The sequence below is a fragment of the Varanus komodoensis genome, unplaced genomic scaffold (assembly GCF_004798865.1).
Source record: "Varanus komodoensis strain SLA01 unplaced genomic scaffold, ASM479886v1 scaffold64, whole genome shotgun sequence".
NCBI lineage: Eukaryota > Metazoa > Chordata > Lepidosauria > Squamata > Varanidae > Varanus > Varanus komodoensis.
The window spans coordinates 3,125,742-3,195,541 of NW_025336273.1; the positions used below are offsets into that span (position 1 = coordinate 3,125,742).

The following is a 69,800-nucleotide window of genomic DNA, read 5'->3' on the forward strand; positions in this document are numbered from 1 at the left end:
GGCTTGGCAGCAGCCCTGATGCAGAGGGCCGACTGGCCAGCGGTTACGAGCACCACATTTCGTACTTTCACCTCCCCCAGCGCATTAAAAGCACACGCTGTTCTTCAGCTGTTTCTTCAGCACCTCATTCTGTTCAGATCGGCAGCCGGACTCGCAGCCTCTGCGAAAGGCGAAGGGCAAAAGCGGATTGCCTGTCGGAGGTGCAGAGGTGGCGGGGGGAGAGGGGCTCGGTATTTGATCCGGCATCTTGACAGTTCATAGGGAAATGACGGTGGGGAGACGGAGGTCAGCCTCCTGCCGCAAAAAACCTGTTCCCACTTGCAGGTGATGTGGACGCAGCCTTGTCTGGATCGGTAATTCCATTTGCGGGAAGGTGACGGCCTGAGCGATTGTGGATTTTCAAAAAGCGGCACATGTGGGGCATGGCTGACATCCCAGGTCCTTTGGGGCAGGCTGGCCGTGCCATTCTCGGCCGCGAGAAGAGGCGATCTCCTTCCACCCCGCTCCGTTTGTGCAAGCCACCTCTGGGAGTGTCTTCAGGTCACGAGGGAAGGCCGGGCTCTGCTCCTAGTTCCATCCTCGACTGGAAACGGACAGGGGTGTTATACTGCTTCTTTGGACCGGCCATTCACAGGACTAGCAAGGGAGGGGTCCTTCCTAGGATGTTCTCACTTGGCATTAGGGTCCTGCCTCTTCCTTTCCACACGGATCAAGTTGTACAGCTCTGACAATAAACCCTGAGGAATCTCGCTACTGATTTAGCATGCAGGCTGTCCCTCGAGGTCTTGCAGAAGTTCCGTCCAAACAGAAATCTCTGCCCAGGGAAAGTGTGGAGAAGAGCTCCGCAAAACTGCCGTGTGCCTGGAGCAAGGGAAGGCTCTGCTGCAGCCTTTTCACAGCTCTGCTGCCTGAAGGCGGAACTACAATTTAGTGGCATGAAGGCAATTATTATACATTTTCTAAAGTCAAGAAGAGTTACGGAGAAGCCAAAGCAGCCTGGAGACCAGAGGGGTGGAAAGGTAACTCTTCTCACCAAAGGTTACCGCTCCGAGGCTGCGAAAGGACACTCCCTTTAGTATCAGTTTCAGGGAAGGCATCTCTGCGAAGACCAGGGCAGAGCAGGGGCGAAGGTGGAGTCAGGCTCCCCCCTCCCCCCTCTAGCAATTTTCATAACGCAAAGTGCTCATGTCAATGCCATTCACACAATTAATATCTTGCGTGGCCCCAAGCACCCCTGGAGGACCTGCTGAAGTCTCACAGCTGATGGCTCGGGCCTTCATTGCCATCAATTTTTAAATCCCGATTTAAATAATTCATGGGTAGCCTGATCCCTGAGGCTCCAAAAATAGGTCAGCTCCGATCGCTAGCCTTCCTTCCCCCCCGCCCACTTTTCTAAGAAGCCCTCGAAGTTACACCTTCCAAGCACAGATGCCACTGAGGAGTCTCTAATGGTGAGGAACCAGAATCCTTGTGAGGATGAAGCGACATTTTGCCAACAGCATCACATGTTCGGTGCGAGGCCTTTTTCTTGCCCGCCACACATCAAGCCACAGATCAAAATGGTGGTGCATGTTAAGAGAAGAACAGAAATGTACATTTCCCAGCAGGAGTGCTAGACCAACAGGTGAGGTAGTTCGAACGCTAACCAGAAGGCTTCCTTCTCACTCTCGCCAGTAGCTGCCCTGGAAAGATCAAGTCTTACTATCAAAATGAGGTGTGGGCAACAATCTGATCAAGGACTGTAAATTTGCATATATGAATTACTCATTGCATATCCTTCACCGGTGTGAAGGAGTAGAAAGTCGCAGCTGGTGCGCGTGTCGCACTTACAACCGATCCCAGGGGACATCTACGTGGAAACGGGGCCCCTGCCATCTCCCGGGAATTATTCCCTGACCAGCGTATTTAGGACTGTAACCTTACATCAGAGATCTCTCTGTCTGGGGAGAGGGAAGCCCCCCTGGGGCGAGCCTCAAATCGCCCTCGAATGAAAGGGAGTGGAGAGCTGCCCGCCTCACTCCGGGGCTGGGCTGCCGCAGGAGGGTCCCCGAAGCCCTTGGGAGCGCTCCTCTTACAACAGCCCCCGCCACTCTTGCATCCCCCAGTGGAAAAAAGAGCTTTCGGAAGCCACTTGCCCTGCAGAGCTGGAGGCTGCTCTGCGGGAAAACGCGAGGCCGCCCCTCCTTGGCTGCACGGAATCAGTGGCGCTGTTTTTAGACTCTCCGCTCCCGTGGTTTCCAGCTCGAGTCTTTAGCACAGAACAGCTAAACCTAAGATTTGGGAAAACAATTATCTCTGCAATTGTAAGAACTATAATGTCACGTACCCCAAAGCAGGACGTTTTGGCTCAGACCCAGCTTTATCATCTGCCGCTGAATTAAGCGGGTGGCCTGACCTGCTGCAGTTCCCGCAGTCCTAAAATGCTAAGGCCATCTAAATGGGCAAACCGAAGCACTACAAAGAAGTCCCTTAGAACCCAGTCAAAGGAACCTGGTGGAGGAATCACTGTTTGTTCTCCTCGTCCCCCCCCCCCCCCGCAGATCTTTGAGCTCGGGATGTGAAGGAAGGGATAATTCTAACTGTTCCTCCTTAATTACTTACACGCAAGTCTTGGCAAGTGCTCTTCGCTCCATGCGCCAACAGATCAACAGATGCATGGATGCATCGAACTTGCCCTTCTCCTCTCAGGACCACCCCAGCATCCCCCGTGAGATCTGAATAGATGCCATTAACTCTTCCCCTCTGGGGAACGCCCTAGATACAGCGGGAGCTGTTCAAGGCACTGAGGCTGAACGGGGTCAGGAATGTGGGCATTTTCATAATATTCAAAAGACCGCAGAAGGTAGCGGAACGGACAAATCTATTTCTCTCCTAGTCATGGATTCAGCTGTGGAAACCGATGCCCCACTCCACTTTCCTTCTTACCCTGTGTAAAAACTGTAAACAGGCTGGAAACTGAAACACCCTCTACAGAAGCACAAACAGTACGCTAAGCTACGGCGCTGTCGCTCATTCCCTGCCTCCCTCCCTCCCCAGCCCCTGCAACCGAGGCGAGCCACTTCGGTCAAGAGCACGCACCCTCACGCAGGGGCTGTGCTCAGTCTCCTTCCGCTAAACTCCAGTGTAACTGCCTGGAACACCCGAGTTCCCTGCAGGTGGCCCTTGTGTCACTTCCCATGTGCAGCTCACACCTGTGCTGCACAAAAACGAACTAGCTTATTATCCTATCAGAGAAACAACCAGAAGACTTGCAGGGAGGATCCCCCCACCGCCGTGCCAAAACGAAGCAGCAGCAGCTGTCTTTTGCCTGGGGGGGGGGCTCTTCACAGGACCTTCATGGTACGTCTTTTATAAAAGCAAGGGGAGATTTAAAACAAACAAACACAACCCTCCAAGAGTCAGTCATCAAGCAAAATGGTGATCAATAAATAACGTCGTAATGAGGAGTCCAAAATGCAAGCGCCGTCAAAGTCAGCTCGTGGGCTGGATCCAGCGGCGTTGTGGGTCCAAGGCAACCCTTTGGCGAAACTGCTGGCGAGGGGAGACGGCTGCGCTCCAGCCAGATGCCATTCTGCAGAGTCAGTACCTGATCGGAGGGAGGACGCGACGCGAGCTTCGTTCCTCTGAAACAAAGCGAGCGTTGCTGAGGGAAGGTCCGGGGTGGAGAAGGAAGGTGCCGGTCACGCGCTGGCCCCGTCCTCTTCGATAACCTGGTTCATGCTCGTGCCGTGCGTGATGTGGGTCGCCGGGTTGCCGCTGAGGTCCCTGGTGCTGCTGTGGCGCGACTGGTCGTTGAGCCGGTGGGAGCTGCTGTGCCTGGAGTGGTCGGTCAGCCGGGACATGCTGCCATGAGGGAGCCGGTCCTCCATCCCACGGTAGCTGCAGGGAGTATACCTAATTCAGAAAGACTCATCCGTTTCAGGAACACGGGCCAGGAGGCAGCGACACTTTCCAGCACGCGTCCCCTCCCACAGGCTGTGTACCATGAGGTGAGCTGCAACCGGGGGCAGAGCCTCTCGGGTCCCCGCCACCCCACCCCCAGCCAGGCTGCCTGCTCCCCAGAGCAATCCCTGCTTAGGGCTCTAGAGTGGGCCATCTCAGCATCACGTGCTTTCTGGAGGCTCCTTTGGCCGGAAGTTACTTTGGCTTGTTCCACCGCCTCTTGCATGCACCTGAATGGCTGGTTCCAGAGACGGTCATATTTAGCCACAGCCCCACCGAAACCAATAGGGCTCATGTTGCGGCGAACTCAAGCCTCATTAATTTAGATCCTCAGTTACTCTTAAGCTGAGCCGCTGCCCAGATGGACAGTGACGCATGTCAGAAACACAAGTGGCACATTCCAGGGCGGCATCTATACCAGTGACCTGATTATCTCAGCTTTGTGCTGAAGCGGAGGAATGTGAGGGCCGGCTCGTTACCATGACGAGGCGCCTCCTGCCAAACCTGGGCTGGACGCAGCCACCGGTTGGGAACAGAACGCAGCTGAAGCCCCGGGAAGCAACGGAGGGGTAGGGGCTCCCGCAGGCGCCTGAGGATGAGAGCAGAAGGCAGCCTGCGGGGGCAGCACAGCTGGTCACCTGGGCATGGCAAGCGAGAGGCCGCAGGCCCGCCGGGCAGAGGGAATGACTCCAAGGCCATCAGCGGCGGGGAAGGGTGGGGCTGCGAGGGGCCACGGAAACCCACGTGTGTCGTGCAGACCCGTCTGACCCACTGCCAGGAGCTGCTGTCCCCCTGGAGAACAGAGGAGAGATGTGGCCCACGTGTCCCAGAGCTCACACAGCCCACGGGCACGTGCCCCTTTCTTCTCAACTACGGGGGAACAAACAGCACGGCCAAGTAGAGCTTTCGAGAAACCACGTCAGGCTTTGCAGAAAAATACTCCGCGTAAAGGCCTGACGATAGGGGTGGCGCTGATGCGAGAGATTAGTTTCTGGGACCGTGGGCTGCACCTCCTGGACTCCTGGCAAGAGATGCATCTCACAAGGACTGAGAATCGTGCGTTTGGCCAGCATGAAGATGTTCATCAGGAGGGCCTTAAATGGACTCCTGCAGGGGAGGGAGAAGCACGCCTGGGCGAACAACAGACAAAGGCTTATGCACCACAAAGGAGAGAGTAGCTGTGATAGTTTCCAATCACAATCTTCCAAAAATTGTACAAAGTTAGCTAGACCCTAGAAGACAGAATGAAGATCCAGGGTTCTCGATAACCCTGAATGCTGGGATGAAAGAAACAGAATGAGATTCAGTAGGGACAAGAGCCAAGTCCTCCACCTCGGAAAAAGAAACCAAAGGCATCAGTACAAGATGGGGAATACGTGGCTCAACGGAACTGAAAGAGACCTTGGATAAGATGCAGAAAAATTAGAAAGCGTCCTGCAGAGAGCAACAAAAATGATCCAGGGTTTGGAAACACTGCCCTGTGAGGAGAGAGAGAGAGAACTGGGCATGCTTAGCCTAGGGAAGGGAAGGGGAAGGGGAGCACCTCAAAGGCTGCCCCAAAGAGGAAGGCCAAGATCTCTTCTTGCTGATGCCGGAGTGCAGGACACAAAGTAATCAAGTCAAGCTGCGACAACCCAGATCCAGGCCGGGCATCAGGAAAAGCTTCCTCACGGTCAGAGCAACATGGCAGTGGGACCAGCTGCCCGGAGAGGTGGGGGGCTCTCCCACACCGGAGACATTCAAGGCGAACTGGGAGGCCACCTGAGCGGGATGGTGTGATTTGGTGTCCCGCAACAGCCAGGGCTGGACTAGATGGCCTTCGTGGCTCCTTCCAACTCTCCTATTCCTTGAGTCTGTGATTCTGTAATTCTAGGCCACGAAGCACATACATGAGCCTTATGGGACGTGAAAGGGAGGCCAGGTGGCAAAGGCAGCAGAGGGCTGCAGGGCTGGCGTCAGGGAGGCTGAAGCTGGGAATGGGATCCGGCTGAGGAGGGATGTTAAAACCGAAAGCCCTTCCTCAGATTTGTCTGCCTGTGCAACAAAAGGCATAGAAATGGTGGTTCAGTGCGGATGGCAAGAAGGGAGCAGCTGACCAAGGGCAGAAGTGCCCCAGTTCCACTTTGGTTTGGTCCTCTTCCAAAAGGAGTCCGTGACCTCCCTGCAAAGGGGAAATGCAAGCTGAAGGGCCAGGCCGCAGCTTGGAAACGGTGGCCAAAGAACTACTCAGCACTTTGAACCTCACTGCTAGTTTCTTGCAGGAATTGTGCAGGACAGGCACGGCGGCACGGGACCAGGGCAGGGACGGTGTTGTCCCTGCCTTGAGAGGGCCAAAACGAGAAACCTGGGAACTACAGGCCAGGTGGAGTGGCATCAATTCCTAGGAAAATGCTGGAGCAGATCATAAAGCAGCCAGTCTGCAAACACTGTGAGAACAATTCAGTGATTACTGGACGCCAACAGGGATTCCTCAAGAACAAATCCTGCCAGACTGATCTGATTTCGTTTTCTGACCGGGTAACCTCCCTGAGGTAATGTGGGAATGCTGTGGACATAATGTATCCTGCCTTCAGGAAAGCTTCTGACAAAGTGCTCCACAATCTTCTCATTGGCAAGCTACCCAAAGTGGGATAGATGGAACAATGATCAGGTGGATCCACAGCTGGCTACAGATTCGGCCCCAGAGAGAGCTCATTAATGGCACCTTAAGGAGTGGGCTACCCCAGGATTCTGATCTTGGCCCAGTGCTCGCCAACACTTTCACTAATGACATGGATGAGGAACTGCGGCGGGGGGTGGGGGGGCTTTTTGAATATGCACATGACACGTAATTGGATGGGGTAGCTAATCCTTTACTCTGGAAGGCAGAAAGTTCAAAGTGATCTTGATAGATTGGAGGGTTGGGCTGAAATCAACAGAATGAGATTTAATAAGGACAAATGCCAAGTTGTGCACCTGGGGAAAAGAAACTAAATGCGGTTACAAGATGGGGATACCTGACTCAGCAGTATGATAAGTGAGAAGGGTCCTGAAGCTATCACAGCTTGCAAGCTGAATATCAGGTAACAAACTGATGTGGCTGCAAAAACAGGCAGTGCTCTTTCGGGCGGCATTAGCAGAAGTACAGCTTGCAAATCACGGGAAGCACTAGTCCTCCTCTCCCCAGCACTGGCTGGACTCCCCCTGGAGTCGTGTGTCCACTTCTGGACACCACAGTTTGGGAAAGACGCGGACAAGCTGGAACGGGTTCAGAGAAGAGCAACATGGACGACCCAGGGGCCGAAAACAAGGCCCTCTCAGGAGAGATGGGAAGAACGGTCGCCTAGAGGCGGCTGCAGGGAGATACGGTCGCACACTTCAGGGTGCCATGCAGGGGGAGGCTGGGGTCTCTTCTCGATCATGCAGGACGCAGACTAACAGGCCCCCGTTACAGGAAGCCAGCTTCCAGCTGAACGTCAGGAAGAACATCCTGGCTGTTAGAGAGACGGCAATGGAACCAACTACCCGCTAGGAGGTCGTGGGCACTTCTGCACAGGGGGCATGCAGATGCTGGGCAACCATCCGCTGGCCACGCTCCACCTCCGACGCCTGCACTGAGCAGGGGCTGGACCCAGCCTCCGAGCGGGGCCCTTCCAACTCCACTGTTCTGCGAGGAGCTGCGGCCCCTGCAGGCCCCACCAGATCACCGTGCGGTGCCGCACCAACCCGGAGAAGCGAGGGGAGAAGAGGGGCCCTCGCTACTGCAGGGCTGGGGACGCGGTCTCAGCCGCCTTCCCTGAGCCCCACGGGCAACGGCCCCACACACACGAGGCATGCCGAGGCCACGGCACGGCCAGCGTTCGGTCTCCTCACCTGCCGTCCCGCGACCTGTGCAGGCTGCCGTGGTAGCTGCTGACTTTGCTGTGGACGCTGCCGGCTTTGCTCCGCTGGTCGTCCATCATGGCCAGCTGGGTCGAGGAGGCGTGGGTGGACGTCCCCTGGGTGGAGGTGCCTCTGGATTTGCGGGTGATGGGGGTGTTGGGGTCCCTCAGCAGCGACTGGGCAAAGTCGGGCTCGTGCAGCACCTGCCGGCTCTCATTCACCATCCTGCAGCGCAAAGCAAGCTCTGTCCATTCAGTAGCAGCAGCAGCAGCACGAATGGCAAAAGCACGAAGTGGTGGGGGGGGAGGGGGGGGACAACCGGGCCCAATCAAAGCAACCAGCACAAGCCCCGCTTCCATGTGCTGCTAAGAGCCACTGAACGACTGCGCATCAAAGGCAGGCTCGAGCATGAAATGCCTCCGCACAGAGGCCACCAGGAGGAAAGCGGAGTTTGTGCCAGGTGCACCTCAGTGGGGAGACCATTCCATAATCAGGCGGTTATGACCAAGGAGGCCGCCTTCTGTCATGCCACCAGTCAAATCTCCTTCAAGGTGGCCCTCAGAAGACCTCAGATGTAGGGTCCTGGCAGATTCAGGCCAGGAGAGGCGCTCCAGTAGGTACTGCAGTCCAAAACCCCAAAGCTTATGGGTTAAAACCAGCACCCTGAATTTGTATACAGCGTACCTCAAGCATCGAGGGGAACAGACTGGGGCACAGTCTAGCTCTTGCATTTGGAAACAAGAAACTGCCCAGACTGAAGGAGGGCAAAAGTGTCACTATGGCACTTACAGCCCCACCGAGACACCATGTGCTGACCCCGAGAATTGCCGCTACAGCTCCCATGTGGCCACAGGCTAGCATGTCCCTATCCATGTGCCCTGGCTGCCCTGGACCACTGGGTTACCTGCGTTCTCTCCGCCCCTTCATATAACTATCGTCACAACACAGCGACAGCACAAGGCCGTTAGAAGTGTGCAGCCCGCCAGGCAAGACTGGGCCCCACTGGGGGAAGTGGCCTGTGGGGCTGTGTTACTTTAGTTAACTGTATTGATGGGGAATTGGGCTGTATGTGTGTGTGTGTGGGGGGGGGGTTACAGCTGTACCCTATTATTGTTGACATTGTGTTTATTTATTTATATGCTGTCCTTTCGCAGAGCCTCAGGACGGCTTACATAAATAAAAAATTTGTAAATCAATGTATTTTTTGTATTTTTATATTTAATGGTAATTTATTATGTACTATTGTATTTCAATGTATTTTATCATGTTGTAAGCCGCCCCGAGGTTTCGGCAAGGGGCGGCATAGAAATGTAATAATAATAATAATAATAATAATAATAATAATAATAATAATAATAATAAAATTCCAGATCCACCCTGGCTGCAGATTAAAACAAATATAGCTAATATTAAAAGTTATTAAAATATTGCTGGAATAAAAAGGTCTTAGCCTGGCGCCGAGAAACAAATAATGATGGCACCAGGCGGACCGCTATGGGGAGTGCATTCCATGGGGGGGCGCCACCGCAGAGAAGGCCCTCCTTATATTGTACTGTGTATTGCTGACATTCTTATGATATTATGTATTGTATTATTTGATCTTGCATTGCTCACAGTTACATATTGTACTGCTTGTACGGAGTATGTATTTGCTTGTCCTGCTGCTGCAAGCCACCCGGAGAGCCCTGTGGGTTGTGGGGGCGGCACACAAATGCAGCGATGGTGACGGTGCCGTCAGGAGGTACGAACAGACCGTCCCCGTGATGACGCTCTGGGCTGCCACGGGGCTGGGCTGTCCAAAGTCCCTTCGGAGTTTGGACCTGTACGAAAGCGCTCAACCCGAACAAGGAGAATGACGGAAGAGGGAGGCTGAGGGGTAGAACACGCAGGAGGCCCCAGGTTCAACCCCCCGTTTCCAGCAGGGGAGGGAAAATACCTCTGCCCTGCCAGCCAGGCGTGCCTTCTGTGCTCTCAGACTCTGCGCTGCCCTGCACTGTGGGTGCCGAAGCTGCCGCCTCCGACCGGCTCAACTGGTTCGTAAACACACCAGGCGCTCAGTGCTTCCGTGCTGGGCCAGGATGCTCAAGATCCAGATCCCGGGAGGTCGGCTTGGCGTGGATTCAAACCACGCGAGGTCTTGGGGGCAGGGCGGCTTTGCAGAGCCGGCAGGGGAATGAGTGCCAGGAGATTCCTGGGAGGAAACAGCGCTGCAGACAAGGCACCCAGGGACAGAGTGACAGGAGCTGGCGCGGAGGAGGCAATGGGCCCGAGGGAAGGGTGGATGGAAAGGCAGCAACAGGACAGGGGGTGGGTATTCTGGTCAAAGGAAAGGAAATGACGGCCGCTCCTTCCAGTCGGGGTGCAGGACCGGTCTTGGGGCAGAACGGTGAGTGACTTCATGGGGAAAGAGCAGAGGAAGCACGTCCCTGGCAGGAATCCTGGACCTCAAAGCATCCCTGGATGCAACGCTGGGGGACGGCATCTGCGCCGGCCCGTAACCACCGGGGTCCCACTGGAGGGCTGAGCTGCAGCGCCACCGCTGTGGATGTGGGCAAACAAGCTGAAGCATGATCCAAGAGAGAATGATGGCCTGGTTAGCCCCTTTTGCCCCAGTTAGCTGCCCAGCCCCATGCAAGCACTAAAATAAGACAGTGGGGTTGGCTGGTCAGCTTTTGAGCCGGAACAAGAAAAGACGGCAAAAAGCAAGGTAAAAACAGAGGTAAGTAATTCTGACTCGTGAGAGATTATTAAGGGAAATGCTTTTCTCAGGCTTTAGAACACCATTTGATTCAAATTAGGGTGCTGGTAAATTACAACAGTTGTAAGTTGTCTTGCAACTTTTTTTTACCGATCAGAACTCACTCTTTTTTCCTGCGCCCATGGAAGAAGCTGGCCCACTCAAAGCAGGTCTTCTTGCTTCCAACCCAGAAGACAGATGGGATGCCCACTATAAGAGCCATCAAATACTTCATCAGAAAGAGGATCAAGTCTGGGCGGCTCATCTGGGTGACCTGGAAAGAGGAGGCGAGTACAGATAAGAAACAACGGGAGGCAAACCCATCTGCTAACGGGTTTAAAATAATTGCTTTAGGCCAAAGGCGAAGGGCATCTGTGTGCCTTGTTTTGCATCTCTTTGGCGAGATGACGCATCAGAGCCAGGATAAATCTAGGCAGACCCATCTTAAAACTGGGCAATTTAAATGATCACAGTCCCAAAGAGAAAGACTCAAAGATTCTCATGGACCATAAATTTATTTATTTATTTAAAGTTTTTTATATGCCATCCTCTTGCTACATAGCCTCGGGACGGCTCACAGAAATAAATAAATACAATATAAATAACAATTACAATTAAAACCTGGAAACACCCTGGCTGCACAATTAAAACCTATAAATATTAAACATTATTAAAATATCGTTTGAATAAAAAGGACTTGGCCTGGTGCCGAAAAGCAAATGACGGCGCCAGGCGGACCTCTCTGGGGAGCACATTCCACAGATGAGGCGCCACCACAGAGTAGGCCCTCCTCCGGGTACTTTGCCTCCTGATCTCTCTCACAAAAGGCTCCTGGAGGAGAGCCTCTGCTGCCGACCTCAAGGGGCGGGAGGGCAAATATGGACGGCATATATAAATATTTCCTAAAACATGCCGAAATGGCCCCGGAAACCAGGAGGCAACATTTGGCAAAGGAAGTTTGGGCAGGAGGCCTCGAGGGACCCTGTGGGTGGCCGCTTTGCCGCCATGGGGAGGGAGTGCTGGGCCGGACCGGTCACCGGCCTGATCCAGCAAGCCACCCAAGCGACGACTGCCGGCCATGTCAGTGCAGCGCTGCGCAGGCGGCCACGTGGAGGCAAGCCGCTCTGCTTAGGCCTGGCGCGGCAACCACCTGGTGCCCTGCAAACGCCCAGCAGCCGGCCCAAAAAGCTGCCCTTTCAGACCCCCCCACCCCCGCCGGGGACAGAAAGATCAGCCCTCCCCACACACTCCGGCCTCGCGACGGCTGGGTATCAAATCAGGCTTGAAAGGGGGCCTCTTGCTTGGTATCAAAGCAGGGCTTCTTCAGCTGTAACGCTGCAGAATTTGCAAGGGGGGAGGAGACGGGGCATATCCGCGTGCGTCACGCACGGACACGTGGGCATTCTGTGGGGTGGGGGCTGCCCCTCTTCTGCAGGGGATGCCATTCCCAGAGGGGTCCCAGGCCTCCGGCTCGGGTGGGATGTGAACACGTGCGAGCAGCAGCAAGGGGGGACCGACGGTCAAGAAGGCAGGCGTGCCGGCCGGGATCGCACCGATGACCAACCGCCTGCTCGGAAGGCCCTGGAGCGCCTTTTTAAATGCACGGCAGTCGTCCTCTGAGAGGAACCCCCCCAAAACAGCCTTCGACTCATGAATGATGTGAACCGAGCTGATGAACACAAGTGCGCCTTGCACCACAGGAGGGAGAGGGAGGCCGCCCTCTCATGGAACGTCTAAATGCCGTCTGCTAAACAAAAGGCAGCCAATTAGATTTGCTTCTGCCCATCCAGATTCCCTTCTGCAGCATATGGCACAATTCGCTACCTTTCCGATTTCACATTCCGGTTGCTTGTTGCTGGCAAGGGGAAGGGGATTGCTGTGGAGCAGGGGTGGGGAGAGCCTCTGTCTTTGCAAAATTCAGCTACGTGGTTTCTGAGAGGGCAAGCAGATGCAGGGGCAGTGGTTTGAACAGTGGCGACTCATGCAGCACCCCACCCAGCCCAGAATGATGGGAGTGGCAAGGAGGAAGGCGGCTTCCCCCGCAGCAGAGCTCCTGCGCCTCCGCCCTCGGTACAGTCCGTCAGGCCGCTCTTGCTGGAGCCGAGCCGGTGCCAGGCAGCGGTGAAGGGGCCGTTGTTCCTTCGCCTCTTCCGAGCAGCCTGCCTCTGCGCAGCCTTTGTGAGCTGCTAACGTATCAGGCATTGTTCTTGTGCACTAGCAGCCTTGGCCATTTCTCAGCAAATATCGGCCGCTCCCTCAGAGATGCCACCAATGAAGCTGTTGGAGCAACTGAAGCTGGGGGCATTTATCGTGTTGTCAGATGTCCTCAGCATCACGCATGGCCCAGAGGCAGAAAGGGGCGGCAAAGATCTCATGGAGACGCCACGCAGTGGCGGGCGAGAAAGGGATGGTTGACCCCGCTTGATTTGATGGGAAATAAAAGCTTTGCAAAAATGCGCAGGGCGTTGTGGTCTGTCTCCTCTCCCCTTGAGCAGACGTTGTGTGCGTGGGAAAGGGCAATCAGGCCATGTAGTGGCTGAAGAGCAGGAGAGACTGCGGAGAATCCATGGTTTCTCCAATTCCAAACTGCAGCTCCTTTCCCCAGACCCACTCTGATAATTTAAATAGCATAACTGACTACACCAGATGGTGAGTAGCTTCTACACCAATCATTTTTTATGCCTGAGGGAGAATTAAGGAACAAAACCCTGGCCCAGCTCCAGCACTTCCTCTGCTGGGACTGCTTCCAAAGAAAGACCAGGGGAAGCAGCAGTAAAACTTCAAAACAGGGTTGGAGATCCTGCCAGGAGCTGAATGTTAAGAACCTCCTCATCGGCAACAGCTTGGAAGGTTAATCTCGGTGCTCCCAAATGCAAAACAACAGCAGGGCTCTCGTTCAGCTGTGCTGCACAGTGTGAGGAAGAGTCCCTGAGGCCCTCTCCGGATCAGGTGGTGGGAACATCAACAACACGCCCGGCCAGGCCACAGTTCAGCCAGAAATCAGAGCTGCGCGACGTTTTTGCTTTCTTGCCTCCTCGGGTCGATGTGCTTAACTCAGGGGCACGGTCCGCGACAATTAGCAGATGGCACACCCTTGCCCTCGGAGGGGACAGCTTCCTTCCAGCCACTGCTTAGAGCTGCGCCCCGAAAGCTGGGGGTGAGCACAGCCTTTCTTGCAGAAAGGCACCGCGCAGTTCAAAAGACACGCCGCAGCCTGGCAGCGGAGCAGCTGGGACATTGTACAGGCTCAGGAGAGCTCCCTCTGGGTGGCCCTGCGAAGCCCCATGGCGTCCCCCTTGGCCCCCCAAGCACCGCTCTCCGTGCTTCTGCATTCGGGATATGGTCGAACAAAATCCTCCGCGAACCCCAATGAAGTCAAAGAGTGAAAATATTCTGAGCACCGCAGCTTTGCCTCTGGAATGCACTCAGCTCACAGCACCGTGATGCTACAGGGCGGTGCAGAAACGTACTGAATGAAGTCACCCGAGCAGTCATGTTGCGGCTCCTCCGTGCTCCAGGAAGAGGCCAGGCAGGCCAGGGGCCCAACCTCTGTCCAGTGCAGCCCCCCAGATCAAAGCATCCCTGACAGAGGGGTCTCCAGGAGCATCCTGACAGTCTTCAGGGCAGGACAGTCCATAACGCCTCCCCCACTGTCATTTTGCTCTGGCAGCACCTCGCGGCACCCCGATCCCTCATTTTTCAAAGCAGCCGCTCTGAGCCGAGAAGCAGATGCAGAGAATCGGCCTGCCACGTGGGAAACACCACAGAAGCCAGGCCGTGCGCCAGGCGTTCCTGGCGCAACGGCCAAGCTGCGACGCACACATCCGGGGCAAAGCCACAGAAGCGGGGGCCAGGGCAGCCCGCCAAGCGCCACCTGCTGGATGTGCCTCTGGCGTTCCACTCGCTCCCCCCGCCACCTTTCCGCAGGCAGAAAGCGCACTGAGCCATACTCGCTGATGCACCGCGCATGCACCCACCGCTCTGCTGCCACGCTGCCCAGGACGGCGTTTTGCCTCCATCAGCTGCACCGTGAGGCACGGCATGCCCGTGGCCACGCACGTGGGCTGCACAACCCAGTGGGGGCCTGAGGCCGGTGCCCCGATTCCAATCCAAAATACTGCTCCAAATTTTTTTTGCACAGAACCCAGTGTTACACTGGTAGTTCTTACAGCAAAGATGGGGGGCACAGAAGAGGTTGAGAAGGCCCTAGAAAGGCTGCCCATGAACCCCAGACTGGGGGTTAAAAAAGCAAGAGCTGCCCTGAGTGTAGAAACTTGTCTTCTAGCAATCTTTTCTGTTCTGACATCGAGACAAGCAGCTTGGCCGGTTTTCACATCTTTTCCTCTACACACCCTTTTAACGATCGAACTACATTTGTGGGTTTTATGTTCTTCCTATCAGGCTTACAGTAATACAATAAACACAATTCATCTGTTATTTTCAGCATATACCCACTGATGAAATTCTCAACTCCACCTTTGGTGAGCAGCTTTTCTGTATACGGAGAACATGCATAGCTGCATAAGCACATACACCATTAATTTTACTGAAAGAAATCTGATCTTTCCTGGTGTGAGCACATTTCAGAGTAATTGGAAAGATTTTAACCTAATTAAGCTGGAACAGAACAAAGGAGAAAGCAGAGATTCAAGTCACTCTGAAGAGAAACAGAACGAAGGGTGTGTGCACATGAGAGGCAGGGGACCTGTAAAGTCTGTTTTATCGTGCCAATCATACTTGCTGCTGAGTCTTTCGCATCTCAGACAAAGACATTAATAGCGCCGGTGACAGAAATAATGCGAAACGTGTGCAAGGGTGGCGTCAGGCCCATCGCTGTGTCGAAAGTCCATGCTTACAGGCACATGAGCGCACTGTCACCTTGCAGAGCACCCTGCCATCCTTTAAAATTTAGGGCAGTGCTAAAGAAGCGTGTGACGGCGAGGTCAAAGTAGGAGGCAAGACCAAATAATTAATGCAACGGGCAAAAGAAGCCGCCTTACGAGCACAGGTGCTCCTGAATTCTCCCACATGTCCATCAGCTCTCTCTGTTCCAGCGCTTGCAAGCCCAGACCTCTGATAAGCCAGAGATCCGGGTTCAGATGAACACTAAATAGCCCAGTGGTGAAGCATCCCAGGGTCGTTCAACGGGAGCGACTGGGCAACACGTGCCAGGACACGGCACGTTTCATTTACAAGCCAGAGTTTGGAAAAATGGTTGGGTTCTGGGTCATGTGACCTGGGCCTTCCTCTGCAGGACAATGGCGTACAGACACACAAGCACAGTCGCCATTAAAGGTAAGGGCTTCTCCCCATACCTTTTGGGGCAGGGCTTTCCGGAAAGCAGCAGCAAAGGCAAAGGGGGCACGTTGCCCAGATCAGCGACTGACGTGCCTCTCTGGTAACTCCCTCTGGCTTCAGCAGAGACAGGCACACTCGCACAGGACAGGACAGTCTGGCTGAGGTACTGGTTCCATAAGGCTCTGCTCCCAGAACTGGTTGGCTGGTTTAAAGCTTCTATATGTTTGAAACGCCCTGCTCTGAATTGGTTGGTTGGTTTAAAAGGGTATCACCTTTTTAGAAAGGACAGGAAGGGGAAGAGGGGTGGGGGGTGGCTTTATATGTCAGGGAAGAGATAGGATGCAGTGAGATAGAATGCAGCACAGATGGGGATTCGGCAGAGGCAGTCTGGGTGAAACTTAGGGGTTTTGACAGGGAAAGAGACCTGACAGTGGGGGTATGTTATTGCCCTCCAGGTCAACTTGAGACCCTGGATGATGTCCTGACAGGCCAGATTCTAAGGATATCTCAGGGGAGAGACACAGTAATTATGGGGGATTTCAATCTCCTGGATATTCGTTCGGAGACTCACTCAGCGGTGACAGCCAGGTCACGTCACTTCCTGGAAGCTACAGAGGGAGGGTTTTTCACACAGAGGGTCTGAGAGGCGGCGAGGGGGGGAAACATCCTTGACTTGGTCTTGACCAACAGGGAGGAGCTGATAGATGAAGTACAGATTAGGGGAGCTCTGGATGCGAGTGATCACTCCATCCTTTGCTTTGAGATCAGGGGACTGTGGACGTGCAGCAGGTCGAGCACTAGAAGCTGGGACTTCAAGAGGGCCAACTTCGGCCAACTGAAGGCCAGACTGGGGAAAGTCTCCTGGGACAGGTTACTGGAAGGTAAGCGAGTTGAGGAGGGGTGGATGGCACTCAAAAGGAAGGTTTTGGAGGCGCAAGCCTTGACGATACCTCTAGTCAGTAAGGTGGGGAGGCGGAGGAGAGTACCACCATGGATGCGAAAGGAGGTGGTTAGAGGGATTAGATGAAAGAGGAACCTCCGTAGGAAATGGGCTCTGGGGGAAATAGACAAAAGGGTATACCGGGAGGAGGAGGCCCGTTGCAGGAGGATTCTTCGCAAGGCTAAGGCTGATTACGAGCTGAGACTTGCCAAGAATATCAAGAGCAACAAAAAGGGCTTCTTTCAGCATGTAAATAGGAAGAGGAAGGGGAGACAAGTGGTGGGACCACTAAATGAGGAGGAAGGAGATCCAGTGACTGACATGAGGGAACAGGCACAGATGCTAAATGACTATTTTGCCTCTGTGTTCTCCCCAAAGCAGGACGGGGGAGATCTGCATAGGAGATTAGATGAGGCTGGGGACTTAGGGGCACAGATTAGTCACCCCCCTTGAAGTCGAGGGGCTCCTCAGGGCATTGGACATTACAAAGGCGCCAGGCCCTGACGGGTTACACCCGAGAGTACTTAAGAGAGTTGCCAGGGGTTCTCTCACGCCCGCTGGCCTCCATTTTTGAGGCCTTGTGTAGAACGGGTGAAGTGGACTGGAGGGTGGCATCAGTGGTCCCAATTTTCAAAAAGGGTAGTAGAAGGGACATGGGGAATTATAGACAGGTTAGCCTTATGTCCATTGTAGGAAAAACAATGGAAAGGCTCATAATAGAGAGAGATCTAGTGATGCTGGATAGGGAAGGGAGGCTGACAGCCACACAACACGGCTTCCGCAAAAACAGGTCCTGCCAGACAAACCTTGTGGAATTCTACGACAAGGTTTCGAGGTGGCTAGATGGAGATGCAGTGGATGATGGTTTACCTGGATTTCAGCAAGACCTTTGACAAAGTGCCCCATGATATCCTGGTGAAGAAACTGAGGAGTTTTGGGATACACCAAAGCACTGTCCGGTGGATTAGGGCATGGCTGACTGACTGAAAGCAGAAGGTAACCTTTAGCGGGGAATCATTGGGATGGTGGCCAGTGACAAGCGGGGTCCCCCAGGGCTCTGTCCTGGGGCCGATCCTGCTTAATCTTTTCATTAATGACATGGAAGAAGGGGTTCCATGGCCCGGGAGGCCCCTTCTGACTCACTCTGTTTCTATATCCCACCCTTCACAGTATCTCAGGCTAGTCATAACAGGAATCACAGGCGGGGTGCTGCAGCAAAATGTTAAAGCATGAAGTCCTTCTGTTTCCGGTCCTGGCGGCTCCATTCCATTTCTCCTCCCCGCTGGGTCATTTACTCCCCCGGCCTCACTAAGCAGACTGAGTTTTCATTGGGCTGCCTTTTTCCCTTTTTCATGTTTGGAAAGGAGCAGACATGGTGGTGACTCATCCCAGCTATATTAAAATCTTGTATTTGCATAATTTCTATGGTAGCTCTCACAGCCATCTCTGGAGATAGTTAAGAGCTGCTCGTATGAACCAGGAAGTAACCTACATGAGACAGTTCATTTTACCCTTTCTTTCTACTCAGGTCTCTCCTTCCCCCTTTCCTGCCACTCCGTTCGATTCTCTTTCACACCCCATTCCACATTTTCCCACCGTCAGTCAGCATTACATGATAGCAGGTATTATGCAACTGTTTGCAGAGAATATCTTTCCTAAGATTGGTTTCTGTGCACATGGGCAAACCACAGGATTACCCTGAGAAGTCTCTCGTTCGTGTGTGGTACATTTTTAGCGCCAACTCCTTGAGGGTAAGATTCAAATCTGAAGCAGAAGGGATTAGTAATTGCTTGATTTATATCCCACCTTTTTTCTTTTGTAAAGAATTCAAACTGGCTACATCATTCTCCTCCACCTGCTCTCCATCTTATCCCTCAACAACAACCCTGTAAGGTAGGCTGGGCCGAGAGTCTCTGCCTGGCCCAAAGTCACCCTGTGGGCTCCATGGCTGAGTGGTGACTCGAACCCAGATCGTCTGACTCCCAGTCCCATGCTCCAAACACTACACCCCACTGGCTCTCAGTAGGATGCGGGAATCTGAAGAACCGCTACATGAATCTGCTTGTTTTCCTTCTCCTTCTCCATCCCCTGCTCCTTTTGGGCCATGGCTTGCCAACTTTAAGCCCATAAAGACAGGTATTGCCTTGCTTTTAAAAAATGTCTACCATGTTTAATAAACTTTTGGTACTTTATAAGATCATCATCATGCATACACACTCATCCAGAGGTAAAAAGATGCTGAATATTCCTATTCACCTTTCAAAGCTCACATTCTCTACATGAGATTTATTTTTTCTCCTGCCTTTATTTTCTGAGTCAAACTTCCCAGTTGCCCAAATGATTGTATCCATGTAGTATTTTTCTACATATTAAATACCCTGCAGGAGGGTTGTGCCAAGTTTTTTTTGGGGGGAGGAATCTAGTGTTTCCAGTTGGGGGGGATGCACGGACCAAGTCCAGCTGCTTTAAAAGGTGTGCTCACTCACCTGATAAGGGCAGGGGATGTGATATTCTTTGCACCTTTCCTGGATCCATGTTGTTTCCCACACACCTCGATAAGCCTGCTCATAAAAATAGCAGCCGATCACCACCAAGAGGGGCACAAGGTAGAGGACGCTGAAGACGCCGATCCGAATCATGAACTTCACCAGCTTGTCCTGATTCTCCTTCTCTAAAGGGATTTCAATCCGGACCCGATTCAAGGAGATGATGCCGGCAAGGAGCAGAGAAACGCCAACCACCACGTATAAGCAGAGGGGAGCGAGGACAAAGTATCTCAAGGCATCCACATCATAGAGGCCGACGAAGCACACGCCGCTGATGTTGTCCCCTTCAATTTTGTTCATGGCGAGCAGGACGATGGTCAGGGTTCCCGGGATGCCCCACGCGCTGGCATGGAACAGCAGAGCCTTCTTCTCAATGGCCTCGCTGCCCCACTTGGGGACAGCTGCCAAGAACCAAGTGATGGTGAGGATCACCCACCACACGCTCCCGGCCATGGTGAAGAAATAGAGCACCATGAAGAGCATGGTGCAGGCTTTGTTGTGAGAGCCCTGCGTCACGGTGGAGGCCTTGTACGTGGTGGGGCTGGAGGCGTTGCAGGCAACCCGGTCCTCCAGTAAGAAGCCGATGAAGAAAATGAGGGACACCATCATGTAGCAGACGGCGTAAAAGATGATGGGCCTTTCTGGGTAGCGAAACCTCGTGACGTCGATCAGGAAAGTCAAGAAAGTGAACAAGGTGGCCGAAAGGCAGACGATGGAGATCACGCCAATGAAGTACCGTGCGAAAGAGAGCTCCTCGCGCCTGAAATACATATTTGGGCAAGGAGGGGAGCAGTCCCGTACCCGCAGGAAGGTGTAGCCCAGATCGGGGTCTATTTTCAGCTCTCGGGGGCACCAGAAGCCATAGTCTCTCTGCACGGCCACCGGCGCCTCTTCCGTTGGTTCTCCAACAACATTGAGATCGACAAGACGAGGGTACGGCTCATCGCAGTCGGGGAACCTGGAACAACAAGAGCAGGGAACGGGGTCGGTCGGCGCTCACACTCTGTTGCTGGCTGCTAAGAAAGCAGGAGGCCTCCTTGGCCTCGATTCCTAAATAGCAGGAGCCTGGAAGGGCCATGAAATGCCAGGCAGTGATAAGGAGGAGGTGTCATTATGTCCCAAAGACAGGATCTTGTCTACAAGACGGAGCACACTCTGTTGTCTCAGAATTTCAAACCTCCATCAAGCAGCAATGGAATTGGCAAGCTGCAAATTATCAGAGTCCTGCAGCCTCTGGCTGCTTATTTCAAGGTAGTATGTGAGCTTTAGTCATCCTTTTCCCATTTCATTTCTTTTATTTCTATACTGCTCAAAACCAAAGTTTTCTGGTAGTTCCCAACATATTTATTTAACTTAATATTTATATACAGCCCCATTCCCATAAGCTCTAGGTGGTTAATATTAAAACTTGAATATATACACATTTAACACACTGAAAAAATGTATATCAATTAACAATAGAACTACCACAACTGATTTAAAAAACCCACCCAGCATTAAAAATTCCCATCCTATGGCCATTAAATGTCCAGCAGAGGAAAACTGTAGTATGAGACCAAAAAGCTGATAATGCAGACATCACTGAGAACGTTCCACAATTGAGGAATCGCTACAGAGAAGACCCTCTTCGTGGCAGCCATCCTTCCAACCCCCCTCAGAGGAGGCACTCGGAGCAATGTCTCAGATGCTGCGGCAGGCGTTAATTCTCAGCCATTTTGACCTCTCCTCTTTACCCAATTCTCTCCGCTAATTTTCACAGGCCATATGGCCCGGCCCTCTGCCCCGTGAATTGTAGTAGTTTGGACGCCAGTCACAAAACTGAGTTTTGGACTGCAGACAGAGACTGAAACTTTGTATTTTACAGTCAAAAGAATCGGCAGAACCAACTGAGCAGCTTTGCACTTATCTAGTGGGTTAAGAAGCAAGTCCCTCGTGGGAAACTAGAGATGTGCTAAAGACAAATGGCAGCGGCAACTTGGGTTCAGTGCCAAGCAGAGCGGAAGACTGGCTCCCCGGTTCTCTGCAGGATTATTAAGGCCAACGTTCTTGAGCTTTTGAACACAAACCATGAAGTTTCTCCTAGTTTACTCAAATGAGGAAAGAAAAAGGGAGATGATGTTTGAGTGATTACAAGAAAAGCTAAGCCGTCCTTGTAGCTGAGTGATTACCCTCATTATTAAAAGCTTATAATGACTTTCTAGTCTGTCTGTCTCAACCGGCCTGGGTATGTTTTGTTTGCGTGGCTTATGTCTCATGAATCCTTCACTTGGCATATTTTTCTTTCTGACTGAAGGCACAAAAGACTCAAGATTACTTAATGCAAAGAAAATTCCAGAGTGAGAGCAAGGATAGTCTCTTGCAGCAAAAACAACAAAGTCTTGTGGCACCTTAAAGACTAACAATTTCATTTTGGCATGCCATAAAGATATGTTAGACTTTAACGTGACACTTGACTCTTGCTTTTAATGGCATTTTCAAACATGCACACAAACATGCTGCACAATCGGCTAAAAGAACAACTGTCTTACTATTTAGCACTTAACAAAGCTGGCTTCCTTCCCCAAAATAAGATTTGGGGAAGGGGGAGAATAAAAGGGTACATGCAACTCCAACTTGACTTGAAACTGGACTTTCCAGAGTTTGACAAGACTCAGATGCGATGGTCTGCACCTCCCTGGAATTAACCCAGGCAAAACAAGAGTCGCCAAGTACGCCTTTGCTGTCGCTTTGCTCCACGGTGTGCTCGAGTCTCTCCGCAAGTAAACGTGACGGGCGCCAGGAACTGGCTGAGCCCAGCCTTCCTCATCCTGTCACTCTGCCAGACGCTCTGGGTGCACCTCACAGGATTCCTGACCATTCGCCACCAGCCTGCTAGGGCTAATGGGAGCTGAAATCCAAATCATCTGGAAGGTACCAGGTTGGGGAAACCTGTATTTTTCAAACTCGCCAAATACAAGAGCATAGGAAAAGAGCTTCTTGAATAAAAGTTAGTGTGGCGTCGTGGTGAAGAGCGTGGGACTGGGACTCAGGCGACCCAGGTTCGAGTCCCCGCTCAGCCACGGAGCCAGCTGGGTGACTTTGGGCCAGTCACAGACTCTCAGCCCAACCTACCTCACAGGGTTGTTGTTGTGGGGATAAGACGGAGGAGGAGAAAGATGTAGGCTGCCTTGAGCCCTTTGTCGGAAAACGGCAGGGTATACATCGAAAAATAAATTAATTAATTAATAAAAGTTAAAGCACTTTTGCTGGCGAGGGGGTCCAGCTCGGTCTGAGCCATTGGCACAGGTCATATGCCATACTGGGAATTCCCCAGTTGCTTAATCCTGGAACTGCAGGGATGAGTGAAACAACTCGTGTGCTAACTCTGGGTTGTTTAACATAAAGAGCCCAGAGTCTCTGGGTCTGCGCATGATGAAACCAATGGAGGAACAGGGTGACTCTGAGTTGTTAACTGAGAAGGAAAACAAGAAGTGTGGGCTCATGGACCGACTCCGTCTCTGCATTTTTGGAGTCAACACTCCAGGAACTTCCTGCATGACACAGTCTGTGCGGCAGAGCCGCCTCTCTCCCAGTCACCTGCAAGATCTCAGCAAGGCAGGCCTGCATCTCATTCTAGGAAGACTAGACTGAAGGACAAATCTGAAACTCCCAAAATGTCAGAGGAAACTACAAGATCGACTGTCTAGAACGACAGCAACATCGAGTCTCAGAATCTCAAAGATGAAGGGGGGCTTGAGTTGGTTTCATCCATGAAAGTCTGTTAGTTCAACCTAAGGCTGAAAAGCTTAAGTCATTTGATACATCCCAGGACATGGTAAAATTCTGGGTTAGAAGGAAACCCCCCACAAAAAGCCAGAGAATTTGCTTACCTGCTGCATTCCATGTCCTCTGGCCAAGACACACCAAACATCTCCATGAGTTTTGAACACTCATTATATGCCCGCTGACAAATTCTGCGACATGGGAGGGTGACTCTGCCATACTCCATGCAAACAGGCGCATAGAGAGCGCACAGGAATGGTCGAAAATCCCGGGAGCAATCAAGGTTCACCATTGGGTGGAATGGCTAGAAAGAGAAAACAAGATTAAGCTGCCCCAGGCCTCCGTCCAAGCAGCAAGTTAGATTCTGTCTTGGCGATCTGGGTGGTTGCCATAATTTAAGATCTCACGATCTCTACCCAGCTTCAGAAGAAACACAGATAAATAATACAGATAATTCAGGCAGCATACCACACAGAACGCCAACACAAATACTTGCTCAGTGCCATCACAAGTGGCTGTTGCGTTGATTCATTTGGCTTGATTTAATGCAGCATTTGAGGGCTGCTCGTGCCAATAGCAAGCAAAGGGTGTGTATGCCTGGGATTCATGGGTTAATTAACCCACCACTTGTCACTTTGTCCAAACAGGACCAACGAATGCAGCTCTAAAACCCCACCTGAGAGAGAAACTCTGCAGGTTATCCTCTTGCAACCATGGAACAACACCAAGGGTTGTCCCGCCTAACTTTCACAAAACACCACTTAGGCGCTTTTCTTAGATCCTTATGTTCTCTACAGGTAAGTGCTGAGGTGGACTCTGTGATCATAATCCGTGTTGATACCAGTGATGGTGGTGAGTGCAATTGTGAGGTCCTGGAAGCCAAATTTAGGATGTTATGTGGAAGAGAGAAATCCAGGACCACCAAGGCACTCTTGGAACTGCTCCCTGTATGATGTGCAGGACTGGCTAGACAGGCCAACTGGTGGAGTCTCAGTGGGTAGATGAGAAGGTGGTGTGTGAAGGAGGTTTCAGATTTGTTAGACACTGGGGAATATTTTGGGACAAGCTGGACCTGTACGAGAGGGATGGGCTCCTCATGAACCAAAACAGAACCCAACTGCTGCCATGAAAAAGGCGGCAGAACCACTTTGAAACTGAAATCGGAAGGAAAGCTGACAGAAGCCAGGAGGCATCCACTTTGGGTGAAACCATCCCCAGAGGATGAAGATGAAACAAGTTTCCTACTGCCAAATGTGTAGAAGGGAGGAAGAAGACTATGAGCATGTGGTAAAACAGCTATGCTATTTATGCTAAGCTGTGTCCAACCCATTGCGACCCCATGGACAACACTCCTCCAGGCCCCCCTGTCCTCCACCATCCCCCGGAGTCCACCCAAGCCCACACCGACTGCTTCAGTGACTCCATCCAGCCTCCTCATCCTCTGCCGTCCCCTTCTTCTTTTGCCCTCAATCGTTCCCAGCATCAAGCTCTTCTCCAGGGAGTCCTTCCTTCTCATCAGGTGGCCAAAGTATTTGAGTTTCATCTTCACTATCTGGCCTTCTAAAGCGCAGTCAGGGTTGATCTCCTCTAGGACTGACCAGTTTGATCGCCTTGCAGTCGAAGGGACTCACAGAGTCTCCTCCAGCACCACAATTCAAAGGCCTCAATCCTTCAGTGCTCAGCCTTCCTTATGGTCCAGCTCTCACAGCCATGCACTGCAACTGGGAAAACCATAGCCTTGACTATACGCACTTTTGTCGGCAGGGTGATGTCTCTGCTTTTTAGTATGCTTTCTAGATTTGCCAAAGCTTTCTTCCCCAGGAGCAAGCGTCTTTTAATTTCTTGGCTGCAGTCCCTGACAGTGGTGATCTTGGAGCACAGGAAAATAAAACCTGTCACTACATCCATTTCTTCCTCATCTATTTGCCAGGAAGCAATAGAACCGGATGTCATGATCTTAGTTTTCTTAATGTTGAGTTACAAGCCAACTTTTGCACTCTCCTCCTTCACCCGCATCAAGAGGCTCTTTAGTTCCTCTTCACTTTCTGCCATCAGAGTGGTAGCATCTGCATATCTGAGGTTGTTATTTTTCCCAGCAATCCTGTTCTGACTTGTGATTCATCTAGCCTGGCCTTTCACATGATGTGCTCTGCCTTCTTCTGCCTCTCTTAGGTCCCTGCCATTTTGGTCCTTTATCTACTTATATCTCCCATTTTCTTGAAGAGATCTCTGGTCCTCCCTAGTCTATTGTTTTCTTCTATTTCTTTGCACTGTTCATTTAAGAAGGATTTCTTATCTCTTCTAGCTATTCTCTGGAATTCTGCATTCAATTGGGTGTATCTTTCTCTTTCTCCCTTGCCTTTCACTCCCCTTCTTTCCTCAGCTATATGTAAAGCTTCCTCAGACAGCCAATTTGCTTTCTTGCATTTCTTTTTCTTTGGGATGTTTTTAGTTGCTGCCTCTTGTACAATGTTGCGAACCTCCGTCCATAGTTCTTCAGGCACTCTGTCTATCAGATCTAATTCCTTAAATCTATTTGTCACCTCTACTGTATATTCATAAGGAATATGATTCAGGTCCTACCTGAGTGGCCTAGTAATTTTCCCTATTTTCTTCATTTTAAGCCTAAATTTTGCAACCAGAAGCTCATGATCTGAGCCACAATCGGCCCCTGGTCTAGTTTTGACTGACTGTATGGAGCTTCTCCATCTGTGGCTGCAGAGCACATAGTCAGTCTGATCTCAGTACAGTCAATTAAAGAGGCCTTAATGTCGAAGCTGAAGAGGCACACACCAGAGACACCTTGTGCTGCACAGAAGTACAGTGAACACGGAGTGTCCCGGAAGCTGTGGCAGATGAGCAGCTTTCCTTCAGAAAACGAATTGTCTGCCCAAATGTGGAAAACAAAAGAGAGCACAGGCTTGCACAACGGAGAAGCAGGCAGATAATGAGAAGAAAGCATATCGCCAGCAAGATCAACATCAAAGAATTCTTTAAAGATACCAGAAGCAAGGAAGCGGACCACTGGGTGATAAGGGAGTAAAACAGGACTAAAGGAGGAGCAGGAGATTGTGAATAGGTTGAGGATCTGTACTCAGTGCAGAAGATCCATGACAGAAACCTGCGCCAGAACTGAAGCTTTCAGGAAGGCAGTCTGAGGAGCTAAGGCAAATATTATTATTATTACATTTTTATACTGGTGACAAAATATAAAATGCCCAATCTTGTCAGTCTTGCTGTCTAGCTTCAAGTTACTAAATCACCAGGCCCGGGTGGCATCTACTGTGGAGCTCTTAAAGCACTCAACAACGAAACTGCTGGTGTTCTATCAAAAGCATGTCACATGTCCCCAAAATCAGCTTCTATACCAAAGGACTGGAGAATGGCTAGTGTACCACCGAATTTTAAAAAGGGATTCAATGGGTATTCTGGAAATTACAGGCTGGTTCCCATAATGTCTGTTCTGAGTAAACTGGCTGACAGTGTTGTTAAAGATAAACTTAGTAAGCAGACAGAGAATTCTTTGACCATGTTATGAAACATGTGGCCAGAGTTCATCGGGTAGCTATTGTTTACTTGGATCTCTAAGAGGCTTTGGACAATATCCCCCACCAAAGACCCCTGAACAAATGTAGCAGTCTTGGAATAAGAGGGGAAAGCCTCTTATGGATGAGGAACTAGTTAAAGAACTAAAGGCAGAGAGTAGGAATAAATGGCAGTTTCTCCCACTGCAGAAATGCAAACTGTGGGGTCACAGAGGGACCTGCACTGGGACTAATGCTTTTCAACTAATTGCTAAATGATCGCAAATTAGCGATGCGCAGTGACATGGCCAACTCTGCTGACAATACAAAATTATTTAGGGTGGTTAGAACAGGACAGGATTGTGAGAATCTCCAAAAGAATCTTTTTGAGGTGGAAGAATGGGCATCAAAATGGCAAATGCAGCTCAGCGTAAGCAAATTTAAATTAATGTACACTGCAGCAAAGAATCCCAAATTCAAGTATGAACCAGGGATCTGAGCTAGCGATGACTGACCAAGAAGGAGAGCTTAAGGTTGTGGTGGGCAGCTTGAAGAAAATGCCAGCCCAGCATTCAGAGCTGTGGAAAAAAGGCAAATTCTGTGCTAGCAAAACTGAAGGCAAGTAATATGTTAGGAAAGAACTGAAAATAATACTGCCAAAATTATCTTCATGATGAACCCACGCTTAGAATAATATGTACAGCTTTTGTCATCGCACCTGGAAAATTATGTTTTAGAGTTGGATTAAGGGCAGAAAGGGGCTACTAAAAGATCAAGGGACTGGAACAACGGCCCCATAATAACTTACAGCATCTGAAATTGCTTAACAAAGAGAAAGGGTGAAAACAGAAGACATGACAGAGGTGAACAGAATTATTCCTGGGGTGGAAAAACCGATAGGAAGGTGTCTCTTCTCACTCACATAACATTAGACTCCAAAGGGGTCATCCCATGAAGCTGCTTGGTGGGCAATTCAGGGCAAGTGAAAGCAGACACTTCTTCACACCGCACAGAGTTACACTACGGAACTCACTTCCACAAGACATAGTCACGGCGACCAATCTGGACCGAGTTAATAGGGGACCGGACCAATCCATGGAGAGGGCTACCAATGGCTACCCACCCTGGCATCCATGTTTCAGCTCCGGCACCAGAGAGGCAGTGGGCTGTGCACGCCACTTGCCGGGGAACACGGGCAGGAGGGGTGCATGTCCCGCTCCAGGGTTCGCAGGGGCAGCTGATAGGCCGCTGTGTGAACAGAATGCGGGACTGCGTGGGCGCTTGAGGTAATCGGGCATGGCTCTTGTGCTTTCATGCGTACCGTAAGAACACTCCAAGAAACTTGCATCAAATGTGTTTGGTTCCTATTCTGCACAGGCAAGAGACTCTACCCCAACCAAACAAGCTACCGGATTTTCCTTCAGACCAGATTTCCCTAAGCTGCAGTGCCATCAATTTTTCAGGCAGGAAAAATTGCCCCGTCCTCATCTGCTTCCAGCCCTTCCTGCTTCTTTTGATTCAGCTGCTTCAGGAACTACTTGATGACTTCCCTTCTGGCCCACTGTATGAAACAGAAGCACAGCATGTATTATGCATAACTTGATTTACTTTTAAAATCATCATATTCAATAATTGAGAAGTTTAGTTTTTTTCAGAGAATAATTATAAACTTACTGAATGTATTTTAAGTGTTTTAATTTTAATGATACTTTGATGAGCAAACCAAGTTATACATAATTCATTCTAGATTCTGAAAGGGACAAACTGTCGGTAGGTCTCTGAAAACTGCTGCCAAAGAAGTGGCATTTCTCTCAGAATTTGTTCCCCTGCTCCCAAAACATCCCTCCACCAAGGAGGCAGAGTTTCTTCACATTTCTTCAAAACCACTGGGAATTTCCACCTCTAGCCTCCCTCACGTTGCCCTTCCAGACATGTAGCCAAATTTGGAATTTTAGCAGGCTGATGGCCATGAAACATGGTTGGCAAGCTGCAATTTGTGTAGCAGGGTGCACTTTTGGCGCAACGAGGTATTTCCACTTACAGGGCTTGTCCTTAGGACAAGCCAATACTATACTGCCATTCCCAACAAGTTCCCTTCTGTGCATTAGTTTTCAAGGAGCTGCCTTCCCACCTCGCCACTTTGGAGTCTCTCTCCATTACTATGGGAACTCAAGCAAACAGACAAAACCACTCCGTGCCTTGCATTCAATCAACATTAATTCAGACATACATGTTCAGACAACTGAAGTTTAAGTTTCCTATAGATAAGAAATACTTTCAATGTAAGAATCAAAGACTCTGCCCTTCTTTGCTGACACAATGCAGACAGCAAATAGAAATTCACCTTCAGGCTATCCTAGGCATTAAGCAGCCAAGTATTCAATGTTTAAAAGAAAAAGATGGCAAGTCCTGAACTGGAGACGAGGAAAAAACTGCAAGGAGAAACCAATACAATAGACATGCTTGTGCGTATTCAGGAGTGTGGCCATCATCCACGAGGCAGTGGCCAGGAACACAGGAGCTGGAGTCCAAAGCATCCGGAGGGCGTCAGGTCAGGGAAGGGTGCCACGCTGGGCAGTGCTGGATTAGTCCTGGGGAAGGCATACATTCCCATCCCCAGCCAGCCAAGAAACTCACTGGGCAGCCAGGAACAAGTCGTGTCTCTTGGCCCACCCTCCCTCACAAAATCGGTGCCGTGAGATGGGCCAACACCTGTGCTCTGAACCCCTGGAAGGAAGGGTGGGATGCAGAGGTGTTGCCAGGACTCGCATCCCACACCCCAACACAGCAGCAGGCTGTCTAGACACGACAAGTCCCAGGAGACAAGCCGTTCACGAAGACTGCCAATGCTCCCAGAGGAAAAGCACACACTGGTGGAGCACGCCAATCCTCCTAGGTGCAGGAATCAATTTTAGCGCTTCTTCTCCCTTTCGGGAAGGGGTGGGGAAGTGCAGCGGGCGCCCGGGAAACTTCGGCCAGCGAGTCGGCGCTCTTACGGTTCGCTCACGTCAGTCTAGTTCTCGAGTCAGAAGAAAGCCACTGTTCCACGTGGATCCTAAAGCGGCCCCTTGATTGAGGAAGGCCGCTCTGTGGTGCGGGCGATTCAGGGCCTGCCAGGCAGTCTGGCCTGCACGGCGCTGCATTCTGGAAAGCCTCCCCGAGAGGAGAGCTGCCCTCCTGCCCCAGTCAGGGCCGGCCTTGCAGGAGAGGAGCAGGACGGCGCTCGGCCAGCGCTTCTCGGACTGCATCTCCTCTCCCACAATCGGAACACGAGCCGGGCGGGAAGGCGTCCACTTTGCAGAGTGAATGCGGCAGGCAGGAATGGACCAGTGCTCACAGAATGCAAGTTCTCAGACCTTTCTAAAGGGACAGTGCAGTGAGACGAGGGGCTTTCGGGGGAACCCTCCACGCCTTTTGGGAGCAGCCGACGAGGGTGCTTAGAAGATGGAGCAGCCCGATGATGAAGAGGCTGCCAAGACTCTGAAGTGCCGCTAGCAGCTGTCGGGACCACAGGACCACAAAGGCCTTGGGGACACAGGGAGGGAGTGGGGAAAGGGGGCAGGAACCGAAAAAACAAGCCGTGTTAAATTGTGATTTAGCTACAGGTTAGGCAACCCCTGCAGGTTAACGAAAGCATTGGTTGTTGCTACACGTGAACCAGCCTGTGTAGTCCGAATGCCAGGAATTCCTAGCCCTCTACTTTTATCATGAAGAATACTTATTTCTTGAGTCAAAACATGCTGGTTAAGGCTAAGTGCTGGTGATGAAGGTTAAGTTCTCTTACAGACACTTCTTTCTGAACAGCACCACAACTGCTCATGCCTAGACAAGCAAAACTAGAAGGCAGCAGGGAAGGAGAAGCTATATTAAGCAGAGTTCCTTCCCTCCACCCGCCTGCACCTCCCTTGCCCTTCTCCTCACTGCAACCATGGGTTTTACACTTCAGGTGAAAGCTTCTTTGTAAAAACAGGAAGGTGCCCAACTCATGCATTTTAATCTAAACCTGAAAGCCACAGAAACAGAGCATTGCATAATGTTGAGGAACTGTGTTCTGGTACAAGGAACTGCTTAACTAAAAATTTCCCTTTCCGTTTATAAACTGGATGCTTCTCGTTCGCTGCTGCCTTGTCTTGCTTGCGTAAAAATCAGGAAGAGCAGATAGACCCAGGTTCACCAATGAAGAAAGTAGCTTCCCCCAGACAAATGATAGGTTCCCGCACCAGGCCACACCGAGCAAGGAAATACAAGGGAGCCTTCCTCCTTCGTTTACATTCAAATTAACAAGGCTTGTTCTATTCAAGGCTCGGCCCCTCCTTTCAGCGCTCCATCCCCGTTGCCATGGGAACGGTGCACCCACAGGCTTTCAAGCGTAGCAACAGGCCAAGCTTAGCAAGGAGTGTGAAAAGGGGAGCGAGTCAAAGGGTACAATTTGGCTCAGGGAGATCTGAATGCCAACCTTTGTCAAGCGACAAAAGGCCAGTATCCATAGGAACTGTGCTTTGCTGAGCTCCCACAGGGCCTTGCCAACAGAGGGGCCCCGAAACATGATACGGGAAACAAAGGCAAAGGTGCGTGAAACACATTTACGTTGCTCTGGGAGGGGTTTTGCCGAGACCCACGCCACAGCATTTTTAGGCTGTGGCAATTCAAAACGCAGAGCAAAATCTCCAGCACTGTTCCCTCATTCTATACTGATGGGACCCATTTAGCTTTTTCTGCCGTTCCAGTAGCTGATTCGGTTGGCAATTTAAACAAAATTATCACTTCACCACTAGAGGCTGAGCTCAATTTGGGATGTCTGCGACGGACTGAACAGCGGCAAATAAATATAAGAACGCACTTAAAGAGAACTATCTACACCCAGGGCACTCAAATCGCCTTTCCAAGAGCTCTAAAGATCTAAGTAGTTATGAAGACCAAACATCACATATGCTTTTTGTCACCAAAAAACTAGATTCTAGTACATTCCATGGGGAGGCAACCTTGGAAGGTGACATATAGGGCAGAAGCCCACTGTTTTCCCCAGCAGTGACAGCACCGATACCACTCAAGAGGAAGGGCCTTTCTCGAAGAGAGAAAGAGAAAGGAGACCCCCAGCACTGGCAGCCGACAGAGGGAACCTACCAGGAGCAACTGGACCCCTGGGCTTGCATTGCTCCCTTCCACCCAGCCCAATAATCGGACTGGCTGCTTCAGCAGTCTAGGATACGAAGAACTGGGAGAAGGCGCGACTTTCCAAGCGGCACTGTGGGGGGAAATCTCCACATTACGAAGCAGAAAGTACACAAGGTGGAATATCACTTTCTACACAGCTTTTGAAGATGCAGAAGGTACGCCCTGGGAGTCCTTTGCCCACTTGGCTTCCTCAGCCACAGGCCTCCAGTTTAATGCTGGCTCAGCACCTCAGATATTTTACTGACTGAATACTTGCTATTTATATATTGCAGCTATCATCGTATACTACGTAAAAATGCATGTTAGAAGAGAGAGGATTTGCAGGGTTGGATAAAATGCATGTTGGAAGCATGATCAGTTGTAAGCCTTGGTAGAAATACTTCAGGTGCACCACCAGAACAGAGAGAAAGAAGCAGATCAATCTTACTTTTTATGAAGGAATCCATCAGGCTATTAAAATCAGAGAGAGAAAGGGGGGTTATTTATTATTAGATTTATATCTCACCTTTTTTCTTTACAAAGAACTCAAAGTGGATTACATGATTCTCCTGCTGCTGCTCTCAGTCTTACCCCCACAACAACAACCCTGTGAGGTAGGTTGGGCAAAGAGTCTGTGACTGGCCCAAAGTCACTCAGCTGGCTCCATGGCAGAGCGGAGACTCGAACCCATGTTGCCTGAGTCCCAGTCCCACGCTCTTAACCACTACACCACCCTGGTTCTCGCACTGCTTCACCTTTTTCAACATAGTAATCCCCCCATAAGTCTTTCCTAGACATTCTGAATTAGCCATAATACTATGCCATCTGGCTGGACGACCCTAAAAAACAAAGCCAGTATACACAAGCTAAAGCACACAACTGGCCAACTTAAAAATATGTTCTTGGAGTAAAGGGTACATGTTTAACTACAAAGTACAATATCCCAAACCTGTACTCACATTTCTAGTTGAGTTTTACTATATACTATTTCCTTTCCATACTTGCGTGCAAATTTGTTTATTGCATTTCTAAACTGCCATTCTGCATATTCAGCACTAAGTGAGAGTAGTTTCTCCCACTATACTTCTTTGCTGGATATGGAACAATATTGGAAAAAATCAGAGCCAACTTTTGAAGGGACTCTAACCATTCTAAAAATCAAGGAAATTACTATTAAGAATAAGAAAGTGGCAATAAAAGCTACCTCAACAGATTTAACTCTTTCTCCCTACAGATGGGCAAATGCTTATATGTATGCAGATTTTGATTTGTAAGTTGATAACAGTCTACACAGTACTGACCAATGCTGGACAGCTCCGAGTTGCTCTGCTCACACAATCTGAACAGCTTAATTTTCAATAAATTCAATAAATTCAATAAATTCAATCCTTTCAGCCTTGAATTTATGTCAAGGATCTGCCCCCCCCCCCCCCAAAAAAAACACCTCTTCTCACTTCAAGGCATTCTTTGGCAGCATCATGACCAGGATTTAGGAGCAACTACAGCAACATCAGCAGTAGCTTTGCCAGCAGGTGCCAAGTCTCCATCAATCAGTCTGAACCAGAAGAACAACCCAGGTAGAGAAGATCCTGCCTCCTCAGGAAGGAAGTCTGTGCACAAGCCAGGATCCCCTTGTGTCACATACCAGGGGAAGTAAGGCTTGCAGCCCAAGCTTCAGCAAGCAGAGAGAATATCCAATATATATAGTTCACAGTGTTGCGAGATGTTCTTTCTGACTGAATTACCTTTGCTCTTGCATGTGTATTCTGAGTTGTTATTAGGCATGTCAGAAGGAGTGGCATGCAAGATCTGAATCTAACCTATATTTGAGTGTTTTCATTTTGGTCTTTTGTGGTGATCTCAACCATATTGGGATGCTGTATCACCAGCAACATGACGACAGCACTGAGGGCAAACAAAGCCAGTGATCGGCCTTCTATAACAGGGAAAATCCTGAGATGCCTAGAAAGGCCTCAGGAGTTACAGGCAGCCTATAAATGCATGCATGCATGCATGCATGAACGAACAAAATCTTTGATTCGGGCAAGAAAGAATGCTCAAGCAGGAAGGGTGTATTATAGGAGGTAATTAGGCTACTCTGCTCTTTTCCACACTAGCTTGTTTAAGATGAAGCAGGGAAAAAGAGCCTTGGTTATGAAGGGGAGCTGCTGCAGAGCAGAAAAATCTTGAGTGGACTTCAGTAGGAGAGAAAGAAAGTCTGCTTCATGGATGTTCAGACCCTGGTTTTGAATACAAATGCTTGCTCTGCTGGGACCTGCCAGGGAAATAAGCGCAATACTTTTCAGGAGACCTGCACAGGATTCAGGCCTGTCAAGTACCATGCCATACACACAATTCTCTCTCCTCTTTAATTCTGGGGTGGGTGGCAGGCTGGAAAGGGTGAAAAGAAGCACTTTTCCCATGCTCTTACCAGTCAAAAGATGTTTGGCAAGTAAGCCTGGGCACGATTTGTGGACCCCTGGCCAATAATAATGGAACAGCAGTTCCTTGACTATCTGCTCTGGTGTGGGGGCAGCCCCACCATCAACTATTGGTTCTCTGCTACTTGGAATTCCTGTACTGGAGTCTGATGAAAGCTGCTTACCCAGACAAGCAAGTTCCGTGGCAGGGCAGAGAAAACATGCGGTGAAAATTTAGTTGGATGCTTTCCAAACACAAATATCATAAATAGTTGTGTTTATCATAAATATCACACCCTGTGAATCCCTTGTGTGTGCAGCCACATGTGACTGTCCCAGCAGGCATTTTCCACGCAGCTAATTTTCTGTGCAGATTATTACTAATGTGCAATGTGCTCCCAATAATATTACCTTGAAATGCACATGAATTCATGCACACTTCATCATTACAAGCATATGAGTGAAAATCTAGATTAGGGCGCACACTCCCTTCAATTCCCCAGTAATAAAGGCGATTCCACCAGCAGTTAATGCTGTCGCATGGATATTCTAGAGGGGAAAGTTAAGTGCTTACCTCCATCGCTAGAGCTGCTGTTTGCTGATCATAATGATTCAAAAGGTTAGGCATAAATGTTGTGTTGTAAGGAAGATCCTGGCACATCCTCAGGATGATGGGCTCACACGAGAACAGGCTGTGGCTACCTGTTGGTCCTACCAGGACAGCCAAAGGCCACAGGCAGTGGATCATCCAGTTGGCAGCCATCCTTCTACAGCGATCACGAGAGTCTTCCGGTTATTTAGCAGACATTACTGGATATCCGTGCACCATACTCAGCTTTGCTAAGGTTCTTCGGAGACTGAATGACTCCTTGTATTCGGCGAACTTAGCATAGTCCAATAGAATGTTTTCACTCCCAAAGCATTAACAGGGAACTTCATCTTGGCCTTATCCTTCATTTCACTACAAAAGTTGCACTAGGTCGTCACAGCAGGTTGATTTAACCACATTCCCAAACAGACCCCATGATGACAGGCAATCTTCTTTTATTAAGCCATCTAGAAAACAGAATTGTTAAACTGTATTGTTAACCATTCAGAGTGGCATATTAATTGTAAATGCTAGTGCCGGACCCTGTCACTCATAGTGTATCAACCCAAGCTTACATACTCCTCCTGTTCAGTCCTTCACCTGCGTTTTGCCACTTGGAATAAGACGGTGAGTACAATGCCACAAGCCATTACGGTACTCAAATCTCATTTTGTGAACATTTTCAAAGAGTCCCCATTACCACTTTTTATGTTCCTGAATATATCTTAATACATAATAAATTGAATTCCATTCTGTTTCAACGGGGCAGGACTCATGTGATTTTCTCTACAATGCACCCTCTTCTTGCAAGGGGCTATTTCATCAGAAAAAAGGAGGGAAGGCGCTACTAGATTGGTTATGCGTTCCAGGAACAGCAATATTATCCACTCTGTGTCTAAACACAGAAAATATATTTCATGCAACCACATGAATTTTGGAAGGGATGGCAGAAGCACTCAGCATAAATCAAGGAAGAACACACAGCAAATAATCCTAAAATGGACTATGGAGTTACAGCAGACATCTTTCTAGAGTTATCATCATAAGAATCCTGTTGGATCAGACAAAAGGCTTAAGTTAACCCTTTGTAGCCTGCCGCCCTACAGATGTTTTGGAGTTTTCCAGTCAGCATGTCCACTGCTCAGGAATTATGGGAGTTGTAGCCCACACATCTGTAGCACATCAGGTTGGAGAGAAGGTCCACATCCTATTTCCCACAGTGGTCAAGCAGACACCCACAGAAAGCCAACAAGCAGGACTGCAACTGGCATTCAAAAGGCAGCAAGTGGCCACTAATAAAATTCTGCATTGAAAATTACATCTGAGGATAAGAGAAACCACACTGGCCAAGTGATTTCCACCGAACAAAAACCTTCATTGGCAATGATTAAAGAGGAAAGTCACAGTCATTCTAGCGCTCAAGCTCTTCCGTTGCATTGAATGTGCTTACCATCCCTCCAAAAACTCAAGCTTACATATGAAGCATTTTTATCTAAGAAGGAAAGCCATTTGGAAGTTTTACCCTGGAAAAGAAATTTGGGAAGGGAAGAAAACAGCCAACACGTCTGTGCTGTCTGAATGGTGGTTCACCCAGTCTTAACTCCACTGATTAAAAGGGGCAGGGACCAATTTTAATCAGCAATTAAGATGTTGGTTGATTAAAGCTTCTATTAAATCGATGTAAAGCTTTCAATTCTCGTGGATAGTTTATGGTGTTTATACTAACACACCATACATTTGAAAATCAGATGCCCAATGAACTGGCCATTTTAAGCCAACTAAAAAGAATCATATTGGTATAAATCTAGTATTGATACAGCCTTGAACAATTAAGTTTATAATTCAGAGAAACAGAAAGCTTACAATTATTCATTAACCTTTACTTTGTAGCTCATTAAAATTCAATTTTCCAGGCGTTGTATAGATCTAGGAAACTTTTTTCACTGTGGGGGACACATTAATAGTACCATTAGAAGGAAAAATGCTGTTAATTGGTGCATTCTTTACACCATATAACTGACAATCTGCAAATCATTTTCATACACAGCAGATGCTAAAATGAGGCTGAGCAGAAATATTACGTAAGAGCATTACTCAAAGACAGGTGTCATCCAGGCATGAGAAGATTCTCTCTGGAAAGTTCAGCACACCTCCCATCTGGGGACAGTGACCTAGGCAGCTTCCCGATGCTGAGTCAGACCCTTGGTCCACCTAGATCAGGACAGTCAATTTTATCGGGCGACCACAACTCTCCAGTTCTTCAAGCACGATCCCCTCTTTGCTCCACTTGGGAGATGTTCCAAGTGAACCTGGGACCCTCTGCAAAGTAGGCGCTCAACCCCTGAGCTATGGTCCCTCTCCAAGCAGAGAAAAGCGGCCGGGGGGGGGGGGGGGCTGCCCCAGTAGGAAGCACACAGGCAAGGCAGATGCTAGAGAACATACCAAGTTGTTCCATTCTAAGCTGAACTACTGGGCCAGGTAGACAGTGCAGCTACACTGTCTAACAGCAGCTCTCCAGGGTTTCAAGGAGAAATGGAGAACTTACTGCCAATAACGGGCGTGAGTCAGAAGAGAGATGCTTCGTTCAACCCTGGACTTACTGCACATCACACACGTGCTGCAAAACTGCTCACGGCCACACAAATAAAACATTTTCGTACTACTTCGATATAAATATTTGGGAAATAGGTGAGAACTCCTTTGATTTCTAGTTTCCTTTCTTTTGACGGGTGTGGGTGTTCTTAGTTAAACCTCTCTGCAACAGTGAAAGCTAGAAATCTTTTTTAAAAATAAGAATAACCTGACATGGTCCACTTCAGAGGCATGCAGCGATGCAGCAACTATCTGCCACTGTGACGCTGCCCTGCCACCACCCACTCCGCCTCCCTTGGCATAATGGCGGGGAGGCACAGAGAGGGAGGGAAGCACAGGCGTGACGCAACCACACAATGCACTCTTGCACACTTGTCAGACGGAGTCAAGCATCCGGTTGCACGGGTCAACTTAAGCGGCCCTCTGAAGAGGACGACAACTTGCATCTTCCGCTTGCTCTCACTTGCACTCGTGTAGAGCCATTAAGGAACAGCAAGAGTCCTTCACTGCCTTTTTCTGACCTGAACTTTGATGCAAAGAAATCCTTGCATCCCTTCCAAGCCTTTCGCAGTATTATGGGACTTGGAAGGTGACTTGAACAAAGGCAGCCTAGCTAGGGAGTCAATGCAGTATCTGCATCGTGTTCTATAGGATACAGAATAGAATCCCTGGATTCTCGTGTGTCAGCTCACTCTTTAAGAACATACAAGACTTTTAGAAAGTAGGCAGAGGATAAACGTAATAAAATGAGTGCATGGACAAACAAATCTACAACTGACTTGTGGTTTAAAAATATCCTTACCACTTTCTGGATGGCAACTCTGCTGCATCTCACTGCCCACATTCACACTCTCTCTCTACATCTTTCACTAGACGAGCCTTCACCGACGGAGTAGCCAGCAGGATGGGGAAGGGGGTGAGATGCTGAAGCAGGGGATGATGGAAACCCGCTTCTCCAGGAGTTCTGGCCTGCCACTTCCCATCGCTGAACGTGCTGGCAAGGTCCGATGCGAGTTGCATGCCAAAGCATCTCACAGGACCGGAGATGTGGGACTACCGCCGCACCCCGGAAAAGCTGTCCACCCATTAAGCTCCTGATGGCCCATCGCTGCCTGACTGGGCAGCAGCAGAGCAACCAGCTCACCTGCAACTGGGCTGGCACCTGACTGTCCTGTATGCCAAAGCGCTGCTCAGCTGGCAAGTCAGATAATGACAAATGAGGTCAGAGAGTCAATATACGTAAAGCGCTGGTGGGCTAGAACAAGGAATGCAGAGAGAACGATGCTGCCTGTACAGAACGGATTGGGCAAAGAGCCCCCAGACAGGAACTGGCCGACCTGCTGACTAGCACCCCAATTTCAACCGTCCCTGCCAATCAAGGCAGCCAAATGAGCAGCAGCACTTTGCACAGGAAACGCTTTTCTGTCGTGTTCAGCAGTGCAATTGGTACCGTACGCCTCAAATTTCATTATGGCTCTCATGTGGGAGTGACTGGCTGCCTCAGGGAAGGCGAACACGGGACACCCCACTCCACCAGCTCAGCCCGGAGCAAATGCCCCCTTGGCTTCTCCCTGGACAAACTCCTATTATGCAACAGTATGAAATAGCTTTCAGTTGAAATTGCTCATCAACCACTTCTCTCCTGGGCCCCTTTCCATTTTCTCTCTTAGATTATTAAGGTATTATTTTAAACTTCAAACAGTGTTCTATGCTTTAAAAAAACACAGTATATAATAAATTTAAAAAAGAAACCTGATGACATAAACCACTGACAAAGTGCTTTCTACTAATAATGTTTACCAGAAATGCAACCAAATGGAATTTACTCCAAACTGTCAATTATTCCAGATGTGTGGCCTGAAGCTGCAAGGGATCATGATGATTCAGGATTTACAAAGCATTAAGTTTTGAATGTGAGTACTATGTGCCATGACTTTTTCCAGACAGCTTATGATTTATGCAATGCAGATGGTTTTGCAGGTAAACTAAGATATAGGCACTCCAGGATAAAGGCTATATAGAGGCAGCAACAAAGTGCAGATTAATATCAGCAGAATCATAGCCCATGAAAAAAACACCTTAAGCAACTGACTCAGTATGAAAATGCATTTCAAATTAGCCCATTAAAACTTTGACTTTTATTTGACAATATCTGGCCCTAACTAATAATCTCAGCAATCCAGCACCTTCAAAGGAAAAAATCTCAGGTGTAAAACAATATGCCAAGAGGGAAAGAACACAGTAAGTAATAGCGATAGGAAGGTAATCCAAGAAATACTCGAACTGAATCCAACCACACAGAAGTCTCAACTGCAATCAAGAGGTGTGCCAGATTCCTAGGTATTGATAGGCCGTGCTATAAAACATTTAGATTTGTCTCTTAAGGGTGCGATCCAGTTTTTGCACTCTTGAGGGTGCGATCCTATGCAGTTTGCCCTTGATGCATGCAGGCCTGTGTGAATCCAGCACAAGGCAAGGTAATAAAAATCGTCACTGTCCCAGACTTTGCATCCTCTATTTTCATCAGACAAATATTTTCAGCTGCTCAGATGAAGTATAATGGCGGGGAAAGAAAGGAAACCTGGGGACCATCTGGATGTGGCATGAGCAGTTGGCCTCAGTTTCCTCCCCTCTCTGTCCCTCATACCCCTGTAACCCAGACTAAAGCTGATTTCCACCCTCAGAGATGCGACCAAGGAGGACAGGGGCTCCATGCCTGGAGCCTGTCTTAGAACAGGGACTCCAAATAACCCCATGCCCCCTGACAATGTTACACAGAAACAGAGCGAGTCAGAAGGGACCTCCCGGGCCATCTAGTCTGACCCCTGGCACTAGCCGGCTCCGCTCGCAACATGCCCACCGTGTGCATGTCCAGCCTGTCCTTGAACACCCGCACCGAGGGGGCCTCCGCCACCTCCCGTGGTTGGGAGGGCACAGGACTGCGTCCTCACTATGTTTTTTAAAAACACAGTCGAGCATAACACATAATCTTATGCCACAGCATGTTTTCCCATCCCAACATCTTAATCATACCACATACACTAATCCGGATTGTTTGGGATTCCTAAGTCAGATCACTATCAACAGGAATCAGAAAAAGCTAACCAGTTACTATATACATGCATTTCAAGCTGCTTGGATTCAAGCCACTTTCAAAAATTATTAGCAAAATACACTTTACAAAAGGATCTTTTTCCAGAAAAACTGGAAAATTCACAGTTGATACATTTTAAATGAATAAATAAGTTAATGAAAAAAAGAAATAGCTGGAATTTATTAAGAGAGTGATGCACTTCATTCTCATGTCCTTCATTCATGCGCTCTTCAGCAAGAAGCACTCACACAAACTTTAAGCACTGCAGTATTTTAGTGACTCAGTAGCAAAGTGTTATCTGTAGTAATTATTCAAACTGCAGTTTGGATAGGAAATAAATTCAAACAACTCCTTTTAATCTATTCCAGTGATAAGGAGAAAGAATTCAGATCTCTGAATTATTAAGTCGCCTATCCCTGAAGGATCCTACTTCCCAGCCCCATCCTCCTAAGCCCCACTGCATATAGGGAGGGGTAAATACACCAACTGCAGACCTCATTCTTCCAGCTCTGGCTTAATGCTGTGAGAAGAGAGGAGTATGGAAGGAAAAAACACACAAAAAACTGCAGGCAATGTTAAAACTAGCTATCTTTCACCCTAAACTGAATTAACTAGAAAAGTGATCCACATTAAATTGCCTGTGCTGCAGTGGAGCAGTGTTCTCTGACCCTCTCCTCTCCAGGGACACATCCAGCTCATTTCACGTAATGAGAAGCAGATCCACTCCCTATGCTGCCTTTTATTGAAGCGCAGGAAGATCTAGAGCCCTCTCCTCAATACACACCCGGCTTGGTAGGAAACATAAAAACTCTTGCTTCCTGCAGTGCATCACACAGAGGTCAGCAACACCAGCCTTTGACCCACTCCTTTCTGCCATATAAGAGACAGCTTCTTTGTTTGCTTTCTGAATTTTAGTTTCCTCATGAATGAAACCTTTGCCTCTGTAATGGCTCAGAGAGATAGCGGGTCTGGGAAAGAGCAGATTACTGAAAACACCTTTGTTTCAGAGTCCTTCCAAAGGAGTAGGAAGTAGGGGCACATCTCCACAAAGAGTTCCAGGAATATAAAATGCCGCTCTGCCAGATCGAGTCCACTATCCTCTTTCCAGCCAGAAGGGAAGTAAATCCACAAATGGGACTAGGAGGAGGCAGAAGAGGAGTAGATTCTCCTCTCTACCATGGGTATCCCAAGCACATTTCTTTCCTTTCTCCAAGGAAGAAGTTAGAAGACAACATTTTCCCTCTTATATTCATCCACGCCTGTATTTACCCCAAAATTGCCTATGGTGGTGACAATTTAAAGAATCCCTATTCTTCAGTGGGACCCATTCATCCCAGCTGCCTTTCCAAGGAGACAAAAAGGTTATTCCACAACACCACCTCCCTGTAAGGTGAGCAATGCTCCCCACCCTCACAAAACACATCTTGGCACGGACAGCAAGCCCCTTCCTATTTCCCCCTATTTCAGTGCAACCCTTAAAGGCTGCCAAGAAATATTTTTACATAGCGAATGCACTCGCAGGGGGCGGGGGGGAGGGGGGGAGAAGTGGTAGAACTAAAAGGAAAACCCAGCTTTCCCCCCACAATTTCCTTTCTTTTTAGATGGAGAAACAAGAGACCACAGGGAAGCTCAAGCGGATCAAACCTTCAACATTCATCATTTAAAAAGAAATAAAATTACTATGCTCGTTATCTATTATGAATTATACTAGCAGAAAGAGATATAAAAGTCTTAGAGTCATTCGCATTACTAGCAAGAGCATCTCTCAGCTCCATCCTATCCAAGGCATGTCGCATGACAGGAGGGCACAAAGAAAAGCCCCCTCACCATTTCCTGGGGGGGGGAGGTGCCACCCTAGCAAAACCATATCCCCCCCCGACATATACACGTATGTTGGAAATTGCATCCTCCCTTTAATTAAATACCTAATTTCATTTATCTCGCCTTTCGACCCCCACCCGACCCCACCCACTCATTTAATGGGCGCCCTCCTTCTCTTACGGGGGAGATAAATCCTGGCCCCCCACGCTGACGGAGGGCAGGGCAGGCCTGCGCACCCGCTCCTAACCTGTGACCCGAGAGGGGCAGCGGCCTTCGCCCCCCACGACAGGCGCGGTGGGGGTCTCTCCCCTCCCCTCCGTTCGGCGAGCAGCCTTTGTTGTGCGCGCGGGGTGTGGTGTGGGGGGCGAGTGCGCAGACGAGCAGACCCCGCCGTGCCGGCCCAGGCGCACAGGGCCTGAAAGCGCTCCCCCCTCGGGCTGCCACGCGTGGGGGAGAGGACCCCGAGGGCGACCCCTCCCCGCACAAGGGGCGCGCGACTAACCGCCCCGTCCCCCTTGGGGGCCGCGAGAGGCTCCTGCGTGAGCGGCGCGGGGAGAAGGGCGCCGGGCAGCCCGCCGCACCGCGGGCGCCGTTACCTGCCTGCGGGCCTCCCGTCCGCCCACCTCGGCCCTCAGGTGCCTCAGCCACGCCGGAGCCAGCGAGCCAGCGAGCGGACGAGCACGCCGCCGCCGCCGCCGCCACCCCTCGCGCCCCGCCCGCGCCCCGCCCCCTTCGGGGGGGCGAGGGAAGGCAGCCAATCGCATCGCCGCCTCCTCCCTCGCCCGGTTGCTAGGTGGGAAAAACGCAAAGGACGGAGCCGGCCGCCCGCTCCCGATTGGCCGCCGCAGCTAGGCAACGGTTTCCATGGTGAGCGAATCGACTCGCAGGTGGCGCCGAGAAGGGCCGGGAGGACTAGGCCGCGGCTGGTCCCCGGGGTGGCGGGCGGCGGACCGTCGTGCGCGGGGCGGAGGACCCGGGAGGAGAGGCGAGCGCTCGCGCGGCGTCCGGAAGCCCGGCGGTCTTGGGAAGCGGGGTAAGGAGACCTAGATCAGCCTTCTCTCACCTGACTCTGCAGATGCGTTGGACCACAACTCCCAGCATCCCCAGCCAGCTGCAGCGTGCCAGGTTGAAGACGGTAATTCTGCAACCACTCTCTCCCATGCGGTGTGCGGTGGTTGTGTTGGACTGCAATTCCCATCACCCTCACAAATGCAGGACACCAGGTGGCGGGAGGCTGTTCCACATCATCCTTCCGCAGCCTGGAAGGTGACTCCAGATGTCTTGGGCTAGGACAACCCATCAGCCCCAGCCTGTATGGACAATGGTCAGGCAAGCTGTGAGTTGAAGTGCAAACCATCCGTGGGGCACCAGGTTGGGAGTAAGAAGGTGTAAACTGAACTTAGTTAAACCAAAAGGCTTTAAAGAAAGATTGGCCACATTTCTGGGGGAGATGGCAGTCCTATGGGTCTGTGCTCTGCCTGTGTGCGCTAGTTGCTGGGGAACATGGGCCGGAGGGTGCTCCTACACTCCGGCCCTGATTGTGGGCATATTCAGGGAGAAAATGGTTGGCCACTGTATCAACTTTGATTCAATCCAGCATGGCTCTCCTTCCTCTGCTATAAGGAAGAACCTAAAGGGGTCATCAAGAAAACTGAGGTAATGGCAAATAGGTGGGGAAGGAATGGAGATAGTGGCAGATTTCATTTTTCTGGGCTCCAAGATCACCGCAGACAGGGACTGCAGCCAAGAAATTGAAAGACGCTTGCTCCTGGGGAGGAAAGCTATGGCAAATCTAGACAGCATACTAAAAAGCAGAGACATCACCCTGCCAACAAAAGTGCGTATAGTCAGGGCTATGGTTTTCCCAGTTGCAGTGCATGGCTGTGAGAGCTGGACCATAAGGAAGGCTGAGCTCAAAAGGATTGAGGCCTTTGGATTGTGGTGCTGGAGGAGACTCTGTGAGTCCCTTGGACCGCAAGGTGATCAAACCGGTCAGTCCTAGAGGAGATCAACCCTGACTGCTCCTTGGAAGGCCAGATACTGAGGATGAAGCTCCAATACTTTGGCCACCTAATGAGAAGGAAGGACTCCCTGGAGAAGAGCCTGATGCTGGGAACAAGAGATGGCAAAAGAAGGAGGGGAGGGCAGAGGATGAGGTGGCTGGATGGGGTCACTGAGGCAGTCGGCGTGAGCTTAGGTGGACTCAGGGCGATGGTGGAGGACAGGAAGGCCTGGAGGAGTGTTGTCTGTGGGGTCGCGATGGGTCGGACGCGACTTTGGACTAGCAACAACAAAGGGGTCGTCCCTCAACTGTGGGAGAGTCAGGAAAGATCAAAGGAAGGGCACACAGTTCCATGATGGACCCACTTCCACAAGACCAAGTGGTGGCCACCAACTTGGAGAGCTTTAGAAGGGGACTGGGCATATTCCTGGGCAAGGAGGTAGCCGTGGCTACCAGCCCCGATGTCTCCATGTTACCCCCAGCATCGGGGCAGTACATCTTTTGGGGAACATGGGTGAGAAGGCACTGACTTGCTTGTGGATTTCCTATTGAATCCTCTGGTTGGCCACTGTGGAATATGGTTAACTAGGCTTGGGTCAGACACGTTAAAAGTCAACATTGAGAATCCAAAGTTCAGGTGCAGCATATTTTTCCCAGCAGCAGGAGAAGAGAGCACCTCTCCACTCACTGTCCACATGTAGCTTATGCTCACTGGGCTAAATATCTTTGTGTGTATATGTGCTAAACTTTTGCCAAACAATGCTTTGTCAAATTTATTTCTCGTAACAGTGATGCAGCTCCCTCAATAAAACGGGTCCGCCTGTGTTGGAGGCCCAGACTTAACATTTTTGCAAGGTTAAACCTGGATTAGCACCATCCAGGAAATCAGACTAATGCCCTTTGTTAATATGATATGAGCATTACAGGGCATTAATCTTTCTTAAACATTATCAAATTATGCCTGTGAAGTGACAGCTGGCCTAGACTTTCCACAGGATTGATTAGGAGTAGAGCCAGACAGACACTACTTCAGAACCTTTTGCCACAGTCAAGTGTCGCCACCAAGGGAATATTGTGCCAGTCTTGTGCTTTAACTCCCGTGTCTGTGTGTAGCATGGTCTGCTGCTGGGTGAAGGAAGTCCAACACGTGGCCAAAGAGTCCGCAGCGTGTGGTGCCAACCCTGCCTGGGTTCCCCTGACCTCATCCTGCAACGCGTTCATAATGTGCAGCGAGGACACTTCCTGCCTGCGGAAGCGGAGGGGACACTTCGATTTAGATCAGCAAGCCCAGCTTGGTCATGATTTCTATATTCTTTTCAGCCGTGGGGATTCACACATTGAAAACTTTGTTAAACATTGCAGTGGTCGTCTTTTAGCAAAAAGGCTCATGGCAGGACTGGGGACCCAGCTCTGCCTGGGACGATGGTGGGTGCAAATCCTTAAAGTGCCCCATGCATGGATCCCAATCAAAGTTCCCCACCAGCACCACCCCACCACACACAAAGCCTTTCCAGGTTGACCTTTGTGCCATAGAAATAGATGAAGATGTGCTGAAAGCACAGCAGTGCTGGCTGATAGGAGAGACATGCCCACAGCTCATACAGTATAATTTTTACTTCTTTACTTTATTATTTTCATGCATAATAATACTTCATCTGGTTTTCTTTTGTGAATGTTCGTTAAATGTAGGAATATCAGGACAACTGTAGGATAATCTTTATCTCTTTAATGTCAGTCAGTGGGAAAGACAGAAGATGCTCACTTGAGGCAGTAATATATTCATCCCTGTTTGTAGTTTAAACGTCTGCAACAACGCCTTAACAATCATTATTGGTTCTCGTATCTAATTAATTGTGACATCTCCCGCAGAGACATAATGGCGTTTGGACGTCCCAAGCACCTCGAGGGCCCCAAGATGCAAACGAAGATGAGTGCATGGACTCCCCTGAACCATCAGCTCATGAATGACAAGGTGAACATACGAAGCATACCCTCATCTCCCTCTCTTGGCCCAGGGAGTGTGGAGGCCTCCCGCATCTCCCCAGTAATGATGTCACTGGACATTGTACCTCAGCGGAGACAGACGGTACATGTGTGCTGAGATGGGCCCTGGGAAGTATCAGTTCTCTTTGGGAAGCCATTTTTCCCCAGTTAGAATGTTTCTGGCTGGGATGAGACCTGCTGGCATTCCAAGTCCCACACTTCTTCTCCAGCTCTTCCCAGTTCTGGTTGCTACTCTGCTCAGGATGAAATCCTGCATAGGCTTAAAAAGAAAAAAACCCTACAATTCTGACCATTCCCCAGTCAATATGGCTGGGTGGGAAATGCTGGGAGCTTTAGGACCTCTTTTTGTCCAAGGATATATCGGATTGCTTCCTCAGTCTTCCACACTGGGCCATCTTCTGCTAACAGTCTGGGAAAGCAAGTTGCATCCCTAAATTGGAAACTCCTTTCTGATTTCTAAGATACATTTTAGAAATTTAGGTTAGAAATTTTAGACTTTCCAGCTTCAGCTAACTGCATAACCGCTGAAAACATAAGAAGAGCCGTGTGGGATTAGATGAAGGGCCAGCATTCTGTCCTCCCAGTAGCAAACCGGATTCCCACAGGACACCCACTGGCACGGTATGAGTGCAACAGCACCTGCCTAGTTAGGTTTGCTGGCAGGTGATAATTCAAGGCATATCACTTCCGACGCACTTGGTCTTCCACCTGGGTCATGATGAGTAGCCATTGATACCTGCCGCCTTCCATGAATCCATGTGGTACCATACTCCATAGCTTAACTTCGGGCTGCGTGGAGAATTACTTGCATTCATCTCCTAAATCCTGTCTCCTGACTCAGTTCCATGATAAGATCCCTGATTCTAGTATTGGGAAGGAGGGAATAAAAGACCCTCTCCTTTGCTCCACATCACACATACGTTTACAGATGTCTATCATGTTTCCCCATACTCATTTTTCCCCTAATCTAAAAAGCTTCAAACATTGCAACCTGAGCAAACTATCGGGGGTGGGACGGGCCAAACATACTACCTGTTTGAGTGGGGAGGACCCATTTAGAGTTTGGGTTTAGCCTGGGAAGGAGCCAAAAGTTTTTATAGCCGTCTTTGGTCCTCCACTCTGGGGAAGCTGCTGTTGCCCTAAAAACTCCCTTTGTCTGCCCGGGGGCTTGTGTGTCTTCCCCCCATCTTCAGGGTGACAGGCTGTAAGTCGCCTGTATTTCCCTCACGAGGAGACTGACTTGGTGGTGCTTTCTCCAGAGCTCTCCGACCACCCAGAGAAATGGGGAGTACGGGATCCCGCAACCCGAACATTGGAGAGATGGGAGAATGGAGGCTGGGCTGAACCGCACGCTGGCGAGGACACCGTGGGCGGCCACTGCGCCATGTGCCCCCTTCCCCCGCCCGTGTGTCTCCCTGGCACGTTTGGTGAAAGAAACCCATGAGGGTCATCACATCCCCGTGTCTCTTCCGATGCATTTCATGGGCTCGCCACTTCTAGGGAAAAAAGCAAACACCAGCCCCTGCCCTGCCCTGCCCTGCCCTGCCCTGCCCTGCCCTGCCCTGCCCGCCCTGGCATCCCATGCATGTGTTTTCCCAGAGATTGTGCTGAAGAGGCATGGCAGGGGGTGACGCACCCACGCTTTGCTGTAAATTACAGCGAGGCCCTCCAAGGGTAGACCCTGGCCCCACTCTACCCTGGAAAGACTGGAACGGTCAAGCCTGTCTGGATTAAAAGTCAGAACGCCTCTGTCACCATCCGATGATTTTATAAGGGATTAACAGATGCAATCATAATAGAGCGCGTCAGTCCCAGGGTAGGCCCAGGTGGGTACACGAGAGCTTGGGAAGCACACACGGCGTGAATCTGTGCTCAAAGCCCATGAGGCCCGCTTTGAGCTGCACAAACAAGTCTCTGGCTCTTCCCCTTAAGGTGGCTAAACTGAAACTTGATCTTTAGGCCGTTGCTCTCTTGTGACAGAACAAAAAAAAAATTGTTCCCAGCCAGTAGGGAGTGGGCTGGTGTTCAGGAAGATCTGGTGGGTAGCCAAGTGTCCCCTCATGCATGGGGATTTGGGTGGGGGTTTGGGAGGGGGGAACCCAGCTAGAAAGAAACTGGCCCAATTTGGTCTCGCACTCCGTTCCCCTGCAAGGCTCAGCCGTTGGGTATGATCAGCTACGATGGCAAAGCCCCGCTGGAGATGGGAAAGGGGCTGGCTGTGCCACACAGACCTCTCAGGAAGAACAGAACACCACGCAAGGGAAGGAGAATGAAATCCTGAACCTCATTTATTGTACTGTCCCGTCCCTTCAACGAGCACCATTGCCAAAAGTGTTTTCCCCGTAATCCTCCTCGACCAACAGGGCGCCACAGCTTTCAATCAACAGTTCCTTCTTTTTCTTCATTGCACTCTTGTTTTTGCATGCAGAACTCAGAACAAATCCTAGAACTCGGAGCCATCCAGATGAAACTAATTGGCAGTAGCTTCAACACTGACTATCATAGAATAGCAGAGTTGGAAGGGGCCACGAAGGCCATCAAGTCCACCCCCTGCTGTTGCAGGATACCACGTTACACCATCCCACTCAGAAGGCTGCCCAGTTTCACCCTGAATGCCTCCAGTGTGGGAGAGCCCCCCACCTCTCCGGGCAGCTGGTCCCACTGTCGTATTGCTCTGACAGAGAGGGAGCTAAGCCATGGCACCTCCACAGGCAGTCAGGCAGGTGGGTGGGGGTAGAGACAGAGCCGTTGGCTGTACACCCAGCTTGGACGCTTCCTGGGAGCCTCACCTTGGTCACCCAGGATGGCCGGTGGATCTTTGGTCTGGCCCACCGGCTCTGTCCTTACCATTTTAATTTTTTGACGGTCCCTTTGAAATATATCACTGAGGGGAAAAGTTCAGTTTCTTGTGATCCTTCTGCACTCAACAGAGGTATCTCTATGACGTGGCCTTAGGGCTTTTAGCCAAAGCCTTGGATTTGGCCATACAGCCAGAATTTATATAATGTTCTAAATTAGAATTACATTTCTGGTCAAACCTGTCCTTTAACTAACTGTTGATACATTTGCAGAGTTATTTTTGGAGTTTTGTTGGGTCGTTTCTTGTACGGTCCTATTTTTTAAAATTCCGAATGCTTTCTTTAAAGGTTTTTGAAGAAAGAAGAAACTTGCTGGGGAAATGGGTAATCACCTTTTCTTTCTTAATTGCTCTGCAAATCTCATGGGCTTCAGTACTTATTATTTATTTAATTCATTCATTTTTACGCCTCTATAATGTCGATGTATCTTGAGCAGAGTATGCCTATAAGGAGCTCATCAGATTGGGGAATGTTATTCCAAATCTTTTGAAATGTGTTGGCAATTCTGTGCCGAGCTGACTTAGGATTAGTCTTGAAAATAAAACTGCCAAGGTCATAGTTCCTGGATGCAATTTATGGTGCAGTCTCACATCACGTGCTGTGTCCAGTCCTGGTCTCCACACCTAAAAAAACGGTTATTATAGAGTTAGAAAGAGGCAACTTAGATGATCCAGGACTGGAGCAGCTCCTCTAGGAGGCCAGCTTCCCTTGCAATGTCTGAGACGGTTTAGCTTAGAGAAAGGGGCAGTAAAACCTGGTGCAGAGAAAGCGGGTGGGGACAAACCTTTCTCCTCCTCTCAGTGTGAGGCTCAGGCATCACCCCACGGAGCCGGTTGGTGAGACAGTCAAAAGGAGATACTTCTTCACATGGCCCGTAATTAATTTACTTGCACAAAATGCGGTCATGCTGAGGAGCTGCAAAAAGGAGATTCAACAAATTTATGGAGGAGAAGGCTGCCAGTAGCCACTGGACGGACCCCGATGCCTCATGCTGCGCCTGGTATCCGAGAATGGCCAATGAAATGCTGCAGTAGCATCCTTCCAGAAGCGTCACTAGAGCTTGGCTCTCATCTGCTGGGCAGCAAAACCTCTCTCGGATGAAGGCAAACTGGTACAGGCATCATACAGTGAAGGCTTCCGTAATTTGTGTATTTTGACCATGCTCAGCAACTGCCTCTTTTGGGGCAAAAGTTTTAATTCGGACAAATTTAATACAGGGAAACATAGAAACAGAGCGAGTCAGAAGGGGCCTCCCGGGCCATCTAGTCTGACCTCCGGCACCAGCCGGCTCCGCTCACGACACGCCCACCATGTGCCATGTGGTGCACATGGTAGTGCAATACGTATGAAACCCTATTAAATAACATTTAATGTTTTAATGTTAAATAAATGTTTAACCCGCCCCATTAACCATATGGCTCCCAGGGTGGGTTACTGCAACAAAATAGAATACAAAACAGAATAAAATACAGATTGAACTACAATATGAAACAACATTTACCACTATTTGTTTATTTATTTATTTATTTAATAACATTTTTATGCCGTGCCCATCGCTGAAAGCCTTGGGGCGGCTTACAAGGAAGATAGATAAACATAGAATAGAATAACATCAAAAATTCGGAGTATCTCAGCCATAATTTAAAACCAATAAATAAAGACAACAAATTAACAATTAAAATAAAGTTTAAATAAAAAGGTCTTGGCCTGGCACCGAAAAGCAAATAACAACGGCGCCAGGCGGACATCTCTGGGGAGCGCATTCCATAGATTGGGCGCCGCCACAGAGAAGGCCCTCCTCCGGGTCCTCACCCTCCTAATATCCTTCACAGAGCGCTCCCGGAGAAGGGCCTCTGCCGCCTATCTCGGGGTGGGAGGGCACATATGGACGCAGGTGCTTCTTTAGATAACCAGGTCCCAAGCCGTTGAGGGCTTTATAGGTGATAACCAACACCTTGAATTGGGCCCAGACTTCAATGGGGAGCCAGTGAAGCTGACGGAGAACTGGGGTTATATGAGAACAACACCCAGTCCCCGTCAGCAGCCTGGCAGCTTGATTGTGAACCATCTGAAGTATCCGGACCATCTTCAAGGGCAGCCCCACACAGAGCACATTACAGAAGTCTAATTGGGAAGTTACCAGCGCATGTGTCACTGTCGCCAGGCAGTCGTTCTCCAGGTAGGGACGCAGCTGATGGATCAGCCGAAGCTGAAGGAAGGTGCTCCTTGCCACCGCCGTTACTTGAGCTTCTAATGACCGCTCTGGGCTGAAGAGCACTCCCAAGCTGTGAACCCTGTCCCTCGGAGGGACTGCAACCCCATTCAGGACAAGATCAAGGTCCCCGACCCCGAAGCCCAAACAGCTGACCAACAGGACCTCCGTCTTGTCTGGACTGAGCTTCAGTTTATTGGCCCTCATCCAGCCCATTACCTTGGCTAGGCACTGGTTCAGCACAGCCACTGCCTCACCTGGATTAGTTGAGAACGAGAGGTAGAGCTGGGTATCATCAGCGTACTGATGATTCCGCAGCCCACACCTCCGGATGACCTCTTCCAGCAGTTTCATGTAGATGTTAAATAGCAAGGGGGACAAGATGGACCCCTGCAGAACCCCATGGCATAACAGTCCCCCAGCACCACCTTCTGGAGTCAGCCATTGAGACAGGAGCGGAACCACTGCCAAGCAGTGCCTCCAACTGAAAACATTAAAGCCACTGTAAGATCCGCCGTACATACTTACTTGCATACTTGACTCTTTACTCGCTTCTTGGGATCTAACCCAAGGGCAGTGTAGGTGGATTTCTTTGCCCCTGTGATAAGCGCAGCATTTCCACACTGGCAGGATAAACAGCCACAGTTAGGAACACAATGGGTTGGCGATCGATTGACTGCTTCAGCACTTGGATGGGTGCTGTTTGGATGCCTGGATAAATGCAGAGCTATTTTGCTTGCCTCTGTTAAAGTGATTTCTATTGAAAGTCGTATATTTTTCTCAGTATGTAATCCATAAAGATATACATTTCATCTGTATCCTCTGTAATTGATCCACATTGCGTGTATGCAAACTCTTTTAAAATTATTTTTAGGTTTTTGTTTTGTGGTAATTTTTAGAAATCCATAGTTAAAAATTGCATGAAAAAAGAGGCAATAGGCCAGTGTATAGGGTTGGGGCCCACCCTTTGGAATCCATCGCTCCAGAATCCGCACTCTTCCTCCCGGGCTCAGCCTGGTCCTGCAAAGCAAGCTGAGCCTGGAGGAAGGCCTCCAGCAAGCAGTGCAGAAGCCCAGCGGTGCAAGCAGCAACCTGCTTGCCTCTGCTGCCGGAGGTCCGTGTGGGGAAGGGTCCTGCCGCCGCCATTCACGGCAGAGCGTGCTCGTTTGTTCATTTCATTTCTATACCGTCCAGTAGCCAGGGCTCTCAGCTGCAGCAGGCACGGTAGAGCGGCGCTGCTTGTGCAGCCCATGGGGGGGGGGCACTTCCTGGCGAGTGCCCCACGACCTCTGGGCATGCTTGCCGGGAACTTGGATTCTGGGCCGTGGCCAAGCAGGCCGGGGTCCAGGAAGCCAAAGGCAGGGCGCGCAGTGGGTTTTCTGCCCAAAACAGATGACTTGTACATCCCTACCCTCGCACTCCACTTGCTGGGGAACATGGCGTGAGGTGCTCGTGTGCTCTTGTCCGGGTTGTGGGTCTCCCGAGGGCAGCTAGGTGGACACGGTGTGAGCGGACCAGAGCAACCCTGGTTGCTTCCAGCATGGCTCATCTTACAGCCTTCCTTCCGAAGAGCCGATCGGAATCTCTGTGTGCGCTTGCGGTGTACTTCCCGGGGACCAGTGGCCAGAGAGGGACATGGGTTTCACGCCATACCTGTGAGCCTTTCCCGCCACACCTGGCGAGGGGCAGAACCTCTTGGAGGCTGCATCCTGGACCCGGTCGGCCATTGGCCCGATCCAGCCAGGGAACCCCGTGCATTTAGGGTTGGGCCCAACTTCCCCATTGTGCTGGTACAATGAATTCCGCTGAAAGGGCAGGAATTCCTCGGCCTCTCTCCTGCTCCCCCAGGTCCCTCCACCCTCCAGAGTAGATCTGGGGAGTGTGGGTGTGCTGGTTGTGGTGGGGGCTGCAGGACAGAAGGAGAGGCGAGATCCGTTTCTGCCAGTGGTATCCATTCCGTGGGAGCAACCAGGAAATTGGATCCAGCCAAGACCATGTGGGATGTGGCTCCTGTGGTTTGCTGCTGGCAAAATGCTATACGGGAGGACAAATAACTTCTGCAGGGCAGCACCCAGGCGCCAAGAAACCCTCCCCTCACTTGTTTCCCCCAGTTCGACAAATGGACGGACAGCCAGAGGCGAAGCGTCCTGGTGGACTTCTTGGAGCGCTGCTCCCTCTCGCAGCTGAAATTCTGTCTCAAGCAGCTGCAGAGTCGCGTTCCAGCTGAAGCCCTGGATTTCACCACCGAGCTTCCCAGGGTGTTGTCTCTGTACATCTTTTCCTTCCTGGACCCTCAGAGCCTCTGCCGGTGCGCCCAGGTAAAGCTCAGCCTGTGGGAGAGACTCTGCTGCAGCCCAGAGGGAGGGAAGCCGAAGGGAAAGGTGATGTCGCAGGTATTCAGAGGAGCAGGGGCAAGGAGCGGGTACCAACGAGGGCGCAAACAGGAGTGCCTTCGGCTGGCAGAGTTCAGGTAGACCGCAGCAAGCAGGGATTCCCAGTTCACCCTCGAAAGGAGGTTGTGCGGAGGCTTCCCTCCCAGGGTTGGACAAACCCTCTACATTCATCAGGGTGCCCTGACATTCAGGGGATTGTTGCGTCGGTTGGGCTGAGCCATCGCCTGGGCTTCTTCCAGCTGTGGACTTGCAGGCACGCTGGAGCGGATGCTCAGGAGCCACGGACTGGTGCGGTGACACCGCTGCGTTTGCATGGTGCTGGGTCGCTGGGTCCAGGAGCAAGGCGCATATCTCCCACGCTGGGTTCCGGACCTCCAGGCAGAAGGATCCCAAGCAGCAGCTGTGACCTTGGAGGTCCCCTGCCCACCAGAGCCAGCAAAGCTGGGCCGGCGGACACCGTGGGGGCCTCCTTTGTTCTCAGCAGGGGCCGCAGCAGCCTGCTTTTGAGAGCGGCTGTGGGGCACGTGCTCAGCAGGCGGCAAGACCAAGCGCAGCCCCAGTCTCTTCATGGCAACGTGATCTTGGGTCTCGAAGCTGGAAAGGGCCTCGGCGCACCAAGGCTGGTGGGAGTAGATCATACTTCCCCAAGCGGCTGTCCTCCAGCTGTTTTGGATTCCACTCCCATCAGCCCCAGCCAGCATGGCCAAGGTTCGGGAATGCTGGCAGTTATAGATGGGGAAGGCTGGCTTAAATGGACCAGTGGTCTGCCTCAATTCAAGGCAGCTTCATATGTTAGAAAGCGGTAAGAGAACCAGAAGAGGCCCAGGGAGCCAGCAAGAGGTAATTCCCCATCATTCCCAAGGGAATCCCAACAGATCCACGCAACTGCTTCTGCGTGTCCACCATGCATGCAGTTTTGTCCATACAGCTAAGAGTAAGGAAACCAGTGCCTGAAATTTAGCACTGTCAGCACATGTACAAACTCGTCCTGAGCCTAGCTTAGACCAGCAGAGAAACAGCCAGGTAAGCCCTCTCTAAAACTCGTGCGCATTCAGCCCTCGGGTGCCTTTGCAATTCACAGGTGAGCTGGCACTGGAAATACTTGGCAGAGCTGGATCAGCTCTGGATGCCGAAATGCCTGCTTTTGGGGTGGCACATCAGCTTCCCTCCGACTCCGTTTGAGGAAGGAATCTGGAAGAAGCACTACATTCGGACGGTGGAGGAGCTCCAGGTCACCAGGCCTAAGGTACCCGCATCATCCGCACAGCGTGAGCCTTTCGAGAGAGAAGGCGAACGCTCCTCGTTTCGCCTCCGACTGGTGGCGCAGCCTTTCATGGGCATGGTGTTTTTGACCTGGGGAACGTTTGGGTGTGTGGATGAGAGCCGCCTCAAACTTCAGAAATAAGGGTGTGGCACGGTCCTCCTGGGATTGATGCTTTTCAGAATTCAGGCACATCAGTTTCTTCTGAAGGTTTGAGCTGGCACTTGAATTACTTAATCCCCTAAAAACCACATCTGCTCCTGATTTGTTCCTTCAAAGAATTTATATAAACGCATGTTGTTGTTATTACATGACATTTCTAGACCGCCCATAGCCAAGGCAGCTCACAACATTAAAGTCGCCCATCCAGATTTCAACCGGGCCGAACCCTGCTTAGCTGCCAAGATTATGTGGGATCAGGCACTTCAGGCTATGCAGCTTTGCCTTTAGAGGAGGAGTTACAGCTCAGTGAAGGAGCCCTTCCTTTGCATGCCGGTGGTCCTGGACTTGGTCTCTAGCATCTCTAGGTATGGCTGGAAAAGAGGTTTTCCTTGAAATCCTGGAGGTCCTGAGGGTCGGCCTTTGGACCACGCTGAGGTCAATGGAGCTCCTCACTGTGAACCTGGGACCACTCGGCAGATTGGGCAGCCTGAAATTCCGAGTGGATTCAACTCATTTTGGACTTGGGGAATTTGCTGCCATCAGGCGTGATAACGGTCACTGGCTTTCACAAAGGGCTTGCTCACGTTCTTGGAGGCTACAGCTGTCCATGTTGACGATGGCCAAAAGGAGTGTGCACGATCAGGGTCGGGGGACAGCTCAGTGTGGGCCTTGCGCAACACAGACCTGTGTTCACGCCCCGGATGGAAAGAGTGTTCAAGGACAGGCTGGACGTGCACATGGTGGGCATGTCGTGAGCGGAGCCGGCTGGAGCCGGGGGTCAGACTAGATGGCCCGGGAGACCCCTTCTGACTCGCTCTGTTTCTATGTTTCTGTGAGGGTTCCGGACTGCATGGACCCTTGGCCTAATCCAGCGGGGCTGTCCTTCCCAAGCGGATTGGGCTTCTTTAACCTCTCACCTTTTTGTGGCGGAGCTGTTGCTCTTCCTGCTTTCAAGGTGTGCACTCGGTTGGACTGCTCCGTGGATTGGCATAGCGCTGCCCGTTGCCCCATAACTTCACAGCCCTGGGGCAGCCAGTGGGGAAAGCACCCGGCACAGGCAGCTCAGAAAGGAAGTCTGCAGCGTCGTGGGATTTATCTCGCCCGCACCTTTGTTTCCTCCCTTCAGACCCCTCCGAAAGAGGCCTTCGTGGTGGTTGATGTCCAGCCGATGGCAAAAGAGGCCCCAGAGGTGAAGCAGTCCCTCTTCTCAGTCATCCCTTCCGCGTCTCTGTTGGGAAAGAGGACGGGCAAGGGGGCAGGAGGCCTCCCTCCGTGGCGTTCTTCGGATAAGCATCCGACAGACATCGTCCGATTCAATTACCTGGACAACCCGGATCCAGTTGAGCAAGCAAGACAAGAGTAAGACACCCCCCTGTTCCCATCTTCTGATTGTCAAACCAGGCTGGGCAACCTGGGGGGTCTCCTTCAGTGTATCGCTGTGCAGCCCGCAAGGGCAGGTGGCGGCACTGAGCGTGGTCTGTTCCCCCCAGGCGTGCGTGATGGGAAGTGAGGCGGTAATTTCGTCGTGCATGAGACCGACCGACCGACCCGTCAGGTTTCATGGCACCCCCGCGTTGGGTGCCAACTTCGGTGCAAAAGGAAATGAAGGGAACCTCCTGGCTCTGCTTCAGGGAGTCTGGGTGGACCTGGAGTCCACCAGCATTCTGGAGCGGGGAGACGAGAGCAGCCGGGGGCACCTGAGGCCCCGCCAGGCCTGTTCCTGCAGTGGGTGCAGGCCAGCAAGGAGGAGGGTCAGCGATGCCCGGGAGGCAAGGCCTGGCCCAACCCACAGGGATCCCCAGACAGGTTGGATTGCGACTCCCATCATTCCCAGGCAGGATGGGGTAGTCACACTCGCTGCCCAGCACCTTGGGAAGGTGCCAGGCTGGGGAAGGCCGGGCTAGATCTCGCTTTGAACTCGAACTCGGGGGTCCCAGCGCCGGCCCAGAAATTGTGCTGCGCTTGCCGACTGGCACGTAATTACCGCCTCCTCACTGGGGGGGATTTTGCTGCCCTCCTTTCAGCGGCTTCTGTTTCTGGATGCTTGAAAGGGCTTGTCAGCATTTCGGAACACGAAGGGGGCCGTTGTGTGTGCATTAAGGCCTCTGGCTGGGGAGTTGCGCGGCCGGGATTCCGCCGTCTGTCCCTTAGGGTCCGCCTGCTCCCAGGTAGGCCCACTTGAGATTTCAGCCCCAGTCTCTGAAATGAGAGCCGGCAAAGCAAGTGCTGGGCCTGGGCATCGTGTCTGCCCCAGAAAGGATTTCCCCTCTTCTCTGTCCAGATGCTTAAACGTGTTTCACGTTTGTTTTCCCAATCTTGACCCCAAACTGCAGCAGAAGGCGAGGAGGAGGAGTCACCCCAGAACGCAGCCAGAGAAAAAAGAAACCAGGAAGCGGGACATACAAACTGCGGAAAGCAAAGTCCTTGGCAAGTATCGCCACGGGGCCAAGTGGGCCCCTGTCCTCGGCGGGGAAGGGGCCATCTCTGCTGGGGAAGCTGCTGCAGAGCCCCCTTATTCCTCCTGTGTTGCTTTGATCCGCCCCCCCCCCCCGAGGCTCCAAGGCTGAACAGAGTTGGTGTGTAACCTGACCCACCTCCCTTTTGGCAGCACAAACTCTTCCTGGATGCAAGACTTTCAGGACGCACGCCTCAGGGAGGGAACCCCGGGGATGTGCCCTGGCAGCCCCGGGCAGGACGGGACGTGCCCCGTGAGCACCTGCAGGCCTCCCGCTCGGCGTGTTCTCCGCACGCGGGCGCACTGTTGTGCCAGGCCTGCGGGCTGGGAGAAGCGTGCCAAGGCGACGCCACCGCCGGGCACGGCCGAGGGCGCTTCTGGAGCAAGGCCGACCAGCAGGCCCTGCCCCCACTTCCCAGTCCGGCTCCTTCCGGACCGTCCTCTGTGTCCCCCAGCACGGTCGCCCTCACCTGTGCGGCGGGCAGGTCAGCTGCTGCGCAAAGCACAGTCCAGATGACGTGCTTCGCCCAGACTTTCTCGTCCTTGAGGCTGAGACCCGCCCCCCCCCCCCCCCCCGCGAGCAAGCTGCCAGGGCACAGCACGGGGCTGGAGGCTTCCCGCTGCTGGGCCAGCCGCAGTGTTGCCATTAGGCGGCAGCCCTGGGCCTCCGAACCGCGTTCACAGCCACTTTGCGGGTGCTCGGCTCTGCATCCCGCCGTGCCTTCGGGACGGCAGCCCTGCAGCGCCGGCCCAGGGCTGCAGCCACACGCGGTGCGTGCCGCGCTTCAGGGTGCTGTGACCTGACCTGTCCCGCTTCCTTGTCCTCCGGCAGCTGCCTGCAGGACTGCCACGAGCGCAAGCGTGCAGGACGCAGGTAGAGGAAGCCGCCCGGGGCCTGCGGCTGTTCGCTCCACCGTGCCCGTTGGTGTGCCTGCCACATCCTCTCACGCTGCGCCACAGTGCCTGGCGCATTACGCTCCCGCATGCCCACCTGGCCCTCCTCTGGCCCACCCCTGCCAACCGTTCGGCGGAGGCTTTTAGCAACCCGGCATAAGGCGCTGCCGTCCACGCGTGGCCCGCGTCTCCCGGTCTCCTCGGCTGCGTGCAAAGTAAACGGACAGTGCCGGCATTGGACTCGGCCGCGGGCCCTCATGCCGTTCCCTGCCTTTGCTTTTTAATGCTGGATTTCTAAGGAAGGGTTCCATGGGACGAATTTGCCGAACACCTTGGCACGCCCCCCAACCCAGGCGGGGCTTTCCTGCTCAGCTGAACGGCGGGTCAGGGAGCGGGGATTCGGCCTGTGCTTTAGGGCTCCAGCGTGCAGGTGCAGTTTCGGAGTGGCTCTTGAACCCACCGCCTGGCTGGGTCTTGCTGGCGGCCGGGCGCGTGTTGCCCAGCGAGGCTCGTCTGCCAGCATTTCTGGAGACGCCAGAGCTAGTCAGCTCGGCCCCCGCCTGAGCTCCCTCTTGCTCACGCCGCGGTGTCTTCCTCTGGCTGCTCTTGCCTCCGCGGAGGGTTTCGCCGGGGCTCCGTTCGTCTCCTTCGTGGCAGCAGCCTCCCCGGCTGCTGGCCCGTGTCCAGGCACACGTCCAAGGGCAGGTCGCCACCTGTAAAGCCCCGCACGGGGCCGAGAGCTCTGCGGGAGGCCCTCCTCTCTGCCCCGCCACTCTTGGGGGCAGGCGCGCGAGAGAGGCCCTCTGGCGGCTGCTTGAGCGCCCTGCTGGGGGGCCGGGCTGGTTCAAACCGCTGTCTTCCTGCAGGCAGGCAAAGGCCTCCTTGTCCCTTCTGCCCTCCCCTCTGTGTCTCCCCCGAATTCAGGAGGCAGCTGTGACGTCCCCGCCGGGAGGGAGGAGCAGCGGCTGTGTGGTCGTGTGGCGCGTGTGCAGGTCCGATGCAGACTCAGTGGATCCGCCCCCGGTCCCAAACAGGCCTCTGGCATCGGCGCAGGTGGAGCTTAGCTTCCCGGCCTTCCCTCTCCAGACCGCTCACAAATGCGTTGCCGCAGGTGGCCTGTTTGGGTCGGGGGGCTGGCTTCAGAGCTCCAGAAGGTTGAGAATGTTCTGGCGGGATGAAGACAGCTGTGGCTCCTCCTCCTCCTCCTCCTCTCCTCCTGGCCCACTGGTCCACCCTCTCCCAGGTGTACGGCATACCTGGAGCCCCTGATGGGGAAAGCACGTGGGCAACAGGCCCGAGAGGGAGCAGGTAGCCTTGCTTGCTGCCACTGTGGGAGGTTGAAAGGTGCGTGAGTCTCCCTCCAGGTGTGACTCAGGCAACCCTGTTCATGAGGTGAGCAGGAAGGGGAGAGGCACCTGGGGCAGCAGCTGCCTGGGAGCCCCACACACTTTTCATGCCTCTAGAATAAACAGGCCATCCACACTGACGCCCCTGCAAGCAGGAGGGGCCTTCCAGGATGGCGTGCTGAACTCTTGGCGGCCGTTCCTTCATCTTATGGTGCAGTCTCCACCCCGCAGGTGCCTCCGAGGGCTTAGCGTGCCTGCACAGGTACCTGAAATGCTGTCACAAAGAGGAAGGACAAGTGCAGGACACAGAGAAACGGATTCACGTTAAAGGAATCCAGAACTAGACGGGCAGCAGGAAGAACTTTCCTGGCCGCCAGAGCACTATGACCACGGGATCTCTTTTCTGGGGAAATTCTGGGCTCTGCCTTGCTGGAGACAGTCAAAAGGCGCCTGGGCCATCACCCCGTGGGAAGGTGCAACCGAGCGTCCTGCGACAGCAGGGGCTGGCCCCGGGGGCCCTCTGCCCCCCCCATGCCTCTGGGTGCTTCCGCACGTGCTGCTGAGTTCCCCCACCGTGCATCCCTCCCCCGCCCCTTGCAGGAGGCCTCTGGCCCAGGTGGCGGGAGTGGCCACTGTCGTGCCGGTCGGGTTCCCACACACGTCGTCGTTGCTCCATTTGTGGGCTGCCCCATAGTGTGTAGGGCTGAGCGGCGTTACGGGAGGGCGGTCGCAGCGTCTGCGTCGGCCGGCGAGCCGGGGCTGTGAGCGCACGTGGCTTCGGAAGGCGAGCCGTGTGCCGCTTCCCTCCAGACTCGGGCCTTTCTGCTTGCTTCCCAGGCGTCCCTCTCGGCCGGCCGTGGCTCGCAGCCAGACGCTCCCGTTCGCCCAGCCTGGGCTGCGTACGAGCCAGCCGGCTACCCCGCGACCCAAGCGGCAGCCAAGACCCTCGTCCGGAGCGCCCGGTGGAACGCTGGGATACGACCGGCACCTGCCCGGGGGCCGATCCCGCAGCTCAGCGAGAAGGCGAGGAAGGCCTTTGTGCGCACAAGCCGGAGCTCGCCAAGTGAGGGGACCGTCTGCCGCCGAGTCCAAACACAGATGGGCAAATGTTTGAGGGGGGGCATGAAAACGTACAGCCCTGCTGGGCAAGGGATTGTGGTGGGCTTTGGATCTGGGGCACGTTATTTTCTAGCACTTTAGTGCACTTACCTTACCTCGCAAGGAACCCCAAACAGCTCACGTAATCCACCTCCTCCCCATTTTATCTGCACAGCAGCCCTGTGCTGTAGGTCAGCCTGACCTGTGAGTGGGACTCCCCTAAAACCGTGCTGTGAGCTTCACGGGCAAGCGGGGACTAGACCTTGAGCCCCCAAATCCTCGTCCAACGGGCTCACCGCTGCCCTGCGCTGGGTCGTCGGAGATGCCCAGGCCTCAGCGGTTTGCCCTCGGGTTAACCACCGGGTATGTGGCCCTGAACTACCCAGCGGTCTGGGCTTGCATGTTGTGCTGCGCCACCCATGAGAGGCCGAGCGTGCACGGAAGAGGCCGGGGCCGGGGGCGGTAGGCAGTGCGGCCCCGACTGCATGCAGAGCGGACCAGGGTGTCCCGTGCACAGAGCTGGCGGGGGGCCGGAGAGCCACTCGCAGCCGTTCTTCTGAGTACTGGTCAAGCCCCTGGATGTGCCGGGCGTGGAGGCAAAGCCTGCCCAAAGCTTTTGCAGGCAGAGAGGCGAGCCGCCCGGCCCTCGTCCGAAACAGGCTGCTTCACACCCGCAGGAAGACGTGCCGCTCCCAGACCGGCCTCCCTGCACGGAGCTCCTGGTTGCGGCGGCCACGTGTTAGGTTTTTGGCGCCAAGTGCCCCTGACCATGGCAGCCATGCGGATGCCTCCCCTATCCAGTGGGCATCATCTGATTTCTGTATTAAAGAGGGTGGGGGGGTTGCAGCCCCCCTTGCCTCAGCTCCCCCTTCTGCCTCAGCGCTGTTCTCCCAGCCGCCTCTGGGCCAGAGTCCTTTTTACTATCGAAGCTGCATTCCTCCTCCTGTGTGGATGGACAGACCTGGGAGCTGCGGGGCGACGTCTCGGTTGTCTCTTGGGTGTGCGCTCAGAGTATCTCGGGCGCCCGAAACGAAACCAGCAAAGTAGCCCTCATGCAGAGGCCAGAACTGCTTTTGGCCCGGTGTTTCTCAGGCTGAGGGGCTTCCAGGCTGCCTCAGCCAGGTGCAGCCATCCTGCCCCCAGACCGCTCAGCAAAGGCAGGAGGTGGTTCCATGCTTGGGGTCTCTTCTTTTTAAAAAACCTGCTGCCCGTCCTGATGGCTATGGAGGAAGGGCTGAAACGGGTGCCAGCAAAGGTGCAGAAGTACAGCTTTCCTGCTGGCGGCTGTGCAGTGATGGGGGGGGGGGCTGCCTTCGTGGCCTGCTTGGGGTTGGCCCCTGCAGGAAGAGATGCTGGATTCGGGTAGGCCTTGTGTCTGACCCAGCATCGAGGCACTGCTCACGTTCCCAAGCCTGACGTGCAACTTGAAGACCAGGGAGCACCTTCCCCTTTCATGGCCCAGGCGTAAAAAAAGAAGCCGCACTCTTCAAAGGAGATGTGGGGTGTGATGGCGGGGGCGTGTTTGGGGAAAGGAGTGCGCAGGCGCTTAACTGTGTAAAGGGCTGCTTTGCTCTGGTTTCCGCCTGCTGATGTTGATCAGTTCTTCTTTCACCCGTTAGCATCCCCGCTTTTCAGAAGTCAGCCTTGGCAGATTCCACCATCCAGCGGGGGATCGGACGCAGAGCAAGACGACGGAGAGAGCAGACTGTTCACAGCGTCGCGCTGAAAGGCTCTCCAAAAGGAAGCTTTGGCGGCCACGGTCACCTGCCCGGGGCCACAACGCAGCCTCTGAAGAATGGCTTGGGTGAGGATCAAGCTCCGGCGAGGAAGGTGGCCGTGCTTCGACAGGGCTGTGCAGCGGATGGTTGGAGAAGCTGCCTTGCGCCCTCGCTCAGCCGGGAGCTTGCCCGGCGGCGTCGAGCAAGTCACTGTCTCTCCGCCTCAGTCATCAGGCTGTGAAACGGGACTGGTGGCACGCGGTCTCCCTCACAGGGTTGTTGTGAGCGTGGATATTCTAAGGACTGCAACAGCACGCTTCTATGCACGTCTACTCAGAATTAAGTCCCTCTGTATTCAGCACGGTTTGTTTGCAGGTAAGTGAATTTGGGATTGCCACCGAAAGCAGTAAGTGTTTTAGCACAACGCTTCTTGCTAAACTGACTTTGACTGCAGAATTACATAACAGAGAAAGGCGAGGGAGAAGCTGGCTTTTCAGTTTGGGCACATGGCTGGAGCGTAATAAATAATAATGGCTAAGATAACCGGAATAAACCCGAATCATGTCCAGTATCAGAGCCACAAGGTATTGTCCTTGCATCCACCACTGGCTCCCCTGGCCTCTCCCTTTCCTTCTGTGCATCATCAATACCCTTCCAGGTCTCCCCAAGATCGTAACTTCTGCGCAGCAGCATCTTAACCTCTACCTTGTTCCCGTCGCTTTATAAAGCGGCTGGTCTGGCGACGATGCCCGTGTGGTCCTGTGACTGGCTGTCCGCTTAGAGGCGAAACACACTGCGGGGCGGGGGGGGGGTCTCCCCAGGCATGCCAGTGTGTCGGTTCATAAAAGAAGAGCCGTGGTGGGCAAGCGAAGGCCTCAGCACAGGGCCTCCTAGGACCCCTGCAACGTCCAGGGGTGCTGAGCTGCAGTTTCCAGTTGGGGGAAAAGCGCGCGCGTGGAGGGAATTGGCCTGCTTGTGCCCCAGTGGGGCCTCGCAGCCTTCCACGCTCGGACGTCTGGGGGAGCAGCTCGCGGGATCCCTGGCCACGGCCTCCTCCCTGGGGCAGGTGTGAGTGCGGGGTATCTGGAGCTTACCAGCTTGGGCAAGGCAGGTTTCCTCCATCCAGGGAAGGGGTAACTGGCCAAGGTGGGTGGACACGTGAGGTTTGAGGTCGCTGAGGTTCTCCGGTTACGTCTTGTTCCTCCCCTCACCGCCTTTGTGCTTCCACACACAAGCATCCTGGGGTTTTTTCCCTTACCAAGGGCAACTGAAAAAATCCATTTTTAAAAATGTGCCTTTGTCCCAATTGAGAACATGCATTCCCCCGCCCCCCCTCCCAAGCCTCAAGTACGAAAATGCCACTGGGGAGGATTGGTGCAAAGGTGCATTTTCAGCAGCTCACATTTTCAAGCACCAAGACCAGTTCAGGAAATTGCAACAAAATCCCAAGAACTGTGCTCCTGCCGACGTTTTGAGTTTACGATCAGGATCCACCCGCATGATTTGCACCAAGGAGCACAGTCCTCACACATCCTTGGAACTAGAGGCATCAGCGGCACAAGAGGCCATGACCTTCGGGGAGGGAGTCGGGCCCCACGTGCGAGAGGAGGCCTGCCTGCCCCGTGGCCTTGCTCCCGAGCGCAGCCCTGTGGCAGAAGCCCTGCCCCAGCTCCTGGGGCCAGGCCTTGAGCGCCCCCAGGTGGCCCAGGACCTGCTGGTGCAGGTACGGCGGGAGGCGCTTGCCCCGTGTGGCCAGAACCCTTCAGCACAGCCGCGGCACAGAGCAACCTCGGCCGATCACGGAATCGGGGAAGAGCCGAGTGGGGAGGGGCCAGAGGGCCACGGATCGGTCCAGCCCGCTGCTCAGTGTGGGACCTCGTCACACCATCCCTCTCGAGGGCTGTCCGGCTGCACTTTGAATGCCCCGGGGTGGGAGAGCCCCACACCTCCCCGGGTCGTGGGTTCCACTGGTACTGCTCTCACGGTCAGGAAGATGTCCGGCTGGAATCTGACCCACGTCTTGCCATCTGGGATGGCGGAGGAGATCCCGGCCTGCCTCTTTGTGGCACCTTTCCAGGACGTGCAGACCGCTATCGCATCTCCCCTGTCTTCCCTTCTCGAAGCTAAACGCGCCCAGTTCTCTCGCTCTGTCCTCGGGCCTCGTCTCCAGTCCCCGGACCATCCTCGTTGCCCTCCTCTGAGCCCTTTCCAACTTGTCTGCCTCTTTCGTAGACTGCGGCGCCCGGAGCGGGACACAGGACCACAGTTATCGGGTGGCGCAGGGGCCTCGATTGCCGCGTGCATTAATGAATGGCCAGAGCTGACAAAGTCGTGCAGAGGCAGTTTAATAGGGACAGGAATAAATCCCAGCAGCACTTTCCTGTGAGCCCCCCATCCTTTCCACAGGCTCCCCAAAACATGTGCAAGTAGCCGTCCTAGCCCGTTGAAAAAACCCCAAAGTGGCAGTTCCAATGATCAGTAGAGACCAAACCAAACTGGTTTTTGTATTTTCAGAGGAAAAGCCAACCTGCTGCGTTAGCCGGTCCTAATTAAGGCATTCCCTTACTGTTGCTTTTAGAATTTTGCTTTAATTAAGGGCACAGTCCTATACCTGCTTGGACAAAAGAGTCCTACAACTCAGTGAGGCCGTTGTGGGGACAAGCTCTGCCTAAGCACTCAGGATTGCAGCCTTTCCAGACGGAGACGTGCCGAATGCCTTGGGCAGTGCAGAAACCCGCACGTCGCCCAGGAGGGAGGTTTGGCGTCGGACCTCTGCTGAGCAGTATTCCCTTCCCCAGCCGCTACTGCCGCCACCTGCACTGTGCCCCTCAGTAGAAGACCTTCTCCAGGTAGGCATTCAGGAACATCCCTCCGGGGTCCAGTTCCTCCCGGATGGAGCAGAACTTCTGGAAGCCGGGATACATCTTCTCGAAGTCCCTTCGGGTGCATGTGTGGGCCTGCGGAGAGAACGGGCGTCAGCCTCGCCCTTCGTCGCCCCCAGAGGTCGTCCTGGATGGCACTGAAGCCGCAAGTTTGGAACCGGCACGCTACAGACTGGGGGTGGGAGTCACGCTGCTCCAGAGACACCGGGGGACCCCTGGCAGTCGAGGGGGGCTGCTGCCCACCTCCCCCTCTCCTGGGGCCGCACACCTTCCGCACGGGTGATGTGGGCCCTCCAGCAGGACGTTCTAGACGGATGGCGAGAGAAAACGGATGCAGCAGAGGGACAGGGAATTGGGCGGTTGGCTGGACCGCTCCACACCTTTTGCTATTATGGATGGGAGACGGCAGCACGGCTGGAGGCGAGCGGGTATCGCACGGCTACTCTGAGTAGCTTCAGAGCCAGCGGTCGGCACGGATCGAACTGGCCCGTTTTTCAGCAGGAGGGATGGAACGGAGGCGTCCGTGCGACCCGGCCAGAAAGCCTATGAATGCCACGCGGCTGGCGTTCTCCCGGTGTTGTAGCCACGGGGCCGATATTCCTGGCAAGTTGCCTAGCGCACTGAACCTGTGGGCGCTCGTTCCTTGCCCCTGGAATCCCACCAGGCCGCAACAGAAGGGCTTTGAGTAGGGCCCCTCCTTAGTTTGGCCTCCCCACGTGTGGGCGTCTTTCTCTTGGTTCTTAGAGGGCTTTTTCCTCAAATTGTGTCTGTTTTACTGAGCCTTGGGAGGGCTCCTGTGCTGAAAGGGGGCCCAGATGTACAGTGCTGCCTCGGCTCACTAACTCAATCCCTTCCAGGACTCTGGTCGTGACCCAAACTGGTCGTGAGCCGAGTTAAATTTCCCCATAAGGTTCAATGCAAATAAGGTAATCCGGTCTGTAACCATTTTTGTTTTAATCAGAAGAATGTGAAGCAAAGTGACAAAGAACAACAAAGATCACAGCCATCTCCCCGCCCCCCCCAGCACGACCGCGATCGCGCCTGCCATCCCAGCAGGTGCCCGTCATCCTGGCGCACTGGGGGGGGGGAGAGACAGGTGTGGTCTGGGCCATCTCTCCCCCGCCCCCAGCATGATCAAGGCCACTCGGGTGGCGGGGGGGGAGATGGCCTCGATCGTGCTGGTTGGGGGGGTGGAATGGCCGAGATCGCGCCCGTCTTCCCCGCAGGAGCGCGACTGCGATCCTGGCCATCTCCCCACTCGGGGGGGGGGGGGGGATGGCTGTGATCTTGGTCCCCACCCAACGCGGAGTTCACAACCCACGTCAGAGTTTTCACGGGATTTTTGTTCACGACCCGCTTTGTCCATGAACCAACCGAGGCATTCATGAGCAGAGGCGCCACTGTATTTTAAACACCATACGCCAGCCTGCGCCTTCGTCGGTCGGCCAAGATGTTTCTGAAGGACCCCGGGCTGGATTTGCCAGCCTCGCCACCGTGAACCGGGGAGCATGGTATGTTCTGGGACTGACGCCCTGGGCAGCAGGGGCCCTCGCTCACCGGCCTCCCATCTGGGCTGGCCCCGGGGGCGCATGGAGCACCACCCACGCTGGCCATCGGCTCCGGCGGGGCGCACCGGGCAAGGCTCCGCGAGCATCTGGAGGCCTGGGCAGCGAGCACCACGAGCCGCTCTTCTCCTCTTTGGCCAGGAAACGGCCCCGCTAAGCAAGTAACCACCCCGTTGGCGGCCTTCCAGGGCGGCTCAGGTCTGCTGCCTGAGGGGACAGCTCAGTCCGCTTCATATACAGCCGGCCCCGCTTCCCAGGAGCTCTTGGCTCACCCCGTGGAGGCAGGGCTCTTGTCCAGACGGCTCGTTGCCCCGAGGCCCCTTTTGGGGCCAGCGTTCATCCCTGGAGAAAGGACCTCCGGTGGCAGGGCTGCGAAGGGAGCTTCTTCCGCCTGAGGCGCTGGACAGGCGCAGCCACTCAGTGGGTGAGAAGCCAGGCTCGCAAGGGGTGGGGTGAGGGGGCTCTTGCCAAGGACTAGCAGTTGGTCCTACACGGTGCGCGGCGATTCCATCAGCGTTCCAGGCTGAGGAGGAGGCGTTTTGAAGGGTCTGGGGGTGGGACGCCCTTTAGCAGCCACGGCCCCAGGGCTGGAGGCAGACGTGTGCACCCTTTGTGAAAACGGCCTCCGAGGCTGCTGCACCGGGTCTGTGCGAGGGCCGCTTCGTGTGGCCCCCGGGAGCTGCCGGGAGCTGCCCTAACCCCCGGCGCCCCCAGATAGATGGCACGGAACCCAAGAAGCTGCCCTAGGCCAGGCCAGGCCAGGCCAGGCCATCTCGCCGTCTGTCCGCTCTGACTGGCAGAGGCCCCGCAGCACCCGCTGCCCGCGCCTTGAGATGCCAGGGCTGCATCTTTCCCCCCACACTGCTCCACACCGCGCCGGAGGAGAGGGGCGGACTGCAGCCGGAGGGCGAGTTCCTCCCCTGCCCCTCCTGCCCCCCCGTACCTTGGCCCAGTGTGGTCGTCCCCCCAGTTTCTTCATGAGGCCTTCGTAGGCGAGCCAGTAGTCAAGGCGCGGGACGTCCTTCCCGTAGGGCCTGGAGGAGGGTGTGGGAGGACACGTGGGCTGAAATGCCCCCCTGCGAAGTCGAAGGGCCCCCACCCCGCCCCTCTCCAGGAACCCTTTCCTGCACTCCCTCCTCCCGCGGGACCCCCTTTGTGGATGCTCCGGCAGGCTTGGGGGTTGGCGCGGCTCATGTTGGTGTGCTGCAAATGTGGGTGCGGGGCTGGAGTCCCCCCAGACCTTCCCCCGTATGCTGAGCGGGTGGGTTGGTCCTTCAAGGAATCCTCCAGGTTCCATGGAGGAACCTGCTGGGCCTCCGGAAAGGCCTCGCCCTGGGGCCGGGGCAGGTGCCCTTACCCAGCTGACCCAGAGCAGGACCCAACACCTTCCAGGTGATGCCGCCAGGATTCATGTGGGGCCCAACCGCGGGGCGGGATGCCCTGTGACAGTGGTCCCACAGGCCCGGGGGAGCTCCCTGCACGAGTTGTGTCAGGCGTGGCTCCCGGGGCTTGTTTTGCTGCTGCTGTTTTTGTTGTCCAAATGGTTCTTCTGGGGAACACACACATCTTACCCAGGGAGCTTCTGGGAAATAAAAATGACGGCTCCCATGGAAGTGGCCGGGCTGCCATTCCCCCACCCGCCCCAGAAGCTCTCTCTGTCTGTGTGATGCTGGCATTCACAGAGGTGCATCCTGGGAAATAAAACCTGTTGGTTGCCAAATAGAGGCAACCATGAACATCAGAAAGAACTTGGACAGCCCTCCGAGTGGATGGCGTGACTTGGTGTCCTGCAGCAGCAGGGGGTGGACTAGATGGCCTTCAGGACCCCTTCCGACTCTGCTATTCTCTGATTCTCTGCTCTGGAGGCATGCTGCTTCTATGGGAAAAGGAGGCTGGTGGCCACAGCTAAGGGGCAAAAGGAGGGCGAGTAGCCCCATTCTCCTTTTCTCCACAAAACACCCCCCAAATTCACCCCCCGGTGGACTTTTCCCGCTCATGGAACGGCCTCTCCTGCTGCTGCTGGTGGGTGTGGGACAACCCGTGTCCACCAGGCCACTGGGCAGCGCCCTCCGTACCTGTACATGATGATGTTGATGTAGCAGCTGTCCCTCTGGAAGCAGGGGCTCAGCAGGATGTCGTCCCCCCGGGCGAAGCGCACTTCCACGGGGAAGTGGGCGACCACTTTGGGGCTGCTCTGCAGGATCTCCTTGAGCTGCAGCAGCGCCTCCTTCGTCTTCTCACTGCCAGAGGTCGGTGCAAGACACACGGCCAAGACACGAGGGCCCGTTAGAATGGGGCAGCTTTGTTCGTTAGGAACCCACACTGGCCGGTCGGGTTTAGTCACATCCCACCTCCCTGCCACTGTGGAACTCAAGGTGGCCACGTGTGGCATCCAGGTGGTCTCCCCTCCAAGCTCAGGCCAGCCCCAGACCTGCTTAGCTTCAACAAGGCGGACACCCTGGGTGCCTTCAAACCACGCTCCTTGACTTGGAAGGGAGCTAGTTGTGGAAGGAAGTGGTGCTGGGGAAGATGGCAAGGCACCCATCCTAGTGACGGAGGCTCAGCTTCATCACCAGCCTCACCAGCCGCCCAAGCCCCCTCCGACCCTCGCCACGGGCTCCAGCTGGGAAGACGAGGAGGCCATGCTCGGAAGCCAGAACATTCCTGCTG

General features: G+C 52.7%; 3 protein-coding genes across 3 annotated transcripts in view; 1 reads left to right on the forward strand and 2 right to left on the reverse strand.

Annotated features, from left to right (window-relative positions):
- Positions 1–3,680: 3,680 nt before the first annotated feature.
- Positions 3,681–34,947, reverse strand: FZD3 (frizzled class receptor 3). The gene is made up of 6 exons (XM_044450319.1): positions 34,759–34,947; positions 23,194–23,390; positions 19,265–20,282; positions 10,666–10,814; positions 7,795–8,028; positions 3,681–3,894 (listed from the first exon to the last, which is right to left on the reverse strand). Exons 1-6 carry the CDS (start codon positions 34,945–34,947, stop codon positions 3,681–3,683), a joined length of 2,001 nt encoding a protein of 666 aa, XP_044306254.1.
- An 11,205-nt stretch (positions 34,948–46,152) lies between these two features.
- Positions 46,153–62,691, forward strand: FBXO16 (F-box protein 16). The gene is made up of 9 exons (XM_044450301.1): positions 46,153–46,254; positions 49,433–49,468; positions 53,468–53,674; positions 54,831–54,995; positions 56,299–56,531; positions 57,512–57,599; positions 58,460–58,501; positions 60,705–60,930; positions 62,585–62,691. The coding sequence occupies exons 1-9, from the start codon at positions 46,159–46,161 to the stop codon at positions 62,689–62,691; spliced, it is 1,200 nt and encodes a 399-aa protein (XP_044306236.1). The 5' UTR covers positions 46,153–46,158.
- A 2,820-nt stretch (positions 62,692–65,511) lies between these two features.
- The window catches only part of LOC123033611 (L-gulonolactone oxidase-like), a 36,575-nt gene continuing 32,286 nt past the window's right edge, over positions 65,512–69,800 (reverse strand). Inside the window, exons 10-12 of the mRNA XM_044450302.1 lie at positions 69,206–69,370; positions 68,074–68,164; positions 65,512–65,640 (exon numbers count right to left, since the gene is read on the reverse strand). Of these exons, the coding sequence (XP_044306237.1) occupies positions 65,512–65,640; positions 68,074–68,164; positions 69,206–69,370 (385 nt within the window). The remainder of the gene's footprint in view (positions 65,641–68,073; positions 68,165–69,205; positions 69,371–69,800) is intronic.

Bases quoted from the DNA above. Each gene is read 5' to 3' on its own strand.
- FZD3 (XM_044450319.1), bottom strand. From the start codon at position 34,947: ATGGCTGCCAACTGGATGATCCACTGCCTGTGGCCTTTGGCTGTCCTG. The intron at 23,391-34,758 runs GTAAGCACTTAA...TTCTCTTTCTAG, and splicing joins CAGCAGCTCTAGCGATGGAG to CCATTCCACCCAATGGTGAA. The intron at 20,283-23,193 runs GTAAGCAAATTC...TTGTTGTTCCAG, and splicing joins GAGGACATGGAATGCAGCAG to GTTCCCCGACTGCGATGAGC.
- FBXO16 (XM_044450301.1), top strand. From the start codon at position 46,159: ATGGCGTTTGGACGTCCCAAGCACCTCGAGGGCCCCAAGATGCAAACG. The intron at 56,532-57,511 runs GTAAGACACCCC...CTGCAGCAGAAG, and splicing joins GTTGAGCAAGCAAGACAAGA to GCGAGGAGGAGGAGTCACCC. The intron at 57,600-58,459 runs GCAAGTATCGCC...GTCCTCCGGCAG, and splicing joins TGCGGAAAGCAAAGTCCTTG to CTGCCTGCAGGACTGCCACG.